The sequence below is a fragment of the Solea solea genome, chromosome 12 (genome assembly GCF_958295425.1).
Source record: "Solea solea chromosome 12, fSolSol10.1, whole genome shotgun sequence".
Taxonomy (NCBI): domain Eukaryota; kingdom Metazoa; phylum Chordata; class Actinopteri; order Pleuronectiformes; family Soleidae; genus Solea; species Solea solea.
In genome coordinates, this window is record NC_081145.1 from 11,141,552 (window position 1) to 11,213,640 (window position 72,089).

At 40.3% G+C, this 72,089-nt stretch overlaps 2 protein-coding genes across 7 annotated transcripts; one reads left to right on the forward strand and one right to left on the reverse strand.

Annotated features, from left to right (window-relative positions):
• Nucleotides 1-20,325: 20,325 nt before the first annotated feature.
• LOC131470225 (protein arginine N-methyltransferase 8-B) lies at nucleotides 20,326-43,008 on the forward strand. 2 transcript variants are annotated; one of them, XM_058645917.1, is made up of 10 exons: nucleotides 20,326-21,157; nucleotides 24,818-25,063; nucleotides 26,778-26,933; nucleotides 31,085-31,148; nucleotides 31,985-32,127; nucleotides 32,945-33,032; nucleotides 34,973-35,088; nucleotides 38,306-38,456; nucleotides 40,819-40,940; nucleotides 41,390-43,008. In XM_058645917.1, exons 1-10 carry the CDS (start codon nucleotides 21,089-21,091, stop codon nucleotides 41,471-41,473), a joined length of 1,239 nt encoding a protein of 412 aa, XP_058501900.1. In that variant the 5' UTR covers nucleotides 20,326-21,088; the 3' UTR covers nucleotides 41,474-43,008. The 2 variants fall into 2 exon arrangements, with proteins under 2 accessions (XP_058501900.1, XP_058501901.1); XM_058645918.1 differs by having other exon boundaries at nucleotides 24,821-25,063.
• A 66-nt stretch (nucleotides 43,009-43,074) lies between these two features.
• Nucleotides 43,075-56,089, reverse strand: cracr2aa (calcium release activated channel regulator 2Aa). 5 transcript variants are annotated; one of them, XM_058645913.1, is made up of 18 exons: nucleotides 55,950-56,089; nucleotides 52,895-53,295; nucleotides 51,073-51,184; nucleotides 50,791-50,980; nucleotides 49,480-49,626; nucleotides 49,098-49,188; nucleotides 48,872-48,967; nucleotides 48,271-48,458; nucleotides 47,907-47,978; nucleotides 47,650-47,695; nucleotides 47,408-47,496; nucleotides 46,990-47,320; nucleotides 46,750-46,885; nucleotides 46,431-46,512; nucleotides 46,038-46,152; nucleotides 45,832-45,933; nucleotides 45,561-45,637; nucleotides 43,075-44,427 (listed from the first exon to the last, which is right to left on the reverse strand). In XM_058645913.1, exons 2-18 carry the CDS (start codon nucleotides 53,108-53,110, stop codon nucleotides 44,340-44,342), a joined length of 2,178 nt encoding a protein of 725 aa, XP_058501896.1. In that variant the 5' UTR covers nucleotides 53,111-53,295; nucleotides 55,950-56,089; the 3' UTR covers nucleotides 43,075-44,339. The 5 variants fall into 5 exon arrangements, with proteins under 5 accessions (XP_058501896.1, XP_058501899.1, XP_058501897.1 ...); XM_058645916.1 differs by lacking the exon at nucleotides 55,950-56,089 and adding an exon at nucleotides 55,249-55,570 and having other exon boundaries at nucleotides 46,750-46,882; nucleotides 46,990-47,317; XM_058645914.1 differs by lacking the exon at nucleotides 55,950-56,089 and adding an exon at nucleotides 55,249-55,570 and having other exon boundaries at nucleotides 46,750-46,882.
• Between the last annotated feature and the right edge of the window lie 16,000 nt (nucleotides 56,090-72,089).

Here is a 72,089-nt window from a genome sequence, read left to right on the forward strand (position 1 = left end):
GAACAAGAGATCCACACTGCCGGATTAGTATTTCATCCTTGTGCCAGACAGAGAAAAGACTGTCTGAGAAAAAAAAAAGAAAAAACAGAAAAGCAAATCAAGAGTGCACCAAGGAGAACGAAGCAGGAAGAGGAGGAGGAGGAGGCAGGTGAGGTTACAAGAGAAGAAACAGATAAAGGATAAAGGACAGATTTGAGTCCCATTTGGTTGCCAGGTGGTGCTAAAGGGAACAGGAATTTAGTTGATGGTGGGTCTTATCGTTGGCTCTGAATAAAACTGAGGAAAGAATAACTTTCCTCACAGGTGGACCAAAGGTTTTTCTCCTGCTCTGGATTTGAATTCATGCAAGAACTGGTTCTCAGGCACATCATTTATTGCAAATGATTTTCTGTCAAATACAATGAGTATTATCAGTAATTCTACTTTATCCTTCTGGGTTGCATCGCTGCGACGGCTTAACTGTTAGAAAAGTTATTGTTTTATGGCCAGTTCTAGGGAATATTGTTTTTAATTGGGCTTATTCAGACTGTGGGACCCGTGACTCAAATAGCTGCCTGTAAACACAAGCGTCTGTTGTTTTTAACCTTGCATTTAGTTATTTCCATGCTCTGATTGTGTGTCAGTCTCTCCTTCTAGTTTAATCCCATTCAGGCAAAGATGTCAACTCCATCTGCACCACACTGCTACAATCGACTAGGGCTGCAACGACTGGTCGACTCCTCAGTTGTGTCTGTTCTTATCCACGGGTAATAATGTATAAAAAAAAAGTGCCACACTCAATCCCAATCAAGTTGACAGACTTGTGTTTCTATTAAATAATATTAAGACATTGAGCTGTTTGCATTGACAAACGGCTACAGGAAGTAACATCATTTAATGTTTGATAAAGAACGGAACGTCAGGAGCGTTTCTTTCATCACTCTATACTGACTGACTGCTGTACGTCATTAATAGTTGCAACACTAGCAGCACTGTTAATAATGTAACTGTTATTAAAACTGTTCATAAAGTAAAGAAAACCACAATGTTTGTGGATTATTGGGGTTCAGACTTCATGAACATTTATAGAGGAAACACATTTTGGATGATTCAGACTAATGTTTTTTTTCTGACTAGTCGTTACAGTAGTCAATGACTAGTCGACTATTGAAAAAATCCACTGCATCATCCCCTTCAGGTAGTAACACATGCCACCTACGAGACAACATAGCACAGCCTTTCTTTAGTGATGGTGGACTGTTCTCGACTTGTGCAATCATTTAAGAAATACAAAGGGACAGAGGAACGGAAAGACAAACTCTCCAGCAGTGCAGTGGAGAATCTGGTCAGATGAGCTGTACAAACAGCCTGGACTTACTAACGTGGCCAAATGCCAGAATATCTTGAATTACTCTTTTTTTTTCCCCCTTTCCTTTTCGAGCACAGTCTAATTGGGTTCAACAGACCACTGACAGGAATTTTCCAGCTTTTTTTTTTTTTCCTTTCTTCAACATAAACAGTTAATTTAATTCCTCTCATTAGACGCAGACCCTAATGAAACCTAAAATGACCTAGATGCAGACCTAAAAATGGAACAGACGTTCAAAAGAAGGATTAATGAGATGCCAACAAATCAGTGTTCCTTGGCTGGCTGAAGTGTTAACATTTCATCTGTCAAACACTCACAAGTGTTTGCAGGAATAGATGAAAAGTTCAAAGGGTTTATCCTGCCAAAGGCAAAAAAAAAAAAAAAAGGTTGTCATTTATCAAATACTAACATAGTTAACACTTGAATAGACATTTTGGCTGATTTTATCATATTTTTTTGGGTTGGCTGCATGTTATTTCATTTAAAATGTGAAATCACAGTCAAGAAGTGACATATTTACACTTGTGAAACACATCTGCTTGGCTGTATAATAAATCATTTAAGAAAAGTATTTATGGTGATAGGATTGAGCCATTATAGGATAGCCACCGTGATGATGGTAGGTCATCTTTCAACATGAAGGCTGTGGGTTTGATTCCCGGCTCGGCTAGTCTATGTGCCAATGTGTCCTTGGGCAAGACACTTGGGTATGGGTATGAAAATGAGTGATAGAAATATGCACTGCACGCAGATGCCCTGTATGAGCGAGTGAGTGAATGGCAAAACTGTAGTGTAAAGCAGCTTTGAGTGGACTAGGAAAGCGCTATATACTGTAAATACCATTTACCATTACTACTCAATGTGCAGGACAACAATAGTACAGCAGTGGTCGGTTACACTCAGAAAAACACTGTTTAGAAGTTCCTGAAACACATTTTTCAGAGACAAGTAGAGTATGGCACTATTATAAGTGCAAACTGCACTGAAAATAACACTATGTTCTCTTTGCAGCATTAACAACAACATCAACACTACCCTTAAATTCAAATCACATGTGCTTAAAGAAGCTAAACTGCTCCATTGAGCTGAAAGGACCTGTGAATCTCTGAGAATGAATATAATATGTGTATAATATAAGTTTGTGTGATCCAGTTAAATACATGAATACATTTAATACATAATCTGTTTAAATGGACCCGTTTGCATCCTGCAGAGATAATGACGACAATAATGACACTCTGTGAAATGTGCTTGTGTTTCATCCAGGTTCATTAGGACAAGGCGCTGCATGTTGTGTGTGTGTGTTCATCCAGCTTTTGACACTTTGACAAGTCTCCTAATTGTCTTTGTTAGTGGCACGTGGCATCTTTCCATTCTTTTCTTTTCTCTCTCTCCTCCATGTTCCTCTCCATCTAACCCTGTACTGCTTTGTTGTTGCGCTTAAACACACTGCTGTGGTCAAGCAATAAGAAAGTTCAGGAAATACACAAACCAACCCAAATTATTGGCACTTTCTAACCATAACAAATGGGATGAGTTGTGGCGATGAAGCCTGACTGTGCAGTGGGCAGTGAGTGAGGCCTTCTGTCACCAGATTGAAACTCTCTCGGGAGATTAGATTGTATTGTAAAAGCCTGTATGATAGATGTTGAGGAATCATTACAGATCACTTGATACATGAGGAAATATTTCCTGAACTCTCTCTGTTCCAATAAGAAGCCCTTTAAAGGGATCGTTTCACCTGTGTCGGCGAGGCCTAGACGATGAAGACTCCAATTTTAAGACCCACTGGAGACTAAGGGCTGAAGAGCATGTGGAGTTATTTACTGCCACACAGAGCCGGAATGGCTGACTGGGGCTTCATTGAGCAAACAACAAGCCAGCACGATCAAAGCTGTTAAGTGTCAGGTCTCAGGATGTTCTTCTATGTTACACTGGATTATTTTTAAAATAACTAAATACAGCTGTAACTACTATCAGATCTTCCGACTGATGACAAGCAAATCAACTGTTTATTCTTTGAGCTAAACAATCAAAAGTCATGAAATGTGACATTTAAAAAAAATGTCACATTTTTAAAAAAAATGATTTTTTAACAAGAGAGATAGAATTACACTTAGGAATGCCCAGATGGAGTGAATGTGGAACCATTGATCAGGGTGATTCATGACTGTGAGCAAACACAGTATATCCAGTCAACATGTACACCGTTATCCAAATCTGTGTTTGTCAATGACACGCCAATTGTTATTTGCTCATTTTCAGACTTGCCCCCTTCTGGATCAATCTCATTCTTCGTTTTCATGCAGCCCCTTCATGTTTTCTATCCCTTTATCTTTGACTCAATCCCTCTCTCCCACCTGTCCCCCTCCTCAGGCTTTGCCTCCCCTCTTGTACCCTCTCAAACTAATGGAGCACATTAAGACTTACTATAAATAGCCCTGCTGCCAAGTCAATTCATTTTTTTTCCCCCTACATTCCGTCTTTCTCCTGTTTCTAATGCTCCTATTTTTTTTCTCTTTTCTGTACCTCCCTCAGGAGGGAAATGAATAAGGGGAACGAGGCTTGTCAGCTCATTTATCAGCTGGCAGCCCATGTGCTGCTGCGGTATGCCATCAGGGCTGAGCTGCTGGTGCGGTGGGACTAGGCCCTTGTCTGTCTCGCACTGTCAAGGTTCTTGCTATATAGTCATGGACCTTGGGGGACAGTGTTTATGGGGTGCTGGAGGCACCATGGACATCACCTTCTGGTCAGGCCGAGGGCCTTAAATTTCCCTGCAAAGCTGGTGGCAGACAATGTGCTAAGGGAAAATATCATGAAGTGAGAAAGGATGAGAGACGCCTGCAGGAGGTCCCATTTGAATCCCCATATATATTCACAGTTGTGTGCATCATTGCTGTTGTCAGACTAGAAAATTAAAGATATGGTAACTTTACAGAAAAGATAATTTTAAAGGAATTTTAAACACAATGCAAACTGTATTGTATTGGTATTTAGTGTTCATATAATCAATGCACTTCAGTAAATCACCATTGAAAATAAGTTGAGTTGTGATTGTCCATGTTTCTAACCACGGATGTTGCCATAATGGTTTTGTCAGTAGATGACTTTAGGTAGTCCAGTGTTATCATCTCTTCTTTTTTTAACTGCATTAGTGCCGTCTGGATAACTTGGATGTTATCACTGTAATGAGGGAAGTCACTATCAACACAATATTCACCGCTGCCTTCCCTCCATGATATTCCCCCCTGGCAACGACAGCATGATTGACACTTTTATGATTATATTTATGCAATGCAAAGAGCGTGGTTAAGGCGAATGTAACATCATGGTTTTCCTCATCTTCCATTTCATCCTCTACCACTTTATTCTCCACCTGAGGGTCGCACGGTCATTAAAATATATTTTAATAACATTTCATCTTTATGTGATTTGTAGATTTTATGACCAGTGTCAAAGTCCTGCAGCGACCTGACCACCTGTTTTGGACTAAAGGGCTTTATCTTTAGTGGGAGTGCCTAAATAACACAGGCGCATTATGGCATGTGCAACTTCACATTTGATAGTTCCACAGTGTGTTATCTAGGTGGAAATGGAGACGCACGGTATTTAACGTTTTATTAAATTCATAGTGTTTGAGAGTAACATCAGCTAAGCCAATCAGATTTTAACTTCTCATTCCCTTTGTTTTTAAATGCAGAAAGGTGGAAACCGGAGAAATTAACAATTATCTATACGGAGACATTTCTGCTCGTGTGCAAGGTGAACGCACATGCAGATCATCTTCAGTTGCAGCAAGAACCTTCACTGAAGGATAGGTGTGTGGTCATTGGTCAGTGCCAGTGCCTCTGCCATCTACTGGTCTTGGCCAATCACCAACTCCATTAGACTGAAAAGGTTAAAGCCATTGACTTCAGACCAGGTTATTGTTGGTCAGTGGAGCAGTGGCTTCCTGCTGCCACAAGATAGCAATGTGACCACAAGTCACTGTAAGACCGACACACCCCCAGGTGCACTGATGGTTGGACACCAGCAATGACACATGCTATTCTCTGTGTGCCAGATGTAAGATGGAGCCTGAAGGCTCATGTCATGAAGACTTTATATACCAAACATGTTTCCTCTTTGTGGTACTTTGTGGAAAATCAGAAATGCTCTTACTGTTCTACTGTTTATACCAGGGTACGTGATCAGAGTAAGGCTGAGGGATTTTGCGTAGAAAATTAAACAAATAACAAAAAATGATATTGATAAGAATTAGAGTCACCATATCTCTCGCTCCATCTTAATCTAATTTCACTATATCAGTGTGTGAAGTATATGTGAGGAAGACGAGGATGATGAAAGAGCAAATTATCTTAGTGGGAACAAATGTGCCGCCTGTGAAAAGTCTGAAGCTGACTTTGCGCGGCCTGTTTACACCACTGTATTTTGACATGTATTTGTGTTTAATTGATATTTATCCAATACAGAGCTGACTTTAACACTCTGACATTAGCACTGAAACGGGCCCTTTCTTTCGGTTTGTCCTGCTGAAGATTCCCTCGGAAATAATGGGAAATAAAGTTAACCACTGTGAAAGAAAACATCCATTACTCCATGGGCGAGGTATAATAAACTAAGAAAAAAAAAAGGAGCAAAAATTCATAGCTGAAATACCACAAAGGTCTGGAGAAGCGACAACGGCAGCAGAGGTTAACGACGCTAATCACAGAAAGATAGAGTACCTGTGTTTCTAATGACGCTGCGAGTGTCTTACACGCTTCACATCTCCACACATAATGACATACACACACACACACACACACAGAGAGAGAGTTTCTGTTTTACGACATAAATAAAATACCTCATGACAGCAGAAGACAAACCACTAAACCTAATATGTTACAATGAGAACATAGAATGTGGCTGCTCATGGACAAAAAAAAGGCTCAGTTAAATAAATCTGCCCATGCTTTAAGTACAATGACACACGCATACATCAGCGCTTCTATTTTTATGTCGCAATAAAGTCAGATGAATTCAAAGAGAAAGGGATTAAGAACTCCTGGAAATAGCTTTATACAAAAGATGGAAATTGGATTCCTTCCTCCTCTCCTCCTCCTCCTCCTTTTGATGGTGCACATTAAAAGGCACCCCCTCGCAACAAAGGAGCTGACCTGACCGTTGCTGTGAGTAATGTGAGAAATGCCCAGTCATTGTGAAACTGCAACAATACAGTTGTTGAACATTATGACTATCTCCATAAGAAGCAAAACACGTTTCTTTTTCTTAGCGGAGTGCTCTGCGGGTGTTAAGGTTTGAGGATAGAGCTGTAAAACATCATCCATGCATCCTGTGTGGTTTCAGGTGTCCTGTGACATCACAGCTTGACCACTGTCGCTTTCTGCGCAGTGGATTTGTTTAACTTGTTTAAGCAAAATTGGTAAGCTGCACCATTAGTAATTGGGGCAGGAGGAAATCGCTGTGTGTGCCTCTTTATGAGAGACCATCTGCAGAGCCCTAATGCCACTCTCGGCAGAGGGGGGGCCGCGTCCTGTGAAGCGAGGCGTCAACATGGAGTTGACACAATGACCATTAAGTTCATCACCACTGGGCCTTAGGAGCCACCTGCCACCCATCGTGGCACCTGGTAGATGCTGCATTAACCAGTGTGCTGCAAAAGAAGAAATGTACGAAAAAAACTAAAAATGTAATATAGAATATGGATTTTCTGAATTTTTTAAAACCTTTTGAAATGGAAGACATGATGAATTTATAGAAGCAATAAATACTAATGTGCTGGCACTGTTCTTTCTCTCTCATTATGAAACCAAATTATAATAATAAAGATCATTTATCATGCATCTGTATTCAGCACAGATTGTGTCAATCGATCATATGTTAGATGAGATGTATGCTCCTTAGAAACTCTCTTTATGCTCGTCATGCTGTCAATCACCACCTTGCATTAAAAGTGTCAATGACACTGAGCATCAACTATGCTAAATGACAGAAACCACCGTTTTGAATTTCTTTCCCGTTTGGTTAGGGTTATTCGTCCAATGCATTATTACAGGCCCCCGAATAATCATCATTTCCGAGAGTGCACTACGTGACATTCACCCGCAAGTGTTTATTTATAGTGTCCAGAGTTTTTAATATTAAACAAGAACAATGTCTATCGTCAGTAATGTCAAGTCGTATTCATTGATTGTGTCCTGGAGGAACAGCATAATAACAGGGCACTAAATAAAATGCACTGTGTGCTTGAAGTTCAAATCATTGTTGGAAATGTGAAGGATAATCTAAATACACAAGTTGGCAGAATGAAAATGTGTAACATCAGTCCAGTTTTTTTTGTCATTTCAATATGGACTAAATAATAATACAAATAAGTCAATGTTGCGAGCATCAGTAACATCTTCTGGAATCTCTTATTTACTAATTAATAATTTAGTGTTAAATGCTGTAGTTATACCAACAGACAGACAGACTCATATGTATATGTATTTTCCCACTTCACTTGAAAATGCTTATTACGCAACCATAAAGATAAATGACTGCAAGCAGGAACATGTAATAATATTAGCATGTAGCAATTGGGCGGTTCATTGAACTTAGCATAAGAACTGCCTTCTTATGTAATTCTCAGTATAAAAGGTGTATGTGATGGATTTATACCCAAAATTACAATGACGTGTGAGAATTTAAGTGAATTTATCATCTTGTGTGGTGTAATCATCAACTTCACTGAGAAGACAACAATCTCCCAAATCTCATTGAATGGACAAACATGTCCAGGAAAGAGCAATAACAACTTTGAGTGAAGTGTTCAAACAACATTATCAATCTTGGCAGATATCGATGCACATTTTGTCCGAACCTGGCGTGAGTCGGGGATCTATTACCTCCTCACCCGCGGTGAACCCGGACGCAACCTCAAAGCTTTCCCCCTGCACAGTAATCACGTTACTAACAAAGTGCATTATCCTGCGCAGGTATAAGGGGAAGTAGGAGCACTCAGTGTGAGTGCTCTGACTGAGAAATCAAAGCTCAACATGCACAGCTTCTTCACAGTTAAACCTGATTAAAGAAGATTGGTCAAATTGGTTTGGAGCCACTGATGGAGAAAGAGTCCTCAGAGTTCCAATCAGCACCACATTCTAATTAAGTCACAAGTGCCTGTGGTTATCTCTCTCTCTCCCTCTCTCTCCCTCTATCTCTTCCTCCAATGTGAGTGTGCATGTGTGTGTTGGTGGAGATAGAGTGTGAGACTGATTTGAGCCTGATTATTCAGTCTAGACTTTCAGTCTCGACCTAACTATTTTGGTAGAGGTGCTGTCTGTTTTGGTTTTGCATGCTAATGTTCAGTCCAAACAAGACCTTTGTTAATGTGTCTGCATTTTCCTCCCGCCTGGTCATTTTGAAGATAACGCAGACAGCGATGGGGCGGCTCAGGACGCCATATGTATGAAGAAAAGGACGGGGTTTATCAATGCACTGCTGTAAAGCCGGTCCTTGGGTGTACAGACTAGGGGAAAGCACAGAATGAAATGTGCTCATCACCATCTCAAATACAGCGGAGAGAAAATTATCTCATGCCTGCGATACAGAAGTCGCATGAAAGACCTGGAATAAATACACCAGCCGCGTTTACTTGGCCTTTTTATAAGGAATAAGCAACGTCGGAGCACTCAACGCGCAAAATAAGTGCAATAGCATACATAAGAACACGCCATTTCACACTTTTGATGTGAATGCCCGGAGGAGTGGAGTGAGTAAACTACAGAGAGGATGCAAGATGGATTATTGTAATAATATAGTCAATTTGTAATATTGCTATTCCTTATGTCCCGCAGCACCTTATTAATTACTGGTTACTTTTAAAGGTATGGTCATTCTGTTTCAGACATATCGTGAATGCTTCAATTTGTTGTTGCAAATGTATTCAAATGCATGAAGACGTTTTTTTTAGCCTTATAAATATAGTGCTGCTATCATTGGGATTTAAATCCTCATTAAATACTCCTAAACTTACTATAACGCAGAGACATAAAAAAAAACATAATTCTCAAATGATTCCTTTCTTTCTCTGACAAATTAAGAGAGAATTAGACTTTAGTTTCCAACACTCCGTACAACAGACGCTCAGTAATTGTATTAAACTGCCACTTTCACATGAAACGGAAACATAAAAGCCCTCACACCATCCAATCTGTAGAGATTACATGGATGATAAATCACAGCGGGATACACTGTGGGGTATGTGGTTACTACCATGATGCTGTTTCTATAAATGTTAAAGATTTAAATGCAGAGAAAACAACAGCAGGTTAGCGTCTGACTTTCTCTGCACAAGGTCCATATTACACTGAAGACAAGAAACATCAGTGTTTAACTGACTGAATATGCTCAATGTCCTGTAATTTTAACTTCCAGTGCTCTGCTCACTGAATGTGTCAGACAGTGAGGGACCAAAACATGTATTAAACTGTCACCGGCGGGGGAAATATCAACTTAGTCTTTGGCGTTTGAGGTCAGGCATCCTTGGAGCGACCAGCATTGATTCAAAGTGTTTATGAGAACAGCTATCTGGGACGAAAGCAGCCTTTATCATCACAATGCCAAGAGGAGGTTTCAAGAAACCTGGAGGAGCATGTTGATGTCTCGAGGTGAACGATCAGCTTTCATGTAAGCCCTTGTTTAGCCCTTGCTATGAAGGAGAGTCACAAGGAGAATATTTGATGAAGAGTGCACTAAAACATACTGCATGCTCCGGAGGAAAAGTGTGATGCACACAGTAAAAGAAATTAAATTAACTGATTTTTTCATGTGTAAAAGTCCTCATTTAGACCAACTCCACCCCGGAGATAGAACTCGCCCTATAAGATCTTTATCTATTTTGTTTCAAGACATGTCTTCATGCACACACACACCCTCTAAATGACTCGAAATGATGTAGTGTACGTGTTTATGACATCTCTCAGGGGTTAAAGTTTAGATTATAGTGGTTTTCCCAGATTTTGGGTATTGGTTGCATACACAAAAATTCAAGGGTGGCATTTTGAGGAAAAAAAAGTGCAGGTTCCATGTATATAAAAAGCCGCGATGATAAAAAAAACCTACAAAATAAAATCTGCAAGGCTCAAGCAGACTGTGAACTTCAGACAGCCTCCGTCGGTGCCCTCTGAAGCCTCGCGTCTGTACTTCTGTTCCCCCTGATATGAAAGTCAAATCCATAATAAGGTTTGCTGTCCATCAGCTTCTGTCATTTTGAGTTATCAGCATCAAGACGATAGGAGCCAGGTCTCTCTTATCATCGTAAAAACCACAGCTGGACCCGGATAAACAGCTTTCTCCAGAGTCCTATCAATACACACATCAGTGGCCCAGTCACAGAACACGAGTCGTCAAAACACAGATTCAGCCGAGTCATGAAATACTGCATTAACTAATGTATATCAGATTTATATCATAAGACCCTATAGATGCAAAGGTTTTTCGGAGACGGGGTATAAGGACAGCAATCTATAATTCTATTTTATGTGTATATGTTCTTTTTCTTCCAGGTTTTCCTTTTTCAGACAAACATGACCACATTTACCCCCCCCCCCCCCTCCTTTGATTGCTGCCATCACATCCTGTCATCACGTTTGACCTCTCCAGTTGGGTCTGTGCCCCCCTCGACACCAGCGATAATGAATCGAGTCACACATGAATGCGGTTATCGCAGACGGAGAGTTGGTTAACGGAGAAACAGTTTGGGTCTGCCTTCTCCCGGCAGTCTCAATCAATCTGCCGCGTTCCGCAGATGTGAGAGCGTAATGAATAGGACTCGGTGCTCGAGAGTGAATGAGTTTTCAGCCTCTTTATTGGCAGAATGCCCTCAGGAGGATGTCACCTGCAATGAGCCGTTTTATTGTGCTCCTTGCTCCTGCATACCAAGCAGGATCAACTGACTGCTTGAGCCTGATGGATGCCCATGTGCATTGTGGGAAGTTTTACACCACAGTGATGGAGTCATAATCACAGACTAAATGAAAGGTAATTAACTTGGCTCTTTCCCACAAACTCAAAGGCTGACACGGGGAAGTTCTGCCGGGCACTTGTGGCGTGTGGCTGAATAATAGAGACTGATTTCTGCTTTTCTGTAAGTTTAAGTTGCTGTTTTTGTTTATCCTAAAAGGGTACACGTTGGACCTGTGCACGCAACACTAAATAAATCATTTCTGCAAAATGTTAAATTATTCCACTAGGAATTACAACATAGTAAGTGGCTGCAGCTCTGTCAAGCTCTGATGAACACACAAAATTAGTTTCATACCCAGGCTCTGGGGGTTAGTTAGGGTTTATGCAGAATTGCACAGAGATATACAGAATAAACCTACACACACACACACACACACACACACTCTAAATTACACCATGACAAACTTAAACCGTGTCATTTGTTCGAGGCACACTATACTGGGGAAACTTAATTAGCTTAAGAAAATAGCAAAACAGAGAGAAAGCAAAAAGTTAATGATGATAATACAACGCATATTAGTCCTGATCAGTCAGTCTGTTTTGCTGAATACGTACAAATCTAATACTCATTTCATTCATTTGGCCTATAGTGCACATGGAAAACATTAAACATTTTATTTCTTGTTGACTCCACGTTCAAATAAAACTTTCAAATCAAATGAGTCTGACACTTAGAAGACTATGTATAAAATGACTATGTATACTGTATACACTACAGTTTTTGCCTTTCACACGCTGTTGGCACAGCCGTCTGGAGCAACATGGGGTTCAGTGTCTTGCTCAAGGACACATGGGCATGTATATATATACAGTGTATATAGTATACTATCTTAAAAGCATCATTATGAAGACTCCACGTTAGCATATTTTTTAACCATATTTCAGATATGAAAAGAGGTTAGCTGGCCACGTCTTGCTTCTTTTCATCCTCTCAACAAAATTGAAAATTTAAAAAAACATTCAGTCGACTGAGAACCTTTTTTCTTTTTTTTTTTGACTTGCTGCGAAAATTAATAAGTTGTATAACCATTTATCTCTTCTGCATGTGAACCACGGTGCTCTCATGATAGTTTGATGATTAACTTACGTCGTTTTTGCTTGATGCAGCCTGTAGAGAGTTATAGTTGAACGACAAACAGTTTAAATCTACTGACCTTGCTATTGACTTGTGTTTGTTGGAGCAGCAGCAGCAGATTGTACAGTGCAGTTGAGGATTGGGGTGCAGAGGGGGTTGCTGGAAAAAAAAAATTGAATTGAGATCCAGGGACTGGCAGCTTTCTCAAAATATATCACAAGTGAAAGGCGGTCAAATGGGCTTGTAAAAATAAGAAACAACCATCACTCTTTATTATTTCACTTGTTTAGACTTTTCTGTGGCACACGGTGCAGAATACAAAGCAGAACTGCTCTTGCGTTTCTTTAAAGTGCAATCTCTGCCGCATTGATTTTGGTACTGTCCCTCAGGGTTTTTAAAATGTTACAGGCAGAAATGCCTTTAAAAGTCAGCAACGGTTTGCAAACGCCTGCAGCTGCAATCAGGAGAGGCTGCAAAATTGCTTGTGAGTTGTTTGTCGGGATGAATTAGCTTTGATGTGCAGACTTTTGGGCTCAGTCGCACTGTTGTCGGGCTCCTTTAAGACTCCTACCTTGTGTACTCTCTGTGAATCAGCCACTGAAAAGTTTCGCTTGCACTCGGCCATCGTCGTCCCATTGGGGAATGGATGTTTTCATTACCATTAATAAATATAACTGTCTTCATAAAAAAATATCTGTGCAACCAGCATTGAAAAAGAACCCGTGTGCCTGTTGCTGGATTCAACAGTAGCCTATTTCCATGCAGCTTCTGCTGGGTCATTAAAAAATGGACCGTCTCCCCAGAGAGTGTCACAACTCCAACTTGTGTGTGTGTGAGAGAGAAAAAGAAAAAAGAGAGCAGGAACTGAGAGAAACGAAGCACAAACATTTAACTCTCTGTTCTCTGGGAACATTTGAAGCCAATTCTGCACTGCAGGCATCTTGATCATTTGATTTGTGGACTTTATTTTTCTACACACAAAAGCACATATTCTTAAAAAATGCCGCTTACATGAACCAATAACACAGATGATGCACAAACTTGTTTATGTTTCAGCTCCAGCTGCGCATAAAACACACCTGTGACAGACTTAAATGAATAAAAATAAGATATTTAAGTATGTTCTAGACTGCAGCCTCGAGATAATACATGAAGACCGCCACCTTCTGTCACACCTTAACATCCTGAAGTGTTTAGATGCCAGGCCAAAGTATGTAGGCCATGCCCTTAATGCCTCATTAAATCACCTCATTGCTCATTATGACCTCAATTTCTCACCGAGTCACTGTTGGAAAGACAGAAGCAAAGGCAGCTGCACTGGTGCTCAAAGTGACTCAGCCGTTTCAGCATCTATTTATAGGGGAGTAGTTTTTTTATCTCTTGGTTGCCATGTTTATTTTATACTTAATGTTGTTAACCCAGAACCAATTTGCTCAAGTCTGCGGCCTCATTCAGTAGCTGGGACCATAATTACCAGCCTCTCGTTACAAGCACTGCTCATTTCACCGTCCAGGTTGTAATCACAAATAAGAAAGTCGCATTTGGTGCCAAAAAGGACCAAGTGCTGCCAAAAGCTGAAGTTAATGCGACACCGGCACTAAACCTTTATTAATGCAACAAGCAAAGTATTTTAACGTTAAATGTGCAGAGCAAAACAAAGTGTCACTAAAATATATTATCATATAAATATAATAATTTATATTATCATATAAATATAATAAATATATTAACATCATCTGCAAGTCTTAAATGTGGGTACTTTGCCTCTCACATGAAGTAAAGGTGGCGTTTTGTTTGATTAAGTCTTGTTCAGTCAAACAGAACAAATAAATTGTTGTTTTTTATTACCTTGACATGTTTCGACAACTTCCTGTGTTCTTCCTCAGACGGGTCACGTGATGTTACATGTGACTGTCTGGCTTCCTGTTTTATACAGGTTTGTCAGACAGCAGGGGGTGACTACGCCCCCTGCTGTCTGACAACAAGTTAAGGACAGCATCCCAGGTGTGTGATGGTTCTCGGGGCCTGTTTCCGGATCTCGATGGCCTCTCTGATCCAGCGGTGGTGTTTGTTACTTTCATAGTGGACGACTTTTGCCTTTTTCCCAGTCCATGATGTGATAAGGCTGATTTCAAGTTTTCTTATTCTTTTGTTAATCATGTGTTGCCTTCCTGTGTCCACGTTTTTTCTTCCTGTTCTGGGGCTATTTTGTCTTTTGGATGGGCCAGTAGCTGTCTCAGGGTGGTGAATGGTTTCACTGCTGCAGTATTTCCTTCATTTCTATTTGTTGTGTCCCCCTCTTTATGTCTAGGATAACGTCAGTTTGTCAGAGACCTCCTGACGTGTTCCTCGCTGTCCTGTGGTTCTGTAATGATGGTTGCTCGTGGTCGCACAAAGTTCTAACAACAGATCATTCGTGTGTTGTTGGGTTTTCTGAGGTACTGATCTGTGTGTGTTTGTTTCCTGTATATTTTGATTAGAGTTTGTTTCTTCTTCACAGGTGAATTTGATGTTTCCTGCTGAGTCCACTGTGTTGAGGTGTTCTGTCCTTTCCCAATCTTTTCCAGTGTGTATTTGTCATTGGTGAGTAAAAGCATCAAAATGCACAGTATATGAACTTGTTTAAAGTCATTTTGCAAATTCAATCTACTCGTGATTATATGTTTATTATTACTTCTTTTTTCTTTTTTTTATTACTTGAACTAACTTGCATTTCATTCAAGCACCAAAAGCACAACACTGAAGGAAAAAAACAACAACAGAATGAGCATCTGCTTCAACCCTTTTTACTCTTGCCTCTCGTGAACCAGATGGATTTGACAGCAGCTGGTTTGTTTGTTTTCTCTTCGGAGCCACATTTCACAAATAGCTTGTCAGGTTGCCGTGCATATTCCCGTTCAGTGAAAAAGTCAAAGTCAAAGGAGAGCTAACAATGAAACTGTGATACATTTGTGCATGTGTGTGTGTTGCTAAAGAACGAGCAATATCTCAGCGAGCCGTGTGGACTGCAATTCAGTCAGGTACTGTACGCGCGACTTTCGGTTGCTCCCACGCAAATCTGCCCAAACTGTTACCTTACCTCATCAGTTTATTCAACCAGCTGCATTTGATCCATTTTTTTCAGAGCAGGGATCTATCCCACAGAGAGGGTGCAGCTGATGATGAGCTGCAAACACAAAGCTTTGTCTTTGAAACAACAATTCAAACGTGAGCCAAAGTCTGTGATGATGATGCACTGTGGTGCACATGATTCGGAGCATACAGCATACAGTTCTGGATGAATCTATTTCTTTTATCATAGTTTCTTGCATTGCACTGAGCCGCATGTTGTATGAGTGTGATAATTAACCATGAGGTTGGGTTGCAATGTAATGTAATATAACATCCGTCGTGGTATGGTAACTCTGTTTACCCCGTGATTCAATAAAGATTGCAACATAAGGATAAAACATAAGGTTCTGGACAAAGCTACAAACCACAAACATAACCACGACTCACTTAAATGCCTGTGTAAACACTGAGAGTATCATCAAAAGCTAATCAGTGTCTCCAATGGTGATTGCAGGGTATCTAACAAACCTAGCTAAATCAGCCTCCTATAATCAGGCGAACATTTAACCACAACACACACACACACACATTGCGAGCATAATCAGGTTACCCATCAGCCTTTTATCAGTCAATCATCTCATCATACGCTGTGTTGTAATCGGCTTGAAGGACGGCCACGTGCGTTAATATCCTCAGCCCTCGTTTCACAGCACAGAGGTCTAATCAACGCGGAAACAAAAGAAGGGAAAAAAAACGACACAGCGCCAGCCGTTCCCTGCAGTGTGCTCGAGCACTTTGTGGGACGATTTGAAATAATTCACTGTTTTTGTTCCAACACTTTCATAAATGACACCCAAAACTGCAGACAACCACACTGCTGCATGCTCTTCAAACACGTTTAATAATCAACTCTCAGCTCTGCGGTTACTCCGGGTCTTATCTGTGTGTTTCTGTGAAACAAGAGGGGCGGGGGGGGGGGGGGGGTGGGGGTGGACAGAAAACAACAAAGAGATGACTAGCAGTGATGAGGCCCCAGGATTACCTGCCCCACTAAGGCCAATGATCCACCTGGGCACCTGTCAGACTGTGAACCTGCTGCTAGGCGTCTTACTTTGACGGAGGACAGGCTGGTAAAGTTGAGTTACGCCTCACTTCCTAACTACCACAAGGTCCATAATAACCAGTTTTGTCCCTCTGCCATCAAACCAGTTGGTGTGCAGAAACTGGATTTACAAGGATTTTCTTTTGGCTGGGCTGCTTTTGTGGATATAAAAAAGACTAACGCCTCCCAGGATCTGACCCTGTTTAGACCAGGTACTTACATCCACCTTCAGAGGTCGTTTAAGGACACATGGTCACATTCATGAGCTGAATGAATGCAATCCATCATACAAGAGATGCATTCAGGGCACATTTCAATTCCAGTTGTGAACGGTCATCCTCAGGGCTATAGCCACAGGATCACTTCATTAGGATTAGAATACCAAATCTAAATATATTGTTGGCCGGTCGTCTTTTTCAAGACCTCGCAGGTCATAATGACTCTGGTGATATTGTTTGTTGATGTTGAAGGCTAAACTCATTTCTAATTGAAACATTATTCATAAATAGTATATTTTCTTGTGTTACCCTCCTGTGAGGAAATGTACACTGTAATATGGGAACAGGAAATGCATTTGCATAGAAAACCAAAAAGAAATCAAATCAGCTGCACAAAGCGGGAAAACTAATGGTGGGTAAATATAATCAGTCGACGGTACCGCTGTATGTTAATGACAGAGCATCTGATAAAGGCTGGAGAATGTGAAATCTTTGCAGCAAGTTGCTAAGGATGAAAACCTAACAAGAGAAAAGTGTCTGTAAAATTCTATTTCGAGGTGAATGGGAAGACATGGCGTGGCATTCTTATTTTTGACAGTCTTGGAGCAGACATACCTGACATTGTTGAGATAAATAATAAATAACCAGCAGAACATGGTCAACTGTGCAAAATGACAGCTTTTCTTGCACTGTGCTACAAATCCACGTTCGTGTATCACCATGGCTGCAATAAACCAAGTCGTTTTAAAACTAAAAATCTCAGATTTCTCATTAACTCACATTTCCAGGAAATTGTTATAGTTAAGTTCGAACCAATCAGTCTCGTGTTTCCTCCAAAGTAATCTGTGAAGGGAGGCAGTGGTTGAATCATTTAATTTCATTATCACTGAGATGGAAGAAGCTAAAACAGAAGTTAGTGAGGTAAAAACATGAGCAAAGTGTTTGTTAGAAGTTATAAGGACAGTTTACATCCCAGTTATACATCTCAAACCTCAACATAATTAGAGACCTGATCACGTGAGAAATACAAAAGACATTTCATTCACGTCCATTAAATGAATTTAATTGCTTCTTTTATGATGGACTTTTGACTGTCAATACACTTTCATATTTGTTTGGACATTTCTGGGGTTTTTGTGCAATTTTCAACACTCCTGTTAAATTGGAAACCTTGGATGTGACAGGAATGCAGCGTTGCACCAAAGTTCATTCCTTCTTTGTTGGTCTCAAAAAATATGTATTGCAACCTCATTCATTTGGAAATAAATTAACAAAACAATTCATAATGAAGTCATGAAACAATCCACATGATATTTTTTTTTTTACTTGAATCAGAGAAAAGGCCTAAAACCTCAGATAAAAGAGAGGTGTAAACTCTTAACTGCATCTTAGATTTCTCTGTAAAAGGGTGCAACAGTGAGTAGCTCTTCTTTATCAAAGCATGCAAACCAGATGTTTCAGAACCATGAAACATCTGTTCCACATGGCCACACAATTCATATGTAAAACCTCCAGAAATAGTGTTTGACAACGCCCTTAGGTCAGCTGAAGATAAATCTGAACAGAAGAAATGTTGAGCTGGAATCAAAGTGCACAAGTCAGCAGGAGGGGGCTAAATATAATACAATTTAAATATTAACTACTTAGAATGTTTTATTCTTTGAAAAGTGTGTAGTTTATCATTCGGCCTAAAATGAATAATAAGATCCAGCATGAAATTAAACATAATCCAACAGTTGTTCGTGGATGAAATCCAAGTTATTTGCTGCTTCTGTTATTTCTGCTGGTTTGTTTCATATAATGATAGCTGTGTGAACACACACACACACATGCACTATCCATCAAATCTAAACATGACCCAGGACAAAGGACTATAACCATTTTAGCGTCGCTCTTTCATCACAAAATGGTGACAAGGTAATTTCAATATCAATCATCTATGATAAAAGACCACGCGCTGTACATTAAAGTGAAGCAAAAATCTGATTATTAAAGTGATTTCAGGGCGCCTTAGACTCTGATCCTCTCCAAGTGACGTCTGAGGAGGAAATAACACAGCGCGTTAGTGAGTGGAGAGTAATTACAATGAGATCAAGGGGCATCTTAGTGGTAATTTACTCGACTGCATAATCAATTCTCTTTGTGTGGTGAGATATCGATCCTCCTGCGACAGCGAGATGGAGAATTCGTGGGTAGGTGTTTGTGTCAGTCAGAGACGCTTAATGTAACACATTACACATCTGTAAATAATGCATCCACATTCCCATGTATAATCTAACAGCTGTATGTACTGCTGCATAAAGGGACTTTAATGTGTGGGAAACAAAGAGAGCAATTGAAGCAAGTTTCCGCGCTGGTGCCTGCTTATCGCCCGGTGAGTGTCTGCCGAACATCTCTGTTGAATAATGTAACAAGTGGTGAGTGGTGTGGGTGGAAGAGGGATGGCCTCTCCCCAAAAATAGACTCCACTGCACAGGCAGAGGACTTTGGAGATTGGATACAATAGCACACGATTTGGTTATAAAACAGCTCTGACGGCATTATGTGCAGATTATGCGCAAAATAATAAGAATAAAAGAAAAAACTGCAGTGGTTATTTCAATTATTATTCTGAAAGAGCATCGTCCAGGTTCAGTGAGAATCAAGATTTATTACAGAATAATGCCGTGGCAGCACTTTACAGTGAACCGCGGGGAGAGATTATCCAGTAGAGAGTGTGATGGTGTAACAGCTGGTGGGAGGAAAGAGTCAGATGTGTAGGACCAGAGCAGGTGTGGCATTTAATGGCTGCACAAGCACAAGTCAGCTGGGATTATGCAGCATCTGTGGACAGAGTCATGGATGCACGCCAGTGCACTCTGTGTGTGTGTGTGTGTGTGTGTGTGTGTGTGTAAACAGCATTTTTGTTATCTCTTTAGGACATTTTCTGGTGTGAACACTGACTTTTAGAGGTACAATTGTCATCCTGGAGACCAAAGTTCAGTCCTGGTGAAGCAGAACCTAATTTCTGTGGCTCCATGTGAGTTTGGATTGAAATATTAAGATTTGATTCGTGGTTATGTCAGGGTTAGGTTTAACTAGTTAGAGGAAAAGTTTGGTTAAGCAATCAAAATAAATGGAATCAATGGGGTTTCTATACATTGCCATGTGGACATGGACAGTTGTGCACTGATGCAGTGACGGCACAACGTGCACTGACCGTCCACTGTCCAACTACTGCGGCTGCAGCTCCACTTTAGAAGCATTTGTTTAGATTTGGTGGACAGAATATATCCATCTTATTTGTAAAATAAAATTCTAAATTCCTATTTGACTTGGATTGATTGATGAAAATCCATTAGGACTGAACATTAAGGATGCAATGCATCATGGAAAAGAATGGAATCACTGACATATGAAAATTGTGATCAAATCTAGACCTGTGAGGATGCACAGGATGCACAGTCAGTGTGTGTGTGAGAGAATGTGTGTGTAAACCTGAGCAGAGGGCATCCTCACTCTCATGCAGAGTGAACCAACTCCATCTCTCCGTGCACAGACGGCGTTCAGCACTTTGTGGAGGTGGACAGCGATTTATTTATTTATTTATTCATTCATTCATTTCTTCATTTATTTATTTTTTTGTAAAGAAGCTGATCTTTTTTTATTCATCCAGAGGAGCGAACCACTTTAGGAGAGGAGGGACTTTGGTGGTGACCTGGTGTTAATAAGTAAATCGTCGTCAGATTTCTGTGCATGTATTCGGCAGCAGGTTTATCCACTCAGAGGCAGCAGCGGCTGCGATCCTATTTTTAGAAACAGCGTTGCTGTAGGAGTCAATCAAATTGGCGGCTACAACAGTGTTTTCATGACAATCTGCTGCTTCTTTTTTTTTGGGTGCTGCAGTCTTCTGAGATTCCCATCAGCGCTCACCGGGTCATGAGATAGGACGCTGCATTTAGATCTCTCTCTCTCTCTCTCTCTCTTTTCACCTTCTTGTCCTGAGCTGGTGCCCAATGATGCCCTTTCTCCTCCTTCTCTCCCGGCACCGGTGGACTGCAAACTTTTACGCAACAGCATTGTATGGCACCAGTAGCTGCGATGCTTTCGGGACCTCGTATAGTTTTGTGTCTTTTCAGTCTTTGCAAAGGAACATTGCAGGGTGAGACATGAATGAGAACTGTTTCGTAGGAACCAACGGAAGAGCCTGAAGGGGAAAAAAAAGAAATCAAGAAGCGCGCGGTTGTTTTCTCTCGACTTCTCTCAAGTGTCAGCACCTTTTTTTTGTGTGTAATCTGGCTCCTATGGGAATTAAGCACTCGTCCCGCTGCATGCTCCTCAGGAGAAAGATGGCGGAGTCTGAGAGCATGGAGGTAAGTGTGAGGAACACTTTTTTACTATTTTCCAACCAAAACGAGCGTTTGGTTTAGTTCCTATAGAGGAGTTCTGCTCCATGCGCCACGCAGTACAGCTGCAGCACGCACCACAGCTCCCACCTTTGGCAGAAGTTGCATCCAGGACAAAATGCAGGATACTGAGTGTGCCGATATCTGAGTACACCGGTAATATCTGTCTCTCTGTATCTCTCTGCAAATGTGTTTACAACGCCCTTCCATCACCACCCATCTGACAAAAGCATGCATTTGTGCATGGGAGGCGCAAGCAAGGGAGTTTTTCCAACGAGGAGCGAGTGCACTTACTCTCCCCTTTTACCTGTGTTCACTTTCATTTAACTCAAATAGTACATTTATGATTAGGATTCCACTCTCTGTTCATATAAAATCGTTTAAAGAAGGAATACATAGTAAGAAATACACTACAGCCTGTATGTGTATAAGAGCTGCTGCTGCTGCTGCTGCTGCTTCTCGCTGCGCTGAGATCGGTGTCACTTGCGCTGTCCAAGGTACTGCAGCATCCTGCAGACGAACTGGACGCTGGGAGATGATGTGCAGAGAGGGGGAAGGAGGTGATGTGTCATTAGATCCACACGTCAAGCACAGGAGGTCTCTACATTGGGGGGTCCCCATGATCTAATATAAAAACGACAGTATGCGATCACTGCAGTGAAGAAGTCATCCACCATACTCTTCCTCCTCATCCTCCTCCTCTCTCCTCATCTGGGTGTAACAATCCAGTACGGCACAACAAGACACCCCCCATCTTTCATTGAGTCCTGTGCCACATTTGTATTCACAAAGTGACTGGAAACTGTGGGAGCAACGCTGATCTATTTTATTTATTACTATTTTAAAGAAATGCTTTAAAGATTAAAAGACTCTGTGAAGTCACTGCCGGCCTCATGTTGCTTCAGTGTGCAATATTTATCACAAAACTACTCCTCAGAGCAAGTGAATGCATGACTCTGACATAGTCATGGAGGTTTGGAGGTAATGTCAAAAGTACTAAATATTCCGCAATGACAATAACATATTGCACACGGAATGCATTACTTGAATGGAATGGAATAGGCTCCACATTTCGTCCTACTTCGTCCTGGCAGTCAGGTTCCAATCATATCCTGAGATGATCTTACATCCACTGTTGTGATTGTAGAGTGTAGATCGTCTCATCTCAGGACATGAAAATCCAGCTGTTTACAGGAGGTTTTTCCTGTTGCAGCTCCCCCTCTATACGATCATGTATTGATGTTCAGTAAAACACAGAAAACAGGAAACATATTTATGTCAGTGTTAAAGGTCCAGTGTGTAACATTTAGGTGGGTTTATTGGCAGGAACTGAGTATTTGTATGAATGTATAATTGCTTTAAAAAGTCATTTGTTTTGTTTTAGTCTTGGGGGGGGAAGAAAGCCTTTTACTTTTATAGGCAAAGCCTTGTTTTACAGAGGCTGTCCTCTTGCCCAGTCATGATTCAGCAGCCTGAAGCAGAAGCTTACCGTATAAATGAAAAAGAATGTCTCCGCCCACATAAACATGATGCATAAACCCACCAAGAAAAAGAAAGACAGGACAAGCAGAGAGGCCACCGTAGTTCCCTGATGCGCTTGAGAGGGAGGGCTGAGCACGGGAGTCCTTCTTGCTTCTTGTTGCTTTGTTGCAATCTGTGGTTTCACCATTAGATGTCACTGATTCAAACACACTGGAACATAAACATAAAGTTGCTCAACCAAACCATCTTCTATTTCAGGGGTCTCACACTCAAACAACCTGGCAGCTACTGAGTGACTAGTTTGGTCAGTAGGGGGCAAAAAGGGGGGAAAAGCCCCCTTTTTGAGAAATATAAACAATGTTATAATTATAATTGAAATAATAATATTTATGATATTTCACATCATTTCAATATAAAAGTGTTCGTTTTGATATGAAACGATGCAAAATGAAAAGGATCAAGTGGCGGGCCACATGAAATTGATTGGGGGCCGCATGTGGCCCGCAGGCCACGAGTTTGACACCTCTGTAATCTATTAAATTAAATTAAATTCAGTTTTATTTGTATAGCGCCAAATCATTACATACATTATCTCAAGGCACTGTACATAGACAACATCATGGAGAACAGAGAAACCCAACAGTTCACACAGTGAGCAAACACTAGGCATCAGTGGAGAGAGAAAACTCGGACAGAACCAGACTCAAAGATGCCATCTGCCTCGACCGGTTGGGGTGAAAGGAATACAAATAACATTAAACAAATGGGTCGCCTATAGCAGTCAGATGATACTGTACTAGAGACAATAACAGACCTAAGACATAAGAATCTAATGAGTGTTTTTAACACTCTCGTAACGAAGATCCAGTAAAAAAAACACAACCTTGGATGTGTTTGTGTGTGAGTGTGTGTGTGTGTGTGCTACTCTTTTTCTCATCTGAAACTTTAATTACCAACATCAAATAATGATTCTGTTTTTTCGTATTGAACTTGGCATCAAAATCCTCTCTTCTGTGGCCCTGTCTTGTCACAGTGTTGGCTTCCACCAGCTGTTTATAATGATGTTGTTGTTTTTTCTTTTTTGGCTTTCATTGTATTTTATTTAATTACTTTTATTTAAATATATATATATATATATATATTTTTTTTACAAATATGCCAGCAGTTGCTAAATGAAGAACACATAGGTGAATACTAGACCCTGCTGTCCCTCTGCAAATCAACACCTAAGATGTTTTGGGTCTTTGCTTTTAAATTAAATGTCAAATCTTCATGAACAGCAGAACTTTTCCCATCACTCCCCTGCACTTGGTTGCTGACGAGTTATCCATTTTATTCCCAATCCACTTTATGTTCAGATGCTTTATCACTAATATCGTTTGCACCAATTAACATTAAATCTCAACCCTGAAAGGATAAACAGTAGAAAATGAATGCATGTTTATGCTGTTACGTGACCTCAGTCGAACCCTGCAAAATCCCTGTTTGGAAAGATACAGAAATAAAAACATGATGCATTACGGTAAATGTGTTTAGTACTTTTTAATTCTAACTGACAGGTCAAAGTGCTCACACAATGAGGATAACGATTAGAGGCAATTTGGGGCTTGGAATCTTGGGACTCTTTAACAAAAGCACTGCAGAGGAGCCAGAGTTTGGCCACTGACCTCGTAATTAGTTATCGAGAAAGAGTAGCATGAGAAAGGTGAAAATAATCCTTGAACCTTTCATACCTTTACTTACAATTATAAAATAATAAATGTGTTGTAGCTGTTTCTGTTTCACACGACCACTTATTCATGATTTATTATTTTTAGAAGGCTGAACGTTGTGATGCCAACAAACACCAGAACCGTTCTTTGCTCAACTGAGATGCTGAGTGTCTGTTTCTCCATCCCTCTCTCTCCCTGTCACACACACACACATGAAATAAATGGCTTTATTTCCCAGCAGGCTTCAGAGGTGATAATCAGGCCATTATGGTTGTACCCTCTGTGCAGTGCAGCCTTCTGCTGAGAGACAGGCTGACTTGATGTCAGTGATCAGAATAATCTTCAGATTATTATTATCTTCAGAGTCAAAGTCCTGAGCCTTAATGGAGTATTTTTCTTTGTTTTGTTTTTGTCTCAACGTCTCTCTTCCTAGCAGCCACAGTCGCAGCCGCGGCCAATACGCATAATTCCATCCCAGTCGGCGCAGCCCACCTCGCTGCCCAAGCCCGTGCCTTCCATCCAGCACACCCCACGGCCTGTAATCCCACCGCACACACCCCACGCTGCCAGTCTGCCAAGCTGCCCAGGGCGAGGCAAGATGTCCAAGTTCCTTAATCCAGAGGAGATGACCTCGAGAGACTACTACTTTGACTCCTACGCTCATTTTGGAATCCATGAGGTACTGTTTTATCAAAATGAGAGTCAGTGAAAATCTATCCTCCTTATTTGTTAGTCTCATATCTGTCCTTGCCAGTCATGCAATGTATTTTTTTTGATTAAATATTCCCAGGAAACAAGTCATGTCACTGAAAATCCAGTTTTTATTTGTTTATTTTCGCAACCTTTAAGAAAAAGTCATCTTTAAGCGTTTTAAGCAAGTTTATGAATTCAAGAAGAAGACACAAATACACTCAGATGTTGACTGCAGAGGGTTCAAAGCTGCCATAATGACAACATATCTTTGGTTGTTAGGTCAGTCAGCAGATGAGAATGCACCTGTTAATTAGCAGATCAACTCTGAACCGGGAAACAATCAAGCTGACATTGACATAGGCAGTTAGTCATGTTTGCATGTTGTCTTTCCTCATACAGTCATGGCCTAAATAACACAGTTAAACCTCTGACTCAGACACACAATTACTTTCACATGTCCTATAACACAGAAAAATGATATTGGTTTCCATGTCCTTTTTTTTTTAATCTTTTTAGACTTAACTATATACTGTATGTTTTCTCTCATTAGTCAATCAGTGCAAACGTCTGCCATCCCCTGAGGAATTCCCAGTAATTACCAAAACACTGCTGGCGCCTGTACACAACAAAAAATATCTCGGTGATCTCACCCCGACCCCACCTTTGCTCCCCCGCAGACACCTCTAACATATCACCCAGATAAACCCAAGCATTTATCAAGTCAAACTGCTAATTGTACAGGTTTTTGTTTTTTTTACTTCACTTTTTAAACTTTTATAGGGCAGTTTTGAGCCTTTTCAGCCATACACTGTTGTTGTCACCTCCATCTGCCATCTCAAAACACTGCTGAACATAGAAACACAGAGTGAGTCACGTGTAGCTGATAGGCATAATCAGCACTGTGTGAACGCATTCAGCCATGGCTTGAATGTAACAGACATTTGCTTGCATTAAAAAGTCACACATTACTGCTTTAACATGCTTCCGTATTAATTATAGATGAAAGTTTGACTTTTAACTGATCCCCTGAAGTGCCCTGCCACAACAACATTTAACAACGTACAGTTTCACGTCATGGCGAGTGAGAAGTGGGGTCTACGTGAGAGACGTTTCTGCCTGTGAGGGCAGATTCTGTGTTAAATCGCTCCATGCAATCTGGACATGATGGGAAATGTGCCGTACACGTGCACTTTCAAAGGTCCTGTACCTTTTTTTTTCCAAGTGAGACATAACATTATCTTTCTTTCCATGCGCTGCCATTGAGGAGAGTATTTCCTCTGTCTGTCTAATTAACTCAGAGTTCTTTTACATTCCAAAGAGAGGACATAAAGCGTGACGGGCTGTATAAAAAGCCCACGTTTGACCTGTGCGATGCCTTTCTTTTATATATTTGGAATGTAGGTTAGGTTTATTTTTGTCATTTTCTCCACACTTGCATACACATGGTGGGAGACAGACAGGGCAGACAGGCTGATCCAGAAACCCCTCCCACTATGCATTTAGATGTAGAACCATACGTCTGTGGAAGAATAGAGACAGATAGACAGATTAGGAGGAGCCGGTGTTATTTGTGCCGGTTCCGCTCCAGAAATCCACAGCAAATCCACAAATCATTGTCCATTCAATGTTCTGATTGCCACTCTCCTCGGGGGGTGAGCTGCGTTTACATCGCCCCTGATATTTCTTTTGTCGCACGTTAGGAGATGCTGAAGGACGAAGTGAGGACGCTCACCTACAGGAACTCCATGTACCACAACAAGCACGTCTTCAAGGACAAAATAGTGCTGGATGTCGGGAGCGGCACCGGGATCCTGTCCATGTTTGCAGCCAAGGCAGGGGCCAAGCACGTGTACGGGGTGAGACAACCGTTTACTCGCAGTGGAGTGTCACCGCGCAGGACCATCGGGGTGGCGAGCAGCATGACAAGCCGCTGACACCGTGCACATGTGTGATATGAGTATCACTCACGTCCGAACATAAATTTCAACCTTTTCGTTTGAATTCCTTATAAAGTCTGAGGAACGAAATTGCCTGACAGGCAGCTGATAAATGTGTGTGGCCTCTCAGGCAGGTTGAAAGGCTGAGCTGTGGTGATTTCAGAGCTTTTACTGTTATCGCGTATACCGGGGCCGGAGAGGACACCACTGACTTAACTATGTGGAACTTGTTCTTATACGGTGGCTACAGACGGCATATATTTAGTTCAGGGGAGCAATAGTTACATTTCCAAGAGATTTGTTCTGAATTCTACTGCTTGACCTTAAATATTTGTGGTTGTTTGTCTTCCCTCTTTAGTCCTGTCTCACTCACTTTCTCTCCTCCCCTTATCTGTGTCCCAAGGTTTTTGTACTACAGAGTAAGCAAAGGTAAATCTATCACTTAGGTTTCTGCTTTACCTCACATTTGTCCTACCGCTGTCTGACAGGGTTTTAGTTACATAAATACGGCTAAGGTATTTAGTTCGTTTTTGACCTAAATCCTCTCGTTTTAAGCCAAGCACCAAAGCCCCTTACCTTAAGGGGGACCTAAGGCTTATATAAAGCACGATGTGAAACCTGGGACCGGTGCAAGGTGAAAGGACTGAATTCTGGGTCGACACCAACATCGTTCCGTCATATGGACCTCGTTATAGATAAAAGAAAAGCGATAACCTCCGATAACCTCCACTCTGGACCGGCTGAGAAATTCCATATGTCAGCGATATTTACGACCACAAACCCACGTTTATTATCGGACGTCTCCATTGGTCATTTATTAATGATTACACTTTTAAAACGAATGATTAAATACATAGACTATATAGTTTCTGCTCAGCTACAAGCACGTTTTCCAGGGTCCAAACAGCCAAATCCACTCAGAACCAAAGGTTTCCCAACATATGGCAACCAGGAGGCAGACATTATTGAGGGACTTCAACTTAAACAGGTGGCTTATGGTGTTATGGACAGGTTCAAATGTCAGTTCGTGGTGCACTTCAACAGCAGCCTTGGGTCCACAGTCAATCATTGTGCAACTTATTTACGAGTGGAGAGGGGATATGTCGTTACTGCGCTCCGCATTACGCTTGAAAACTGGTCATCTGCTGATGTATAAACAGCAAACATCCACTCAGTTAATCTATGTTAAGTTTAAGTTGTAAAGAGTTATAAAGGGCAGACAACTAAGTTGCAAACAGTCCTTCGTGTGGCAGCAGTGTCACTTGGCAACCAGTGTGGACATCACTCATGAGAACGCCCCGTTTTGAATTGACAATTGGCCAGTGCTATGTTGAGGTATAAAAACCTGAAATGTACAGATTTCACCTGCAAACAGACTCTTACTGGACGATACCAGCTGTCAATCACACTGATGTCCAGTCACATGTGCTGTGGCTTATAGTCTAGATTAGAACTCGCCCCCTGCTGGCTATTTAATATATTCTTACATCCTGGTGAGCTTCAGCTGGCAAACTAGAAGATTCCTTTTTATATTCAGTCTAAGCTCTGTGTTCATGGGATGAAAGAGCGCAGCTTGACCTTCAGAAAATTGTCAAACTGGCTCGACTTCCCCTGAAAAAGTGGACTGAAATTAAGACGGTCAAATTTCTTTTTCCAAGAATTTCACAACATAAATGAGTCAAATGCAACTAACCAAAATTCAGGAAAAGAAGAATTGTTGAGCTTTCTCCTGCTTGCCACATCGGGGGATAGAGTAAATGTCTGTGAGTTGAAAAGTTATATCAAAAGTTGTTGACTTGGGTACCTGGGTAAAGTTATAAATGTGAGAGAAAGATAAGTGGGAGCCCACAGGGATGAGGAGAATGACTCAGGCTTCAGGATTCCTACTGACTTGTGACTTTTATATCTACAAGATGATAATGACTGACTCCTCTCACGGAGGTTCAACAAGCGAAGATGATTTTTTTAGTTAATGAGGGCTGGTGTTGACAGAATATTGCACATGCCTTCCTAACACCTGGCATTCCTGTTTGTTTACAGAGTTGATACAGCCTGATCATTTTTAATGGGCAGACGCACCAGTGTTGTGCAAAAAAGCTGCAGGCACCACCAGCAGCCTGCTTATGGGCCCACTGCTAACAGGGAAGACTGAACAGTGTTGCTCCATGGAGACGGCACTAATGTGAGGTCTGAAAAGACGTTATATATGCGTATCCATCCATCTTCTACCGCTTTATCCTCCACATGAGGGTCGCGGGGACACTGGAGCCAATCTTAGCTGACGTAGGGCGATAGGTGGGGTCACACCTGTGGTAAATTTAGAGTTTCCAATTTGCCTAATCCCCAAATCTGCATGTTTCTGGACTGTGGGAGAAAACTGGAGAACCTGGGTTCCGACCAGGTCACAAACCCGGGTCGTCTTGCTGCAAAGGCAAGAGTGCTTACCACTACCCATACGTGCATATTAGTAAAAAATGTACATAGATCTCATTCTTCCCCCCGAGACTTTGTGGCACAGACGAGTGCTTGAATTTATCAGCCTGATCTCCACAAGAGTTCAAGCTTGGATTTGCCTTTTTATGATACAGAGTTCCTCTGCGTGATTGTGACCAGATGGAGGTCTCCTGCGCTGTGAAGGAGTGTGCACACCTCTGACAGACAGAGTCCCCGTGGACAGAACAGAGTGTACACACTCCAGTGAAAATCTATACTAGTCTCAAACAACCTGATGCTGTAAAACTCTGGTGTTGACAAATGCCTCCTGTTGGGTTTTGCCCCCGTTTTCATTTTGAAAACTGCTCACTAAGACGAAGCCCCCCCGATGAATGAAGGAGCTTTTTTTATACATCATAACTGTAACTGAGGGCACCTTGATAAATGAACCATGACTCAGCCTAATAAGGTAGATAATAAATGCTCAGGATGATTCTGAATATTTAAGGAAACAGATCAAGAGCAGCGTGGCAGGAATAACTTCAAAGAATTGGAAATGTCAAACGAGAGATGAAACTACAGCGGAAGGACACATGTGGAACATACATTAGGGGCTGTTGATGTTAAGCACTGACTAATTGCCACCTTAATTCATTTAAGTAAGGAGATGTGGAAGCACTCCAGCTTCAGTGATCACATACAGTAGATTCTAGTCTTTTTTTTTCGCCCGTCCACTATTTAAGCTCGACTTCGGCACACTGAAATTCTTAATGAACCTCAGTGCACAAGGCGAGATAACGGTCCCTCTCCAGAACCTGCTGCCCTCAGGCTCAAATGTCAAAAGTGCTAGAGTGTTTAAAAACATTCACTTCGTACTATCAAACACAGCAGACAGGACAAATCCCCTAAGCCTTTCACAAACTCATAGCTGGTAAGCTATTAGTTCAGTTTATTTCTTTTTGTTTCTAAAAACCCTTATGGTGTGGTCTTGTTTAAAAAGGACTCACAATACCAGCCTACGAGTTTTATTAAGGATAGGAACGGCAGACATGAACAGAGAGAAACAAAGCTGACCTTGTTTCGGTAAATCAAAAAACTTTAAAAGGAAATGTTCGATATTTTATTCTATATTTATAGATATTTCATATATTTCAGTTTAATGATATAATAAAGGACTTTCTCAAGGTCAATCTTGGTCACTTTACAAAGACAAGAAGCTGACTGTCGACACGTACCTGATCATTTCATTGTGAGGTTTTGTCACTTAGATGTCAACATGTCATTTCAGGACACACTGTTGTCTTATGTGACTGACAACTGTGGTTTTATGGGAGGACAGTTTTAAACAGGGGGGTTGTCACTTTATCCGTTTCCCCTGTCGTTCTTCTATTTCCATCTAGATCATTCTGAGTAAAGTCCAAGGCACCCTGGCTTCCAAAGTATCTCGTTTCTGCTTAATTCTTGCTATTCATCAAAGAGGTACACAACGGACCCATCAGCGTCGGTACAGGAGTAACATTTTAAAGTGAAACCGAGGACGAGTGCAGTTGATGCTCCACTAAAGATAGTCTTTCAACGGTATCACAGTGGTCTGTATTGTCTATGGCCGGCTCATTTGTTTTTACTTTTTCTACCAGATTGAATGTTCCAGTATATCAGAGTACTCAGAGAGGATCATCAAGTCCAACCACCTCGACAGTGGTAAGCGATGCTGCTGTTCCTTAATGTCTCCACTTTGATGACACTGAGGGGAGCAATAATAGGATAGAGTCGTGACAGATGAGACATGTTGGCAGAGAAGAAACATCATTAGAAGAAGATGAAGAAGAAGAGATGGTCACAGTTGAGCATTTTTGAATCATTGCTAATCTGAGAGGAGAGTCAAACTCAGAATCAGTTTGCGCCTCTGGGCTGACTCATTTGCAAAATCACTCATATATGCTGTACTTTATAATCTATTATCTATTTGTATAATCTTATATTTTAATATGAATGCTATTTATAAAATTGACATCAAATTCTACTGAAGAAGACCTGAAACAAGCAATATAGGCAATAACTCCTCAGGGAATGTTTACTCACATTAGTGAGAAGTAGATTTTCCTAGAGACTTTCATTCATAAAAATCCACTCATTCTTTTTGTAGCCAGCTGAGTTGCCCCCTAGTGGTTAATCGGTATATTCTTACTTCTTGGTGAGCTTCAACTGGCAAACCTGAGGGCTACATCCACTTTTTATACACAGTCTATGGTAATAACATTACACCTCAGCTACTGCAATGACCAAATGCCTCCTCCATAGACTTCCCTGAAAGTAAATATCCAAACTGAAGTCATCTGGCCTGATTTCATCAAAGCAGCACAAATGAAGTAACTCTGATTTGTCTTATGTGTCACTCACTGTGTAATTCTATTGCTTAATGATGATTTGCACACGTTTAAGCCTGGTTTGTCTTGTTAAGTGCGTTTTGTTTGCCCTTTTTAATGTCAAGCTATGAGCAGTGATTACATGTTTAAAAGATGCTCTATATGCTTCAGTTATCACCATCTTCAGAGGCAAGGTGGAGGAGGTGGAGCTTCCCGTGGAAAAGGTCGACATCATTATTTCGGAGTGGATGGGTTACTGCCTCTTCTATGAATCCATGCTCAACACTGTCATCTTTGCCAGGGACAAGTGGCTGGTACGATGTATGGAGTCCACTCGGACGTGTGACATGATACTTGTTTGTCAATAAATCTGACAATAACAGGAGGAACTAAGCTCCCAGGGACAAAACAAAGCCATAAATGTAAAGTCCTAGCCTGCGTCTATACTGAATTTATTCAAGCGGACGTTTCTATTTATATGAAAAAGTGATACATTCATAACATTCAGCTGTGGTTCCTTTAAAACTGTGGCTTCCAAACTTTTTTATCTGGTCACCTCCTAATATGGTGCAATGTCCTTGCAAAGTGTTTTATTCCCCTGGTTATAAAAATATGAATCATTTTAGAGGCTAGGACATTTTTAAAAAAGCCAACGCACAATGAATTCATCTAAATTGATTAATTAACTATTGTTTAGCTGAAATGTGTTTTTCCCTTTTAATGCTATTGATAAGCATTAAAAAGAAAAGAGAAAAGGGGGGCAGGGATAATGTAACGTTTTTTCATTGATTATAATGCATGAGTCCAGGTTTGTAATTCTGACTCATGAATGAATGAACAATGGGAGCCACTTTACTGTTAACACTATCAATCGACAGCTAAAACCCACGGCCAAGTTAATACATGACTCAAGACTAAACTCAATAATGCCATGTGTTTGTTCATTTTCCTTACCTGACAATAACAGCTGGCCTGTAACTCACTCGTCTGCACACAGAGTCAACAGCTCAATTATTTAAATGTGTACTTGACTGAGCAATGAAATGTCATCAGTGTTGTAGTGTACACCATTTTATAATGTGGGCAGGATTAATTGCTGGGGTTGTTTCTTCACCTCATTTGTTAAAACAGAAACCCGGTGGATTAATGTTTCCTGACCGTGCCTCTCTGTACGTGGTGGCCATTGAAGACCGGCAGTACAAAGACTTTAAGATACACTGTGAGTTCAATGTGAGCGCGTAAGCATGTGGAGGTGACAGTCGCTCGTATTTTACCAAGTTTATTTCCATTTTCACGGCACTTCTAGGGATGTTTACGATTGTTTTTCTTTTCACTATTTATTCAACAGCTTTATTTACTAGTTACTGTTATGATAAAAAAAAAATGAATGGAGAATTGCATTAGAATGTCAAATATTAACCCCTATGGCAAGGCCTAATATTCCGGCCTAATATTAGTCACACTCGTACCACTAAGCACAAAAAATTGCTGTTTAGAAGCAGGCTATAAAAAAATATTATACACAACTATATTCTACTTTCATTGAGCTGATTTTTTTCACCTACATCTGACCTAATTATTGATATCGAAAACAAATTAATTTGCACTAATAGTAATTAAGATTCTAACCTTTTAAATGCCAGGTTTCTGTCATGATGCCACCATGTTTTTAGATGAAAACATGTAAAAATATTTTTTTTTTGTCAAATTGTTATTGCCTAAGATATGCCAATGATTAGCAGTAACACATGTGACAGTGCCATCTAGTGGATATAGTATGTTTTTTTCTCCATGATGCCAAATACGGCCAAAATAACACCATCTGGTGGACAGTAGTAAAAATGATCAATCCCAAGGCAAAAGCCTAGTTTGACACCCATATGGAATATAATAATGTATTATGCTTTCATGAAAGCAAGATCAAACATTGCTGTTGGAATGGGTTTCAATAGCACATTGCTTGCTCTTAAAGGTATGAGTGCACTTGTGTACACTAATATACCAATTCCTGGCCACAAATGACTATTTCTCTCTTTCGTGGCCACAAATTAGTATTTCATGGCCACGAAATACTACTTTGTGGCCACAGATTAGAGTTTTTTCCCCCCATGTCAAGTCTGGGGCTCCATAGGTTTACCTTGTACTGTGCTTACTATAACAAAAACTCATATCTCCACATTATAAATGAGCCATGAGTGTAGAGCATTATCCACATTGTACAAAAACAGCAATGTGCGTGCTCGCTCGTGTTGTACAAAACCTTTCCAGCTCTGCAAATGATTCTGAACTTTCTTTTCCTCAGACATTTTAAGTCAACAATGCTCTTCATCTCAGTGTGTTTCCACTCGGAACACGCCAGGAGGATTGTGGGTGACATTTTGCTGCGGAACAAAAAGCCGAGTAACTGCACCAAACAGTGTTAAGCCAGTGCACAACCTAGATCACAAGAGGGAATGTGAACAATAGCCCAAAGGCATCCCACTCACACTCCCGCACACATCTGGGAAATTATACAACCACGGTGCAACAGATAACATTCAGAGAAAGTCATACCGCGCTGTCTCGCTGCATCATATGCTTTCCGATCATGCCTCTGTACTTCAAATTAGTCTGCCCGCTCTTCACGGGTAAAAGGCCAGACTGAATTGAGTGAGACGCATTTTCTTTCTCTCCAGGCCGAAGGCCAAACATGACCTTCATACTGAGGTAGAAGTGGCAGTCAGAAATACTCCAATATTCCAAGACCATTGTGAGGTCATTAGTTCAACTCTGAGCAGCACTGCCTTATTTAAGTGTTCCACAGTGTTCCAAAAAAGAAAATCCTGAGGTTTGTGACCTGTTCATTATCACCAACTCAAGTATTTGTTCTTCTCTTGGGTAATGATAGAGTCATGTGAAAAACACTTGATGAATAATGTATGGGTTGATTTAGCCAAAGCAACAGGAACATCAGCAAAGTCTGTGTTTACTTTGTGCTATTTATCCGTCAAATTGCACATTGTTCCGAAAGAACTGGAGGTCAAACTCAAACAAAGGGTCATAATTCTAAGTGCTGCAGCTGTCTACACCTTCCTCTCTATGTCCTAGAAAACTTTATTTAATGTACAAAGAAGTTTTTTTTTTTTAACTAAATGAATTGCATGACTGTGTTCTTAACAGGGTGGGAGAATGTCTATGGCTTTGACATGACCTGCATCCGTAATGTGGCAATGAGGGAACCACTGGTGGACGTCGTGGACTCCAAACAGGTCGTGACCAACTGCTGCTTAATTAAGGTCAGTATGCAGCATGCGACTATTAAGGATTCAAGCAATTACAGGGTTTTAAATATGGTTGTTATTGTTATTATGCTGCTGAAGTTCAGATTTAAGCCCCGACCTTGGACAATCATGATCATATACAGGGTCAGTACAATCCAATGTTGCTGTTCAGGTATGGGTTTGGCAGCATATTCGGGAAGATATTAATATTCACATGATGTCATAAATAAGAAAATGTATCCCTCCAAGTTTTACAAACATAATGGGAAATGTGCATTCTTTCCCCATTTGACCTCATGGAGAGCCTGAAAGTAACCATGAGCTGTAAATTTACCACATCAAAGCAGGAGGCAGAGATTTACCTTATCTCAGAGTCTAAGCGGGGGATTTGTCTTTCTCTGACTCAAATCTGGTTCTGGTCCACAGCAGCCTGTATCCATCTTAGACAAGGACAGTTTGACTCATGCGTACTCCTGCTTGTTAGTTCTGAGTTAACACAGGTCTATGAATGACTTGGAAAAAATATCCCTTGTTGATTTAGTTGATTGATTTATTTTTTTGCCCACATTTCACAATTCCCACCTCAGTGAAACTATAAAGAAGAAGGCAGGAACACAACAGTGCAGAGGCCCAATGCTGTGAGACAGCAGATCAAGAGCACGATAGGAAACAAAAGAGGCAGCAATGACGCAGTGCAGATGCCCTAACTGCCTTTAAAGAGAAGAAAGAAGAAGTAGACCAGCAGGCGTGTCCAAAGTCCAGCCCGCTAGCCAATCACGTCCCTGGGTCAGATTTTGTATGGCCTGCAGCTTCAGCTTTATAATGTATTATTTATGGCCAGGGATGGACTGGGACTGAAACTTGGTCCCCCCCATTAGCTCAGCTGGTAAGGAGTTCCGCTTTGAGTCGACAGACACATGCATGTATCGCCTATTATGATACCCTGACTTCAGATATGGAAAAAAAAGGCTGATTTTTTTTTCATTTGCACTCCTTAAATTGATGATAATTGTGACAAGGAAAATAAAATAATTATAACACTGTGCATTTGTAAGTAAGTTTTACTGAAAAAAAGGTATAAAGGCACAATTGGACACCCCTGAAGTAGACAAAGTAGGTCTGGACTGAAGCCTCAGAATTTGTGATTTTGACCGGCACCAAAATGTCAAGTTGCCTGCGACCAGGCACCACTTGGACGACAACCAGCCGTCAATCACCGTGGAGTCCGCTCATATATGTCCTGCTTTATCATCTACTTTCCTCTAAATGGGAACATAATTCACAACATTGACAATTGTGTTTTATTGATGAAGACCAGAAGCTAGCGATGGAGACCATTAACTTCTCTGGAAAAATGTTTACTGGCATTATAAATCAAGTGAGAAGTAGAAGCTCATTATCCCACAGACTTTTATTCAAACAGAGTGTGTTGGCTAAATGCTACACTTTCATCTTACTTCCTTGGCTTCACTTTTCAAACCAGAAAACCACGTCTTTTTATTTTCATATACAGTCTGTGGTCTCACCGCCGAGCTGTCAATTACATTATAGAACCGCTGTTAGCAGATATGCTGTAAGGCTGAAGATCGATAAAGCTCGTACTACATGAACTTCATTGTGCGATTGCATGGTACACAAACCACCATAACCACACCTGACATATGTCCACCTCTCAGCAGATGCTATAATACTCTTAGTGACTAATAAAGAGTGATTACAGAGTGTAGAGTGATAGAAAAACAAATTGTATGGCATGCTGCAGCTGGCAAAGTTTGACCTTGACGTGTGGCCGCTGCCCTGTCAGAGCCTCTTGTTTTATAGATTAGACTGATGAGGCTGCTGTGCCACGCATGTCGATAGCAGCCCATCTGCTCCCTCTGATTGTGCCTCTTGTCACAGTGACCTTCTTATTCCTGGCATCGATTAGACGGCTCTGCTCTGTCTCACCTGTCCTCCAGGAGGAATATTGCAACATGAGCATATCTCGGACTCCGGCCTCTCAATCGCCAGCTGTTTGTTCTCCTTGATATTAGACAACACGCTCGTTTTAAAAACGCGCGGAGATTATTACACATGCACCGCCAAAGAGTTTAATGAAAACCTCTATGAAGCTGGAGGGAATGTCTTTGGATCTTGTGAAGAAGAGGTTTACCCATCTGACAAGCGTTATTGTCTTTAAATGGATTACCGACTGACCTCATTAAAGTTGTATCGCGGTCGAGCGGCGCGCGCACACACACAGGACCTGATGTTATTAAACTGCTGCTTGAAACTCTGGCAATGGTGCTCACAGTGAGAATCATTACAAAGTGTAATCCTGCAGAAAAACACATAATTGCACATTAACAATCTGCTTTACAGGTTTGATTTAGCCTTGAGAGTGTTTACAAGAGGGCAAACATTGCCGTCTTAAGTTGAGAAATGGATTCTGATCAGAGTAAACGCCTGGCAAATGTGTTAATGGGAGTCATTTTTAAAGAAGGTGTGTGTGTGTGTGTGTGCATGGGGTGGGGGGTGGATTTTTTATGACTGTGATTTTATTGCCAAACAAAATGCTCATTCCTCCACAGCAAACGTGGCACCTGGCACCGAAGCAAACGAGCGAGCAGAGAATATGTATTATCATCGAATGGAACATGCAGCAAGATTTTCCCACTCACAGCCTTCGTGTTTGTTCTGCGGTGTAGGTTTGAAGAGAGGTGCACTCCACCTCTTGTCACTCAGTCAGCAGAACTATCACAATGGCACACAGGGTAACATGCTCTTCCTCAAACAGTGTGGCAGCAGATAGCCAATTACAGTGACAGGAATGGGGGGGACAGGAACTGATTTGGCTAGAACCATGTAGGAATAACAGTTTTAGGTCACACTTAAATCCAAAATGCATGACACCATAGGCCCCTGTCCTTGTCTAAGACTTACTGGCCTCATTCCCCTGGACCCTGATGCAATCCTAGTGGGGTTTAATGATGATATTCTTGTCATTTTATACGTGTAAGGTGCACTTTACTTTTTCATGTTGTTCTCTTGCTGTCCTTTAAGTATTGTCCATGTCATTATAAACTCCCCCCCCCCCAACTGCAAGACAACAAATATGATTTTTCCCCTCTGATTGTCACAGCAAATACTTCTTTTAAAAGGCAGAATAAGGGTAATATATGGAAAGCTTAAACTATCAAAGTGTACATGGTTCAGTTCAACGTGAGAAAAGCCCTTCTCTTTAATCTTTCAGGAAGTGGATATCTACACAGTAAAGCCCGAGGACCTCTCATTCACCTCAGCGTTCTGCCTCCAGATCCAGAGGAACGACTACATCCATGCACTGGTCACCTACTTCAACATCGAGTTCACAAAGTGTCATAAAAAGACGGGCTTTTCCACGGGTGAGAGGCCTCACACTTCCATTAAAGCTGCACTCTCGCTCGCTATATATAGACATAGTATATAAATGATCTAATATTTATGTCATCTTTTCTGTTTGTTTTAAATAATTCCATGACGAGGCATGAGTGAGAGTTCACAAATAACACAGTGCCCTCCAGAGTTCAGATTCTGTAACTTTCCACACAAACACCACACAAAGAACTGCAGAGTGGATCTTTCACTGAAGCTGCAGCTGCTTTTGATTCCACAACAATGTGTTGGTCACGGTTGGGTGCACTCACGTTTTAATCAGTAGCAGTACTTTAAATCCGGAAGAGATAAACAACAGTACTGTTTGCTGGTGCTTTACGCTCTCTCTCTCTCATAACAACAAAAACGTAGTTTAAGTTGTGAAAGTAAGTCCAAGTACTGTCATTTAGCACAGATTGATTTAAGGTGAAGAATTGGTATTTGGCAGAGTAAATATAACTTGATCGGTGCCACTAAAGAGTTGGGTACTGTGTTCAGCCTTAGCCTGAGATACTCCAATCCAATCCAACTTTATTTATAAAGCCCTTTAAAGACACCACAGTAGGCCAAATTGCTGTACACGGACATGACAAATAAAAATGCAAAAAACAACAACAACAATAAAAGACAGTAAAACAATTAAAAATCTCAAACTAAGTTAAGGGTCAAAGAGACCAAAAAAAAGTCACCTCTGAATTTCCTCAGAGACGTAAGACTGAAGCAGGTCGGACAGATACTGTGGGGCAAGACCATGAAGACATTTAAAAACAAATAAAATAATGTTAATATCAATCCGGATATGTTAATGTGGGAACTACTACTCCCTGAAGTCTGGACCTGACCTAACTGAGAAGAGAGTGCCAGGTTTGAAGCATTACAGAAGTCTAACACAGAGCCAACGCTCATTGTGTTAACTGGCAGCCGAGGAGGAACTGGGTGGCTTCCATACTAATAGCTGCCCTTGTTAACTGTTACTTCCTTCGAGATAGGAGAGTTAATTAGACTGGCTGTGTTTAGATTGAATCTTCAGACGTTCATTAGAAATTCCCCTAATCTTAGATGAAAGACACGTTTCTAATGTGGCCCAGCATGAGGACTTAAAGGCACGGAGCAGTGTGAATAACAAACAGTGTAGATCAGGCTGGCGAGTATGATCCACAGTGCTGAATAAGAGGGACATGATGCTGCTCTGTCCCAAATTTGTGTGAGACTGACATCTAGTGGTGGTGGAGCAAAATACTTATTTGAACAAATTCTGTAATAATGTTGAATCAGGGGTAACTTTAGATGTTGGTTTGAGCACCTGCTGTTTTGGCCTCCAGGTGCGGATGATTTAAAAAAAAACAATGGTAAGCATTTCCTTTGTCTACACTTCCCACTTCCCTGTTATTGATTTTTGAGTTTTTTGTAAGCAAAGTTCTCCATTGCTACTCATTCAAACTCTGCTTGCCAAAATGTTAAGATACAGATCTGAAACAGTAATCTACACACAAATTGACCAAGTGTGACGGACAGTAACATCAGACACACACACAGGCTCAGTCGGGGAGAAAGAGATCAGTAGAAATGCCATCTCATCTACTAAATTAGAATACCAAACACCAGTAAGTAAGTTGACAGTGTTTTATTGAGCTATGCCCATAGACCAAGAGCCACCTCGGTGCACCAGCCACACTGACTGGCAGGCTCTTTTATGTGCAGACTCACAAAGGCCTCGTCTATAAAGGTAAAGCTACCGATTTGCCCCAGGTCGGCTGGCAGAAATTCGATCTAAGTGCCACTGACCTTTTGAATCCCAGCCAAGCGTTCAGTGATGGTCAAGGCACTGGAAAATAAACTTGCATTTGCTTTGGGTTGAGTTTCAGGTTTTACCGTTTTTTTGTGTTTCCATCTTGCACACAAAATAGCACAAAAAGACAAAGTGAAAAGCTAATGAAAGCAGACTGACTCCAGCAGCAGTTTAGAGGTCGAGATTGCACCCGTGCATTTTACCACATTGCTATCTTCTTCAACTTAGGAGAAGAAACTTGCTCCAGAACGAAGACAAAGTGCACTCTCTGCTTTTGTTCATTCTCTCTGAGCGTTTCTTTTTCACTTGACACTGATGTCGGGTGGAAAACGTACTACTTTATACTCACACAGACATCAGACAGCAGCAGTACCATCGCTTGTGCCAATCTCAGCTGGTATAGAAGGCGGGGGGGGGGGGGGGGGCACACCCTGGACAGGTGACCAGTCCATCACAGGGCCACATTGAGACAAACAACCATCCACTCTCACACTCACACCTACTGTCAGTTTAGTGTCTAGTGTGTATTTCTGTGTGTATGTGTATGTGTGTGTGTGTCCCAGCTCCGGATGCTCCATACACCCACTGGAAGCAGACAGTGTTTTACCTGGAGGAGTACTTGACAGTGCGGAGAGGAGAGGAGATCACTGGTAGCGTTGCTATGAAGCCCAACGAGAAAAACATTGTGAGTGTTTTACAAGTTAATTTTCTAAACGGAAATCATTAGAGCTTTCTTGGCCATAGCTAGGCAGCAGACTTTCTCCTTAGTGCTGGGCAGTAGGGGTGGGAATCACAGGGTAACGGCCTGGTAACCTCCGACCGGTTCCCTTATTCATTTGAGCAGCGTCGCCGCGAGAAGACGTGAAGTGCGATGCCCCATCGAGCGAAACGGGAGCCTTAATTTAATAATATTGACATTTGCTCTGGCATTTCGATGACTATATTGCGCGAGGAAGGACAGCCAAATCAATATGTTGACCCACCTTTACTGCACAGCGTTCAGTCAGTGACCTCCACGCAAACAACAACAGATTATCTTATTGACTACATCAAACACTCTGTGCTCCTTTATTATCAATTTCTCACTTCTGGCTTTGTGTTTGCTCATGTTTTCTCACTCTGTTTCACCTGCAGCGTGACTTGGACTTTACCTTTGAGCTGGATTTCAAAGGGCAGCTGTGTGAAGCAGCCATATCTCACGACTACAAGATGCGTTAAATTTGACCGAGGGGGACTACAGTGGTCCATCGAGTACAACCCCTAAAGCTCCAGGGGGAGACAGGTGACTCACATGACCATAAGCACACTGTCCGATGTAAAAAGGGGACAATGATGAGGAGGAAAAAACAGGCTGAGTGACAACATCACTGCTGCCACTACGGTGTATGAAGAACACAGGAAGTGACTCGTGACATTAAACAGTTTTGAATGTAACAGTGACAAAAAGAAATGTTCTAGTGTTGATGAATGTCAAAGATTATTGGTGTACGTGTGGTGTGAGATGGCATGATGTAACTCTGTGTTCTGCTCACTATTTGTTTGCCAGGAAAAGACGTTGGACCTTATGGAGGCATAGCTGTTGTTTTTAAAAACACAGTAGATCTTATGGTTATGAATCACCGTATTGTCCACATTACGTTATAGTACAATAATGAGTTTAGTTTTATGTCAAAATGTACTGTAAGGAATTTTGTATTTGATAAATACAACCATTTAATAGCATTGCATTTATATTTGTGTACATTTAGCAATGTTGGAAAACTAGTAACTATGAAATAGCACAGCCAAGGACAAGCCTGCGTATGTACTGTATATTTGAAAGGTGAAGTGTTTGCATTGTCAGTGTACAAGTCGACGTGCCCTGTGTTTTTTTTAGTTTGAGCTATGATGTTAAAATCCAATAACATACCGTTCCCATCCCAAGTGCCGACGCTTACCGAGTTATTTTCCTCATTTATGCAATTATCGGTTTTCTTTAGTCCCGTGTGTAGTCAGAAGAGACACTCTCCTTTTATTGAATCTTAGATAAGTTGCTTAAAGTCATGCTCCTTGATCACTTTACTGGCTCTGTTCTCACAAACCGACAAGCACTTCAGAGTGGAGAGAGTGCAATAAGGATGAAAACTTTGAGTTTTTGCTCTTGTGATCATTTCTAGCACTGGAGTTAAAGGAGTTTATCTCAGTGGACAAGTTCATAAGATGAAAAATGTCCATCCGCTTCACCTATGCTCTTCGTACTTGTCATTGCCAAGATATACACTGGAGGGATTTCTTCAGTCAAGTCATCCGGGAGAAAGCTTTTGACATTGAGGATTACATTCTTTTATATAATGTTTTTTTTTTTCTTTAAAGAGATTGATTTTTTCCTACATTGACACAGGAGAAGCCAAGAACCAGGCCTCTATTCTCTTGTCATTGCCCCCAGTGAATCTTTACATGGCTGCAAATGTAAAATGTAGTGTCAACACTTGGGGGATAACACAGTAGAACATCACAACTCAAAGTACAATATCAATAACTAAAAAGCAATACAATCTCAACAGTGCTGTTGAATAATTGATGCTTACAATCAATCGTTCATGCCAAGTCAACTTATTTCAATCAGAAGAGTTGTCTAACTGCTTCAAAAGAGTAGCTTTGGAATATTTCATAGAAACACGTCTGAGGAATGCTCCTTAGGTTTAATACAAATCTAATGAACTCTCTAATAATATTAACAATAATAATTGGCATGTTAATTCCACATGTTTTATTTCAATTAAATGTCATTTTACATATTGTCATAAGTCATACTATTGACTTCAAAACTGAATAAACATCAACGTTGAAACTAATCTCTGTGTGACTTACTTTACTAGGAAGAAGTGGATGCAACACCAAGTGGTTTTCATATAATTAATACTCACATAAACAAATATTTATTCATTTGTTTTTACGATATTTACATCACACTCAGTCGAACAGTAATGAAGATTATGTGCAAGGTACTGGCTGTAGTGAAGCACTATTAGTGGTTATAGTGCAATAGAGAGTGGCAAAATCTGAATATTTAACCACATACCGTCATTCTCTCTCTCTCTCTCTCTCTCTCGCTCATACTATAATGTTTCTATGACACACATATAACACAAAACAACTTACAGTTACAGTGACACCATTTCACTTTTTTCATAAAATACTTGGCACCGAGGCAGATTGACGTGACATGAAATCAATATTTTGTGTAATCAACGCTCATGTACAACAAATACACAAAATGACTTGCTGTACATTTACATGAAGTGTCAAAAATAATGTTATTAAACGCAACACCCCCGGGAGGAAATGCTACTTTTGAAGCTTGTGATTTACATTTTAACTCCATAGTAATTTTCTGTTTATTTAAGCTAAAGTGAATTTTTCCACAGGTGAGGAAACTGAGACACCGGTACAAGATCCTACTGTGACACAAACCACCGACAGAAGAACACCTCTCTGAGATAATGTGAACAAAGACTACACATCACAAGTGTGTTCATGTGACTGCTAAAGTATTTAACTGTAACACACAAAAAAAAAAGCTGAAGAAGCAAAACGGGCTAAAAAAAAAACATTAGGCAACACATAACACTGACTGTAGATGTAAAGTAAAACGACCATGTGACAGATAAAAGGCCTTTGGAGGAGGAATAAAAATTTGAGTTACACTCAGAGCAATTAACCAGTCTTTAAATAACAAAAAATATATTGTTTTGTTCATATTTTACTCTCAAAAGGAACATTTGAACATTTCCTACATTGCTATTAAAAATATTATTTTCCTAGAACTCAGTTAAAATACATTTGGGGTTTCAGCTGCAACTACTACCCAAGGAATCATATATAGTACATGACTATAAAAGTGCAATAACATTCGTGACACACGACAGGATATACAGTATTTTGGTGTTGAGTTTAACCAGATTATTAAAAAAAGACTAAAGAGAAAAGTGGAAAGCAGTTGTGCCGAGATTTTAAATAATGTTTCCTGTGGACATACATACGAATACACTGTGTATCATAGCAGTGTAGGGTAGTGTCACTGTGTGCGTTTACTGTTTAACTGTTAGCAGCAGGATCTCTTCTTCTCCAAAGGACTGCTGAGCAGCTCCACGGTCTTCTCCTTGTCTTTGTCCTCTTGTTCCTTCAGAGCTCTGAGAAAGAAATAATGAGGCTTTAACAAAGAATTACAGATGACACTTGATCTGTGCACACTGATGTTTACTTATGAATGCAATGCGTATTGCTTTTCAACCTTTGAGCGCTCACTGCTTTAATTTGTTTTGTTGCTATGTAGCTAAATGTCATGTCTGCTCCTGACAGTAATGCTTGTTTGGTTGTTCCATGCAGAATTACTGACAGTAAGTATAGATGCCAGAATAACTGGCATCTGCACTGACACTAATATAAATCAGATAAAGGGCTGTCAGCATTAACACGTGTGTGACGGCACTGTTCTAACAGAGAGAGGGAGAGAGGGAGGGGGAGGAAGGGAGAGAGAAGAAGGAAGTCGGTCATCAGCTGATGATCAGTAACACTGCTCAGAGAGAGTGAGTGAGGGAGGGGCAGGAGGAGCCAGTCTGTGTCACACACACACACTGATGAGTGAGCGAATGCAACAGAAAAGGGGAAAAAAAATCTGCAATCAATGACTTGGACAGGGAGTGAAATAAATAAAGTTGAAGCTGCAAAGAGACAGTGAGAAATAATTAATAACTATGTGTCACAGACCCACTCTGCCTGTATTAGTCTTGCTCTACTCAACCCTAATACACAGTTTGTATGAAAAAGAGAACTAAACTGGAGTTTCTGCAAAGTGAAATGGACATTGTGTGTTACCCCAAGGTTACTGCACTTATTTGAAATATATTCAAATAAATCTAAAAGATTAACTAGATTTGCCACTTCTCATCACTTAAAATGTGAACAATGTCATACTGTTTCTTGAAGTGGAAGAGCAAGGCATTTTGTTTTTCCAACAAAAACAATTAAAAAAATCTGTTTTCAGAACTGAAATAATCCTGTTATTGCACGAATGAAGCAATGAGTCACTCCACATTTAGCCCAACATAGTTACCATTGTCCTGTCTTGAGGGGTTGACTTTCAACTTGAAGGTTGTGGGTTCAATCCCTGGTTCAGCTAGTCTACATACCTTGTCCTTGGGCAAGACACTTAACCAGTGTGAATGGCAAAATTGTAGTGTAAAGCGGCTAAGGGCTATATAAATACAGGCCATTTACCATTGTTCAACATAAACTCACACGCACCACTCAGCCACATGCTCACCTGGCTAAATGAACCATGGACTCCCCCACGTTGTGTCCAGAGCATGCACTGCACTCATAGAAAGTCATCTGGCATTCCTGAAAAAATGCCACAAATGATGATGCTGACTGTTAAAAGAACTGTTCTTGAGACAGAAATACAGTGTTTGTCTCAAGAACAGAGAAACTACACACAGTAGGGCAATAAACACATTTCCCCATATGCAACATCAACAAAATGTTCACTTTTTCAGACTGAACTTAATAAAGTGAATAAAAGCAGACATGCAGACCTTGGCAAGTCTTTCACCGAGTGCTCTCTGAACTTGTCTCTCAGCGTCCTTGTCTGTTTTGTTTCCCAAAAGCATAATAGGGATGTCCTCACCTGCCCCCTCCTGTGACAGAAGAAAAGTATACATTGTCATAAGAGAGTCCCTCTTGGTTTATAAAAGGACTGGAAAAAAAATGTCTGCTTGGGGCATTTCTGTTCAAAATCTACCTTGACACTCGTCAGCCACTGTCTGACAGCAGTGAAGCTCTGCTCTGATGTAACGTCATACATCACGACCACGCCATCGGCCTTGCGAAAGAATTGCTTGGTGATGCTTCGATACCTGCAGAGAGAGACATGGACATTATGTTTTCACTGCTGCAGCAAGAATCCTTGGAAACTGCACTTTAACTGCATATGTATACTGGTGTATGCATCACATTTGATTCCTGAAATGAAGAAGTTTGGCTTTTTGGAATGTTTAACAATTCAACATGTAAACTCTTGCATCATACAGTGACATCGGTGATACACTCACTCATCTAAAAAACACAACAGACAGAAGTTACTTAAGTGAAAGTCATAATCAAGACTCTTTTCCAATGTAGTAATTCATCACACCTTTCCTGTCCTGCTGTATCCCACAACTGCAGTGCCACCTGGCTGTTGTCCACTGTTATTGTCTTAACACTGAAGTCTACACCTGCACAGAAAAACTATGTATGTGATCAAACATTACAACAACACAAAGTAAATACATAAATGTCATTTTTAATGCTTGGATTAGTGAAACCAACAAATAAAAGACAGTGGAAAAGTTTTACTTTTTAATCTTAACACACACAGTCTAAGGTTAACCACAGAGAGTGGTGTTTTCACACCTTTGTACACAGAAACTGACAGTAGACATAATTGTGTTTGAGCAGTGTAAAGTACATACCCACAGTGGCAGATGTGCCAGCATGAAAACAGTCATCACAAAATCGTTGAAGGAGGGACGTCTTTCCTACGTTGGAGTTTCCCACCAAGACGATCTTGAAGAGCCGGTCAGGAGCTGAGGGACCGATTTCCTCCTGCTAAAAAAAAGAAAGAGCGGAATTGTGGGAGCAGATACTGGAACGACGGGGCAAGGATGCACTTTCACAGAAACAGTGCATTGAGTCAAAGTCCACATGCTTACATTGACACTAGTCTCTTTACCAACAGGCTGAACCCTTGGAGAAGTGGGTGTTTCCCTGTCCTCCACATTTTCACTTGAACACGGGTAAATATCACTCATCACCAAGTCCATGTTCTCCTCACTGTCGGAGGCTTCCTCTCCTTCAGTGCACTCCGGAAGAGCGGTTTGAACTTGACGGTCATTGTGGAGCAAGTGTGGGAGATGGTCTTCTTCGATGGAGATAATTCTCTGGAGTTGTCCTCTTCTCTCTGCCAGGCAGGAGGGCTGGTACGACCCATTGGCTATGTTCTGCCTCACAGAGCTGGAGATCAGCTCCTCCTCATCGCCACTGCTGGTGCAAAGCACATACAACATCACCCATTAAATTCACTGACCATACGCTGAACATGAGTATTTAACATACGACTCGATCTTTTACCTTTTGAAGACACTTGTGTTCATTTGTTTCACAACACCGTATAAAGGCCTCTGCTTCATACTTGGTGTTGTTTTACAGTTCTTTGGATTCTGAAGAAATAAAAAATGAAGTTAAATTAAGATAAAGGTTTTTGACTCTCTATATTCCTCTAATATTTAAAGTAGGACAAAAGGTTTGCAGTCAGTCAGTGGAATTTTAAATATTACACAGAATACATTTTTTCTATAATTTATGGCACATACCTGATAACAAATGTCCCTTTCATCCCTTAAATGTTTGTTCATTTCCCTAGATTCAAAAGGAAATAAAAGATGCTGAAGACATGGAGAGATTCATAACATACAAATAATCCTTAAACAATCCCAGCATTGTGTAACTGACAAAATCAGTACCTCCCCCTATCCAATTTTGAAAGTATATTCTTCCAAAGTCAAGATGTGTTGACTGTGTAAAAGAAACGCATTAGAGTAAATAATGTTTAAGCTTCTACTGATCATACCTCAACAGGTCCAGTTGTTTGAGGAGGCTTGCACGCTCTCGCTGAAGTCCCTCAGTCAGTCTGTAAATGTCTCTGCATTGAAAAATCAAAATTGGTTAGAGAAATATAACCCAGACCAAAAGAAATGCAAAATACCAGTTCTATCAACTATTGACATATGGGTGTTCAAAAAAGGATATCATATAAGATATGAGATGAGAAACACAAAAGTCATAGGAAATCAACTTTCATAACAACTCAAAGTAAGCTTTCAGCTCTTGTTAGTTAATAGTAAAATTGTGTGTTGTGTAAAGTATGTGTTACGCTGATTTGAAAACCCTAAATCAGACATATATCGACAAAGATGGACTCTGAACAAACTCACATTTCCTTCTCTTCGTGGAGCCTTGACGACTGTTCCTGCAGCAGAGTCAGCTGCTCCTGTGCCAAGATCAGCTCTTGGCTGGTGTGCTCCAGCTCCTGTGCCAACTCGTCATTTGTCTGCTTCAGCTTCACGTTCTCTACCTTGGTCACATGTTGTTCGCTGTGAAGGTCATTGCACTGACGCTCCAACTGAAAAGCCATATACAAATAACAAATGAGTAAATGTACAGCAACTGGCTCAACCCTTCCCATAGGATGGAAAAGCAAACATAGAATACCTGACTGTCTCTATATGGTTTTTGTGATACCGGTGCATGGTATAACTGCTGCATATATACTAGTATAGTGCTGCAATAACATATCAAGTATAAAGCTAAACAATGTCAAAGGCAGTGATCCAACATTCAGTATCATTAAACAGTCAAACAATTGAATTGTAAATATTAAATGCTTCAACATGTGAGTTTTACATATTTATCAATGACGTGCCGTTGCTTCTTTCACAGTTTATTTCCTCATGGGAAACCCGAGGCAACATCTCTCTCATAGTGTAAATACCGCAGTGCACTGTGGAGGGATTCACGCTGATGGATCTCACTCACCCTTCTCTGTTTCTGGGAGAGTTGTTCCAGCTCTTTCTCTTTGCTGGACAGCTGCAGCTCCAGGTCTTGACTCAGAGACAAAAAACGTTCATAGTCCTTCAAGGGCAGGAATAAAAAAAAGAGAGAGGAAGGACTCAAAACATGTGAGAAGGAAGGACATGTATACTATGTAGTACATATACTACTTCAGAGACCTTGACTAAAGGTTACTAATAGGTTTTTGTACCTGTAGCACAATTTTGTCTTTTTCACTTTTTATTTGCTGCTCCATTTCTTCATACAGGCGTTGGATCTCATCATCATGTGTTGCTGCTTTTCTGTATGGGTAAGAATAACATAGGTTAATATGGTTTGTATAGTAGTTACCTCAACTCACATGCTGTAAGTAAATTAATCAGCCGCTAAACGCCATGATGAAGATTATAGAAAAATATCTTAAAATAAATTAACAGAGCATTAAAACACCATATTTTATTCATATCCAAACAGAACCACCCAAGTCATTTTCTATACCCTTTCACAAGGAACAAAATCGTTTAATTAGCCTCTGATAACCTTTGAAACTCTGAAACGTAATAATCAAACAAACAAAGATGCCCCAGCCTGACCTTATGAGAGCGCTCTCCATCTCCCTCTTCTCCTGGTTAGCCTCTTTGATTTGGGATGACACTCGGGCCAAGAAGTCCTCAAAATTAGATAAAAGATGTGGTTCATCGTGCCGCAGCTGGGCCCACAAACTGCGCACCTCTGCTGGACTGCATGGGATTGAATGAAGGAGCAGTGGTAATGGAGTAAAATTCTCCCCTGAAATGTTCGGCCTATGTCCCATGGTTTCACCAGAAATTCAATATCCCCTTTTTTGAATAAAAATAGAAATATAATGACGGCACGAGAGGAAATTCTAGCACAGCAACCTTCACAAGCACCAGATTATAATTCATTTTAATTCAAAATAATGTTCTTTACCTAGAAAAAAAACCTTTTTATTTTACAACAGCAAAACATAATAATCTGGTAATTGTGACGACCGACGAAAGGTTGTGTGTTCGATTCCCAGCTCCACTAGCCTACGTGCCAATGCGCCCTTGAGCAAGACACTTAAACCCATATAGCCCCCGACAGCTGTAGCAGCAGCGTGTGAATGGGTATGAAATATGTGTGAAAAAAGCGTGCTGCACATACATGCGCTGTATGACAGTGAGTGAACAGGTGTTAAGGTGCTAAATACAGACCATTCACTGGAAATGAACAATGATTTAAATGATAGGATTTGCATTAAAATACACTGCTTAATAAGAGCACAGCAATGAAACAATGATGTAATTTTGTTTACGCAAGCAACAAAGTATTTTAGCTCCGTGCTAAAATTAGGTTGAGGAAAAGATTTTTCTACAATAACAAATACTTAAAGTCTGGCCCCATCCGTTAGTACTGCACAAAGTGATGTGAAATGTCATCTCAAACTTGGGTAGGCAGAAACTGATAGGATGTGACAGTCTAGCATCCACCTCCACTGTTGTTTACTTTTATTGAGTTGGAGTTGTTTGTTAAAGGTGAGTCTGCTCATGCATTTCACATCCTGTCATTATATTTCAATCAAACAAAACAAGACCTAAATTCACCTCAACTAAAGTAAACTAATGGTAACTGTTTGAAAATCCAGTGGGGATGGTTTGTGAAGGATTTTTCAACTGCTTTCTAGAACTTAAGATTTGTTATATTTAAAAAGTATTATTATTTCAAATAATAAACTATGGAACACATTTGAAAATAAAAAAAAATATAGAGAGAAGATAGAGTTTGTACAGGTGATGATGGTCTCAGGCTTAAAATATAGTGAAGGCTCAAACGGAAATGTTGACAAAGTGCAAAGATATGACGTACACACACACACACACACAGACACAGACAGTACTCACTCTTCAAATATGTTGTTGGCTCCAAGGCTCCCCATTAGCATGCTGAAGTGTTTCTCCTCTTGATCCTCATCTTCTTTTTCCAGACTCTCCTCCCAGTGGGTCTGGTATAGGACCTCAGGTGGGCTCTTGGCAGGTTTCTTGTCTGCCATGTCTTCCTCTACAGAAACCTTCTGGCCAGATAAAAATGCACCTAAAAACATCAAAAGCCCAGGTACACAGACAAAACATCAGTGATGACAGCGGGGACATAGTTACCGGCAAAAATGTGTCTTAAGAACGTACAAAAGCCTGAGGAGAACTCATTGAGGGTAAGGTATCCGTTGCTGTCAGAATCAAGGGTATCGAATACGTTCTCCAGCTCCTCTGCACTGAGAGGCAGCTCGCCATTCAGCCTCTGTTAAACAAGACACAACACAGCTGCTATTGGCAAGAGGACATCCACAAGAACATTAACTACACTGTAGCTATAACAACTAAGGACTGGTACTTGAGAGTTACAAGGACAGTCATTTGTGTGGTTGTGATTATGTGCTACACAGCTGCTGGTGGTAGTCCTCTATATAGCTTTAACACCAATTGGTCTAAATTAGCTTTAATAATTTGTGATGTTGGGTATATTCTAAATCGACACTTTCTAATCTTAAACCTGAAATGTTTCATCCCCTATGTTCTCCTTGCAATACACTGCTGAAAAAATTGACATTAGAGTTTAATGTTTAACACAACAACGACTGAGCTCTTCCATATTTACAGTCTCCGGTGACTGAACACTGTGCTGCTCCGCTGGGAAACATGCTGGTTTAACAGAAGATTTGAAGAAGCTATACAGAGATCGCACTAGAGGAGTGACAGCTGTTCCTTAAGTAAAGGTAACTGCTGGACAATTCACAAGAAAAGCCAACACTACCACACCTCTGTAACCAGCTTTTAGGTTTTTATGTTGTGTTTACTCTGTGGCGAATGTTGACTGATGCCACCCATGCAATCCAAGGCAGAAACTGGGAAATAATAGCATCAGTGTGAGAGAGTATCAGCTGGTCTTGTAAACTGTTATCTGGGGAAAACATATCCCTCATGTCGGCAAACAGTAGAGTAGTAAAGCTCGTCTGTCATCTGGTCGTGAAATGTACTCAAAATCACTTGTTGACCTGATCCTTATGTTTTTCAATTTTTGAAGAATTCCCCTTTTCTACCCTGTATATTTACTTCCCTCTTCAGTGGGTATTCATCTACATAGTTTAATTCATTATATTCATCATAACTATTAATTGTATGACCTAAAACATACATATTGACTGGCTAGTTGCTGTGCTAGAACATTTGCATCTGAACATTAGTAGTACACAGTATAGAACACATGTTTTTTTGTTTTTTAGACTTACTTAATTGAAGTCAGACACAATTGTACTTTGGTTAATAAACATTTTTTAGTACAACAAAAGTATGTTTCATAAATTAGGATTTACAGTGTTATATAAATTAATCTTTGCCTGACAACAGTGCAAGGTTGTATAAAACTGATATAGCCAAAGTGGGTTGAAAGTCTGTTGGGTGGAAAGTGACATTTAATATTAGTGTGTGGGGATTTTGTTTATTTGTTAGTTTTTGGTTTTGTTCGTTACTTTTTTTCCTTTTCTGTGGGATGGGAGAGGGAAGGTGGGAGCTACTTTTAAACACATTCTTCACTGCACAGTCCAGTGGACCACTCTACTACTCACCATCTAATTTCCAATTCATTAGTATTAGTAGTATTAACACAAGATCAAAGAACCCACGCATGTATTTATACTCCTCTCAATGAGAGCTCACAAGTGCTTCATCAAAGGATCAGCCATGGTAGTGATGAATATCTGAAGGACACATGAATCTGCACAGTAGCGTGACAAAGCCTCCGCATGGCTCTTTTATATTGCTTTGAATAAGTTGCACATGTTCTATTCATGCCCTGCTCAGAATCCTTAATGAGCTCACAAACCGCCCCTGCATTCTATGCTGACCCTGGATGAGCAAATTAATATTGGTACAATTTTTAGACCAGTCCTCAAACTATTACTAAGAACTTGATAGGTCCACACAGTTATCAACCTTGGATAATCAGCCTCACCTGCATGTCACGCCGGGTGATGAAGCCCTTGTTTTCGATGTCACACATCTGGAAGAACTCATGGGTTTTCTCCAGGATTGCGTTTTGTCCCATGTTCCCGTTCTTCTCGCATTTCCCCTCTTCAGTGCCAACTCCTTGCCTTTGCCATACAGTTCGGGCCACAGTGCTGGCTGTGGCGTCGTTGCTGGCACAGGGAGCACGAGCAAAAGCTTCCATGGTGTTTGTGAGTCTGTTGATACAAGAGTGTTTCCTGCGTCCGTCACATGAGTGATGGGTGATGTACAGACAGAGGTGTGGAGAAAAGAGATCCCACAGAGCTTCAGGCTGCTGTACATCAGAAGCTTTCACCAATGTCACAGGCTGTCATCTCTTAGCAACCACCTTTAATTAGTCGATGATACCTAGGAGATAGACAGAAGCAGTTACTTCAGTTTAGAATATATCTAATTTGTCCATTAGATACAGCTAGTGACTTTATTTTAAATGTTTGTGCTGCATCTAAAACAGGTTATGTATTAATAAAGCATCATTAAAAAGCTTATCCAGCCTATCAAGAAGTCAATATACACTTTAAAATACAAAACAAATATATAAATGTCATTTATGGTTATATTTGTGTAACCTTTTCACACACATTATCGATCCGATTAAAAAACAGAATTACAGATTCAATATAAATACTAGAAAAACCTCGACCAAAGCTGCATTGTTTCTGTATTCGGATCACCACCAAAATGTATAATTTCTTCCGTAATGCCATAACCTACATCCACAGGAAGTTCCATCAAAATCCATTACTCACTTTTTGAGTTATGCAACTCACAAACAGACAAAGAAACAGACAAATGCTGACAAAAACACAACCTGTTTGGCAGAGATAATAATTCACTGCTGTTCACCTAAAACAAAACACTGCGCTGCTTCTTCTTCTTCTCCTTCACCCAAGCTTCATGTGTGACAGTCCTCGCTGGGTCTAATGTCCTCTGACAAGTAAAGGAAACCAAACTGAAAATTGAAGAGGAAAGTTGTGGTATGTAGAGGAGGGTCTTCTTGTCTGCCTGGAAATATTGACTGATGTGTCTCACTCGTAATGGGTTTTTTCAAGCAGGTTATAATTCTTTGCCCACTGATTTGGAAGACTGCTTTTCATTGCTCTGCACCGAGTGTTGTCCTCGTCAATTCATAAAAAAAGAGAATCTGATGGCATTTCTATTTACCCATGCAAATATATATATATACACACATACATATACACACATATATATATATATATATACACACACATACATATACACATACATATATATAGTTGTGTATGAGACAGTAAGAAAATAAATGCATGTAGGTGGGTAAAATAACTGACAGATATTATACAACAACTCTAATAGTATCAACCATTATTAGGCTCAATAAAACATTTCAATAAAAACATTTGTTCTAAATTTCATGTATGTCTTGAATCTGACATTAAGCAACAGCACTGGCAACTGCTGTGTAGTATGTTACACTTCAAAGTTTGAACATAAACAATCTGCAACATCTTGCAAGCATGAGAAACCTCCCAAGGGATGTCATTAACCCACAATAAGCATCACGAGGAACTAAAAAAAGGGAACTATATATTGTTATTAGATCAGAGTTAAATTGTGTTTGTTTTTTCCCTCCGACTTTCAGTACTTAATATTGTCTTATCTATATAGACTTTTTCCATTGGGCAGCAGTCAAACAAAGTGTTATGGCTCCTGTGTTTAAACTTGGTATCATATGTTGAGACAGGTGGCCACAGTGACATAAGATTACAGTACAAGGATGTCAGAAAAGGAAAAACACTGGTGGCATTTGCTAGGACACCTGCTTCCGTGCAGATACTACAATGGAAAGACATTTATTTTACAGAGATCACATCTTGCACATGACGTAACTCTATTTGCTTAAATGTACTCATTTACATACATGGTATGATGTTGATGAGGGTTAGGGTTGGCGAACAGAATGATAAAATCAAATGAAACCACATTAGTTATACATTTTTCAAGAGTCAGCTAATCTTGTTTAAGGGTTTGACCTGAAGCTACATATGTTGATACAGGTCATACTAATTTAGTTGGTCTAGAACTGTGGCTACATCAGCTGCATGTCCAACTTCCCATGACCTAAGGTACACAGGTTTGCTATCTCTCACTCTAGTCTGTGACTTCTGCAATCAAACATCAATGTGGTTTATACTGGCTCTGAAAAAAGCATAAGCACTGAGTTCTATGTTATAACCTGCTTGGTCATCCTGCTTTAGATGTGCACAGATGAAGACTGGAAGTATATGATGACATGCAACAGGGTTTTTAAAGATGACTCACTTGTGTCTTCTTGAGTATGGAGCTATTGTTACACCAGTCTCTTCAACAAACAACCTGTTTCCTGTGTTTTCAGTGGATCATCCCCCTGACTGGCTGTTGTGAAATCGTTTCCATCATATGGTTCAGTTAGGAAATAACTATCAAGAGATGGTGGTGACTGAACTTCTCAAACATTATTCATGTGACAACCTGAATGTGTCTCAGCTAAAACTATATTAAACTCTACCCCACTTCCTGAAGAGTGACCACAGCCATCTTTCACACGTCAACAACCATCATCATCAGTGGTCTGCTGCTCTGCTCGAAGCACAGTCTAAACACACGTAAGCTGCCTCTCAGAATACCAAACTACAACTGTCAACTGACACATCCGACAATTAAAGCATAAAGGCTCGTGATAAGCAAAACAATAACTGCCACACAAAGACGAACCACGAGCTCCAGTTACACAAAGCACGTGTGTAGCAAGACAAAACGGCCGCTTCCTTGACTGAAGGCACACTTTATTTTATTGTGAAACTTCCTGTGACAAACACAAAAACTATTTTACGTTTAAAATGAACATGTAACAGTAGAGAAAAGAAGAAGTATCCGGCTAACAACAACAGCAGCAAGAGCGCGCGTGCACACACACACACACACAGTCAGGTTAATTAAGCTAAAGTGGAGACAGGTGAGAAAGTTAGGTGATAAATACGAACCTGTGAGTGAAGAGAGACATTCACTTTGAAGGACTTCATTAACTCATTGTGTCGACTTATCCGCTTGACGTGAAGTTGACAGTTTTCTAAGTGTCACAGTGGTGAGTGCAGGAATTTGACTGAGCGCTGACGGAGCAAACCCAGGGGGAGGGGCATCATCCTCGGTAACCACGGCAACACTAACAAGGAAGTGTGCACTCTTTGCTTTCTTTCTTTCGTTCTTTCTTTCTTTCTTTCTTTCTTTCGTTGTCTGTTGTCTGTTGTCTCTTGTATCTACAACTTACTAATTGACTTTCTGCATTTTTATCTAATACTAATATACTAATACTTTTTATCTAATACTAATATTAAAACTACATGTTTGAGGGACAGAGAAGTGTTTTACAGAATGCTATTATTACAACTTTCTCCTTTACTTTGCCTTCAGGTATTGACCATTTAGTGTTGTGCAGTGGTGTTGTGCAGAAGTAGTACCAATAATTCTCAGATGAGGGCAGTATAGGACCTTCTCTAGATCTGGAATAATACTACAGTTCTAGTTGAGCCACCATAAAACGCAAACTGGTATTTAATCACCTGCTTTTATTACAGTATATTATTAAAGGTATTGACCCTTCACATACACATGCAGGTTTTACAATTTACAAGCTCCATATGGCCAGATAAAGTTAAATAAATAAAAAAAAGGGTTACAGATGATGAACAGGAGGAATTTTGTTTTTTTACACAACAAGTGGGTGTAATCTACAGGGGGAACAGTCTTATACTGATCCATAAAAATGTGTCTGCTCCACTGTAGAGCTGCTAAGCAGGTGTAACACACACACACACACACCCCACACCCCCAAGCCACAACTGTCATACGTCCAAACTGCATTGATTGAAAACTACATGGATCTTCCACATGTGTGGCAGTGATGAGGGCCCTTGAGCTTTGACTGCCTCCACTTTACATAGTTTTTGAAAGGCTGATTTGCAGCAAACAGATGCGTGCGAGGCAATGCTCCAGCTGAGTTTTCCGAGCCAGATGTGTTTACACTGGAGGATGCTGAGTAATGATGATTTGGAAAGAGCTCGTTTTATGCATGGATGAAAGAGGACAACAGCATGAAACTGGGATAATTCTTTATTTTGTGTACAATTCTGCAATTTCATCACCTCTGTACATTTCTGAAAACTCCATCACAAGCTGCATACTGCAATTTTAAAGCTGCATATATATAATAAAGTTTTCTATCCTCAGGTTGTCTTATTAGGAGTGCAGTGGTTCAAACACCATATTCTGTGAAGCCCAAAGGGGAAATAGATAACTACACTCACGCTCTGCAGCTGAGCAAAGATCCACCACTAAAGAACCTCAGAGAGCTATATTTCCACCACTGAATAGAGAAACCAGTGCATAATGGTCAGAAAGAGAGGAGTGAGTTTGAAGACACGTGTCACCACATTGCTCTGGTTTAAAGCCTCGGAAGGACTCACGTCACACTTGGAGATTTTGCTCTCAATGTCAGATTTTGAGAAGAAGTGTGGTTGAGGGCATGGAGTCATCTGTGCCACTGATTTAGACTTGGTCTGCCACTGCCTCAGAGATCACGCTCTGTGGCTATATTCTCTCATACAGCCACATCACCAGCCCCACTGGCTATAATGTACCTTTGGACAGTTCCTCCACTCAAAGCTTTGGTCTTTGCTGTATCTGTGAGGATCTCTGTGGCAGGAAAACCTGAAGAACTCCTTCACTTACAGTATCATGCTGCCCCAGAAATACTGTAGCAATTATTTTGTGTGTTATTGCATTTGAGATTATTTGTTTATGTGCAGCAGAGGACATATAGAGGGACATTCAACAAAAGATAATTGTGTATTCTTCCATGTTTGTACTGTTTTTCTCTCACTGGTAGCTGTTCATGGGTATCTCCCCTGGGGTTTCAGTTACTCAGTTGAACCTCTAGGTGGCACACTACAGTAACCCTCTGCAGCACCGGTGGGCCTCCTTTGCAACCAAAACAGACACTCTAATGAGCTCTGGTCATGGATTAGCAGTACAAATTATTTTATGAATGGATAATCAAAGTTCCTTCATCTGCATAAAGCTGCGAGGGAGGATATCGTGCATGTGAATGTGATGGAGACATTTGAAGAAACTGAGATTTGTCCTTTATCTGTATCAAATCTCAAATTCTATATTTGTGTAACAACCAATCACATCCCGTATGCTCTACCTCTGCCGCTATTTCCATATGTTGACATTACGTTTGTAAAATTGTTAAAAAAATGTGTTGTGATGGTGTAACCCACGGCAACCTGGTTCCGGACCGATGCCTTGAAACATGGTCATGCACATGCAAAGCAAGCATGCTGCTGCTAATACTTCTTATCTCACAAAGTCTTATTGTGCAGGACAAGCTATTACATGCTCCATTTGCAGGGTGGTTGCTGTTGATACATTAAGGGCCAGAGCTGCCAGTAGAGATACCAATCCATCCCACGCAGCCTCTGTGGGTTTCATTAAAATGAATGTAGTACATCTAATTGATTAATGGAGCTCTTACGGTGACCAGTGTTGAAAATATGTTCTCAACCTTACTGTTCATTTGCATCAGGCATTTCATTCCTTCATGCAACCAGATTTATACTATTAGGCATGATTGCGTGTAAGTACCACTTGCCATAGGCCCCTCCCTGAGGGGATGTGGAAACATGTGTTTTCAGTTGTTTCATTGGTTTCTTTGAATGTTCACACTGACCACACTGACTTTTCCATTTTCTCACTGCGTGTGTGTACCTCAGTGTGTCATCTTTGCAGTTTGCCTCCAGATCACCTGAGGAAACTGCACTGGCAAAATCAGTCATGTATAAGGAACCTATGAAAGGGAAAGTATTTTACCAGAAAATCCCTTTGATCAAAAGTCATTTTCTGATATAAAATGTACTTGAGTTTTAGAAGTAAAAGTAAAAGTGAGGGGTTAGAATTGAGCGACAGGAGTATAGGTTGTGGGTTGTGGGTTCAATTCCCAGCTCCACTACTCTATAGTTATGTGTCCTTGGGCAAGAAACTTAACCCCTTGTTGGGTATGAAAGATGTGTGATAGACTGTATATAAGAAAATACAGTCTATAAAATACAGACCATTTACCAAGCTCTTCTGATTTTATTTGGTAGTAATGAAGATAGTTATGGGAAATGTATTAGGAATAAAAGTACACAATTTATTTAGGAAATGTAGTGGAGAAAAAGTAAAAGTTGCTCGAAATTTAACAAAGTACAGATACTGTACACTGCATGTGAATGTTGTGCTTAAGTGCAGTAACAAAGTATTTGTACTTCTACGCAATACAAATCAACCTGAACGGTATGATTATGAATGAATGAACTGTTCAGTAGCAAGAACTTAAAATTAAAAAGACAATATTCCATCATAATATCGCAATTAAGATATTCATGATGATATTTGACAGAATTTCAAAATAAAAGTGCTGCTTGTTTCCATACAGAACGATCTTTGCCATAAAAGCATGATGCAAAATAAATAAAAAACAGAGAAATACATTTAAAATTTTGTAACAAAACAATGTTGACAAATGTAATTAAAACACATTTAGTGTGCTGTGTTTAAAAGAAGGTGAGGTTGTGAGCCATGTTTTCACTTCATATCAAGTGGTGGGCCGCATGTAATCGATTGGGGGGGGCGCAGTTTAGTTTGACACCTCTGGGTTAGGGTATTGTTTCTTATACTTATATATATATATATATATACATATACATATATATATATATATATGTGTAATCTAGTTTGCCGCTTTAGCTTCATATTATAGTTGTATCCGTGTTTTCCTTTTAACTGTTAGCAAGAAAATCTGTGAAGAGTCACAGACATCCAGGTTATGGTGGAACCATTAATGTTGAGTCAAAGGCAACTGGATCTGGTTATGGATACTTGAAGAAGATTTCCATGGATAATGTTGGCATGGGAGTGAAAGCGTATTTCCTAACATGATGACCTACTCCTTTGACCACATAAGCTCACTCTCTGTCACTTAAAAAAGTTGATTCCAGCCTGACAAAATCTTTAATATGGAGCAAACTGACTTTTTGACCTACAATAAAATACACGCATTTCATAATAGAACACTTGAGCCTTGCAGAATCATTTTCCCTGTGGTGTTTGAAACATGTGCTCGACTTTGAGTTACGTCCATAACCTGGGCAAGTCAAAACATTATCTTTTTATCTTTTATTTGGCTCAGGCTTTCACTGGTCCCATTTTACAATCCATGGGAAGAAAAAGGCACATTTCTCTGGCCTACGCAGCTTCAACTTAAAGGCTGCTTGCAAAAATGAATCGCAGGTGTTATTTCTATCCCACCATTGGACTTGTTTTAGTGTGAGATGTCATTTTTGTTATCCAAACAAAGAAGAGAGTGGAATAGATGTATATATCTCTATTTGTCACATGATTCTTAATCTTATACATATACACTTATCCTTTGAGCAAAGAGAAAGAGCTCAATTTGCTATGTAAATGCCGTTGCTGAATACATGTGGGGTTTTTTAAATAATAAAACTGAATTGATATTATATACATATTACTATAAAATTACTTAACCCTTTAAAACCTAAGCCTCAGAAATGTCCATCTAGTCTTTTTTTTGCTTATTTAAAGCTTAAAAGGGCCAGAAAATGTCTGTAACTAAGTACTGTTGCGCATTTTTCCAGAATAGCTTTCAATATCTGGCAGTTATTTACAATTTACTGCATGTTAAAATAATGTATTTACAATTTAAAATCAAGAAAAACAAACAAAAATGCATGTTTGTGCATTGAGGACAGCTCAGCTATAGATAGCAAACAAGTAAATGGGTAAACTGCTCGTAAAACTTACATACATAATTATATAATATACATAGTATGTACATAATGTACATATTAGCTAACATTTTTGTCTTTCATGTGTCTGGTTTAAATACAGTTGCAACCCCGCAGTTTCAGACACAACTGGAGATGAACGACATTGACCCAGTCAAAAGTTGGCAGCGGCGCCTTTGGTTGATTCTCGTCAAGTATAGAGAAGAAGATGAAATAAACATGTGAGCCTGTTTGAGATTTTTTCTTTTCTTTACTTTAAATCAATTCAGAGTTTATATGCACAGTAGTAGAAGCCGCTCATGTTTCCAGTATTTTTTTATTTTTATTTTTTTTTCCAGGACCATAAACCTTGTGCTCCACACGAGACACCTGGTCAGGCTTTTGCCATGAAGCAGAGTCAGAGCTTGACTAAACCATTCCGCATCCAGCAGGTGTTGCTGGAGCGTGTCATCCTCACCTTCACTGACAAAACAGTAGTAAACGTGTTGCCCCCGTATTCTATGGACTACACACAAAACTGTTCACATTCGGCACTTAATAAAACCTGACACCATCCGTCCTCATGGCTGTCTCTATAACCTAGGTGTGGGTTTTACCATTCTGCTCCAAGAGTCCTCTGGAGGACATGACATGCATGTATGTTGCTGTGACCGTGTGTGTGGGGTAAATTCACAGCGACCACAACTTGCACCGAGAACCCAAACACAGCATTTTTTTATTTTTTTTTTCATTTTTAGGCATTTTGCCAACTGTTGGCTCAGCAACCGTCCTCCTGAGTTACCTTGAAACATGATAATGTTCGCAGGTTAGGGACCTCACATGCCAGTTTATGCTATGCTGAAGGAATTAAGCCGTGCCCTTATGCACATCCTTAAAACTTTACTTCTCTTCTAGAGAACAGAAGAGAGAGACGCCATGTCAGCTGATGCTGTTTGGGACCTGGATGATTACAGTAATATTACACTTAGTGGGAGATAGAAAGAAAACAATTGATTTCCATGCTGACATCTTTTAAAGCCCTTGACACCTTTGTGTTCAGTTTTGTGGACGTTGATGTATTTCGTTTCCCACCCCAAGGCCCTAGAAACATATACTGCTCACCGTATATAATAGTAGCACAAACATGTTTGTCTTTATAGTGTTAGTGTTTTACAAGAAAGGCCAGAATGTAAATTGTGGCTCGAAAAATCGCTGTGTAAGTTTATTGTCACCCTGAAGCTTTTTTGGAATACGACTGTGGTGAGAATTATATCTTCCTCAAATGATCAGATATAGTTTATAGAGCGATGGCTTTTCTTCTCCTCAGCCGAGGTAATGATACCTTCCATCCTGGCTCTCCATCAGCATTTCGTCTACAATACAATCACATAGTCAGCGACTGTCTGTAAACTAGAGAGCATGGCACAGAACAGCCTTTAAGATTGTTCAGCTGTTCAGAGAGAAGTGGATAGATAATTGTTTTTTTGAGTGAGTACAGGGCACATATGTTACACCTGATCTGAGGAATAGTAGCAGACTACTGACAATATGATATTTACACTGGACATTGATCTGTAGATATGGGATAGATGGAGATGGAGAGACCAGACCTCCCACTGAGAAGCACAGCACTGAACTGGCACTGGTTTCACACTGGGTGGCACATCTTGTGAATGCCTCCTCAGACCAGTCACGTGTTGGGTCAGACTGAGGCAAGGGTCATAAAAAGAAAGGCTTTGTAACCTTATCTAAGGCTGAACACGGGAGCAGATGTAGAGCAGGTTGTTAATAAATCCATTCAGTGAGGGAACGTGAACACTTTCCGGTTCCACTGAATAAATTAAGTGTTGCCTTAAAGTTGCTGAAACAAAATTGTTCCGAATGTAACGTGAGCTAAATTTTATTGGCATTGTCAGACCTTTTATTGACCTCTGTTCTCGCGTAAGTACGACTGTTCACACCTGGCATTAAAACGTGCCCAGGATTCATCCACTGTGACCACATGATGATCGGATGTGGCATGTGTGTCAGCAAGAACAGAATTATGTTTTTAAAGATTGCGACCAAACAGATGTGTCTGCTGTAAATCAAAGCTCTACTTGTGCTGCTGGTGATCAGCATTAATGGTGATGAGCGCTGATTTCAACGGAGCCTCTTTTTAGGTTCCACCAAAAGCGTCCTGTTGCCATGATTTACTATAATGTCCTTTAGTTCAACTGAGAGCCTAAAAGATAATTTAAAACAATGTTAATATTTTTTGGCATCGGATGATAACTGTAAAAGTCATCCACCGAGCCATAACTCAGATGTTTTCTGGATGAGCGTCAAGATATTGGTATGTACAGTATTTTATAGATGAGAGAGGATTACTGTTAATCCTGGTTGTTGTTTTTGCTTTTCTGCTAGCTGAAGCTAGGACGTTGTTTTGTTCCCGTCGTGAAATACAAAATGTAACTTCGAAAGCTTTAACACTTACATATGATCACCTGGCCTGTATGTTTTAGGATTATTATTCTAAATAATCTACATTATAGTAATGGGAATCTGGGAAATGTACTTAGGTAATTATCTTCCATCATTATTAATTTAAAATGTAGTAAGTGTTTAAATCCTGTCAAACACTGAGTAATTACCAAAACACTGCCTGAGCCTCTACAGTAGTATGCCGAGATAATCTCACACATCCCACACCTCTCCCCGACCCAAATCTAATAAACTTTAATCCTGTCAACCTGCAGAAATTCCAGGATCTACTCAGCAGTCGAATCCACCTCCACGTTTTCAGTCATACTCCAACCTGTTACAGTCGTCTTGTTTTACTACTGCAGTGTTACTCTTGTGCTCTCTCCGTGTCTTGGCTCGGACGCGTAACAAATTATTTCCTTTGCCCGGCAACACAGATATTGAAATCACAACTGTGCTTCCGCTGAATAAAAAAAAAAAAAAATCAAAGTGATACTCACTGTTCATCCAACTTTATTAATCACTTTGAAATATAGATGTAAAGCATTTGGAAGTGTAAGTAAATATGCCTTGAATCCTAATCCCTTACATGAGCTTCCTCGCTCAGTAGACATAACATCAGAGCTCTGTGTGGAGGTGTTGAATGGTTGCTGTTTGCTTCAGGGACGTGCAGTTGGACGGACAAAGCATTGCGGGAATAAAAATGTCTACATTTATTCCACGAGACTTGTCCAAGTTCTGCTGCGCTGAGGTATTTGGTGCTCCGTGAGTGTTTACCTTACACTTTACTTGTTTACGTCGCTAAAAGTAGTTTTCAAAACATAACACTTATGGTTTGACCTTTCAGCCTCAGGGGGTCTGGACTGTCTCTGCCGATTAAATCCAAATCAAAGGAAATGTTTTGCGTTATAGTTCTTATAGTCAACATTATGCATTCAATTTGGAGCCGCGCAGAGCGTTTTGATGTGTTTTACGCCTGTCAGAATGTGAAATGAAATGAGCGCTGTCACAACCGAAGCCACTTAGCTGTAATCCTAGTCTGGCCTTGAAATAAATCTAACTATAGTGTCTTTCTGTATAGAACCACATCCTAGAGCTGTTGCAGATGTTCATATGAAAAGACTGCGCGTGACCTATCCTGGTACATGTTATGGATTATTGGGATAGATTACCATGTCGACGTTTGCACGACTTCACAGTGCTACAAGTCTCACAGCTCTTTGTGGGAATGTTATTTTGAGAGCGTTGTGTGATTTCGTGAGAGGTGTTGTGTGCGTAAATAGCTACAGTGCTGTTCACATTAACATACTGTAACACCCATAACCGCAATGTGATATCAAGGCAAAGCCTTTCAGAAACAACATTTTCAAAGAAACGAGCGCAAACTTGGAGTCAGTGTGGCCTGTAAGTATAAATAAATGTAGTAGAGGAGCCTCATGTGCTTCAGTGTGACTTCTTCATTTGTAAAATGATCCACAACATTTCATTTTTCTCCCATTAATCGCTGCCCAACATCAACAACCGAGTTGAAACCATTTTATGATGTGTAGCTGCAAACAAAAATCACCTGTTGCTACTTCCATGATTCTAACGGCTACGGTTTCACTATCAACTCGCAACATTCCTTTCACACAGGCCCAAAATATCAAATGGCATATCCTGAGCATCTGTACTTTAAAATTAAACGATTGAAATGAATGTAATTAATGTATGTGGGGGAGAAATGAACCCAGCTATGCATAGCACACATATAATTTCCTTCCGATAATCACCACCAAATGGAGTCATTTTCACTCCATGACGGATGATTTGTTCTTGAATTCAGTGACTGCTGCTTTTGTTTTGTTAATGGCAGAGTTGTGCTGACTCTTCTCAGCATATTAATCATCTGTGAGTGTTGCTGGTACAGAGAACACTGGCTCCGAGCCCCAGAAAGTGTGAACCGTGTGAGAAAATAAACGGAATGATGATCTGATGGTGTCGAAAGACCCTGTTGTGGCTTCAGTCATCAGAAACCGCCTGTTTCATTGGAACCTGGCAGTGTCGACGGAAAACTCAACAGATGAGTCCAGGTTTGTGAAACTTAAATCCACGGTCCACTCACGTGTCATGTGATCTTTTTGACTTTTTCAATGTATCCTTTTTGACAACCGTCAACATAAAGTGTCATTAACACCTATAGACGTTTGAGAAATATGAAACAGACAAAGCAGCCCTGATCGCGATCAATCAATGTTTCCCTTGAGGTGCATTTTTGCAAAGCAAATCCAAGACATACAAACTGTTTATTATAGTTATTATACATAAGGGAGGAGCTATTTAACTGTGTCCTCCTTAAGCGGCCAATTTGTTCATCATCTGCCTCAATTTTTTGCCGCGATACGAACCTCCCAACTCATCACAAATAAAAAAGGTATTGTGCAAAACCGGTGTGCCTCGTTGTGCAAGAATTAACTACCACTTCATAATTTTGATTCAATATATCAACAATGATTATGATGCTAAATTGATCGGACTTCTGAAAGATGGTGTACATTCAGTCATATGTTAGTGATTGTAGAGAAAGTGTGTGTGGGAGATTTTTACGTTATGTGTGATTTATACAGCCACTTGGAAAAAAAAAAGAATTCACATGTTATCAATTAAAAATGACTTCTGCAACTCACTGACTGCTGCTGGATCGTGCTATCTGCCTTTTAATTACCTCCCTTCAATCATATACTCAACGTGTTGATTAAATCAATGATTTAGGAACGCGTTTGACAAAGAACAAAACAAAGCTCTTTTGTGGCTGAAGGTGCACGGCACAGCAGGTTGTTCTGATTTTCTTCCATCTCGCCATATGTTTCCAGTTTTTATTGTTTTGGTTTTGAAAAGCAGAGACTGCTGTCAGAAAAAAAAAGATAAGAGCCATCAAGCCGAGAAGGACACTATGAATCATACCTCTTCTTTGCAACGTAGGATGAATTATTGTATGAATCTGCACACCACATGGACGATAAATCCTCCTGGACTGTACCTGGATGAAAAAAGCTCAGCTGTATTTTGCATGCAATCCCCTTTTTTCTGTTTGGACGGAGAGGCCTCAGCTGGACAAGAAGTACGTTTTGCAACACTAATATAATTTAGCACAAACAAAACAAAAAAAAATACATTCTTTAATGCTTGCATAATTGTTGAAATTCTCCATTTATTGTGATTAGTGTCTGGTGATGCGCTCCAGGCTCCCTGTTGTTGTGCAGGCGTGAGATATTCTCTGGAAAGCCACTGTGTGCAGCAACCTCAAAGCACATGAACATGTAAAATACAAAATGTGGGATGATAATTATGCCTTGAAGGATGCTGCGTTGCCTTGTTAGAACCACCAGTACTGAATTTGATCACCAAAAATATAAATACACACAGTTGCTTGTGTGGGGCTGTTTGTCATACATGCATGTCGTGAAGCCGTGCCAGGCTGAGAACACGTCACAGATTTGGCATTGGGGGAAACTGTGTAAGTTTTTTAACAGACTTAAAGAATGATCACATATTTCAGTATGCAGCTGCACATGTGTAGTATATTTGAACATGAAGCATTGATCACACTGCTTTTTGTATTTCGTTATGCCGTTTTTCCACTAGCGCTACTCGACTCACCTCGGCACGGTTATTCTGCTTTTCCATTAGCGATAGTACCTTGTATCAGGTACTTTTATTCAATACCTGCTCAGGCGAGGTTCCAAGCGAGCTGAGCCGACAAAATGCGTGACGTCATCAGACTGCTGTGCACTGATTGGTCAGAGTGCCGTCACAGGAAGAGGCACAAGAATCAAACTGAACAATGCCGATAGATAGATAGATAGATAGATAGATAGATAGATAGATAGATAGATAGATAGGTAGGTAGGTAGGTGGATGATGGATGGATGGATGGATGGATAGGTAGGTAGGTAGGTAGGTAGATAGATAGATAGATAGATAGATAGATAGATAGATAGATAGATAGATAGATAGATAGATAGATAGATAGATAGGTAGGTAGGTAGGTAGATAGATAGATAGATAGATAGATAAATAGATAGATAGATAGATAGATAGATACACTCTGCAGTTCATAATATCATGAAAAGATTCAGGAGGGACAATCTTGGTGTGTAAAGGCCAAGGACAGAAATCGCTGCTGAACGTGCATGAACATCGAGGCCTCAGGCTGTATTGTGAACCCATCGTGAACCCATCACGCTACTGTAATGGACATAGCCCCATGGGCTGATGAGCACTTTGGGAAATCATTGTCAGGAAATGCAACCTCAAGGTGTATTATGCAAAAAGGGAAAGAGAAGAGAATCCACTTATTAGCTTTTCTCTGAAACGCAGCTGAATTCTCTGGACTTTAACTCTGATCTTGTTTTTGAGGAAAATGGATATCAGGGATCTAAGAGACCATCAAGACTACCCACAGCATGGGTGATTTGCATGCATGTGAAGACACCATTGATGCAGAACATTGAACACAAGAAAAAGACACATAAACTAATATTTCGGGAAACAAACTCATAAAATGTTATTTGGTAGAACCAAGACATTGTCTTACAGCTATTACGCATGACTTGATCTTTTTTATTTTTTATTTTAAAAGAGGTCCTTTAAAGATGTTCATCACTAAAAGCAAAACCCCAGTCAGTTTGAAGCCAATGAGTTTCAGATGGTAACGCTGAGCCGTGTGGCTTTACATGGAGTCCCCAGAGAGGGGAATGTTTGGGCTAGCATCGTAGCTTGTGTGGCCTCACCATACACATGACAAGCTGTCTCACTGGAAGCTGTCATTAGCATCTCAGTAGATCATCTTAGGTCTAAGTCTACTCTGTTTTGACATATTATAAATGTGTCAGGCAATCGAGTGATTCATGCTACAGGCGCGATGATTAAAAAGAGCTTCATCATCAGAAACTCACTAAAGGGAGCTACGTAATTGTTATTCTTTTGTAATTCGAAACATACAAATGATTAACATTAAATGACTATTTGTTTCTTGCTTTGTGACACACAGTGGTCATCAGGCATTTTGACTGGTGTGATTAATAGACCGAGAACCTTTAGGGTGTATTTAACTCGCATTGTTTTCTGATTAATTGACGGTTGGATCGCACAACCAGTGAAGTCAGAGCAAAAACACCTTCATATAATGAAACATGCATCCGATTCTTTAAAGCATAAGATGAGGAATTGCTGGTGTAAGTTCTAAATTCCTACGGTATATTCATTATACTTTGATTACAAAAACTGACAGTTAAGGTAGGCTAAGTTTCAGTTTATGATTTTTTTTTACCACCATTTTTATCAAAAAATAAACAGGTGGGGCGGACTGTTATCTGTCATGCATTTAAAACTCAGCCAAAATGAAATGCAATAATAGATCACATGTGAACAGCTTCTTTATGTTTCATGCCCAAAGATAAGAGAGGACTGTGTGTTAGATGAATGCTGAGAGAGCATTAAATCTTTTTTTTCTGCTGTAAAATAAAACTTTCTCACAAGCCGCTTTACCTCCTGAACAAATAGACGCAGGAGGTGAGAAGGTGGCTTTCGGATCTCGCTTCCAAAATCCTTTTAATGAACGCTGTATTTGTGAAACACACTGACACGTCGAACGCACCAGCGTGTATTGTGTTTGTTTGGAGGTTTCTGTGCCTTCCGCCGGGGCTTTAAATCAAAACCAACCATTGTTTACAAATCCACTCTCACAAATGGAGAAAGAAAAGAAAGGAAACGCTAAACCCCAAAGGCTATAACTTTGCAAATGTTTACTGTGAAATAAATTCTCTTCAACACAGGAAATTGCACCATTTGAGCGAGATTAAATACGTACACAATTCCACGTCTGATGCATTGCATATACTGCTAATGAGTGAGGGCGCTACTGATTATGAGTCATTGCTTTCTTTCTGCCTGTGTAATCACAGACATAGGTAATATAAATTGATTTGGCCAGCTAAATATTTGCTACAGTGGTGTAGCACGTTGTATTGCAATATTTTTTTTCAAACATTTTTGGCTGCGGCGTTGTTAATCTGGACTGAGTTGCACTTTATTGTTATATTTGAAACTTTATAGTATATTTGAAGTAGTAGCTCCATATGTCAGCCTCTTTCCCCGTCACTTGATCTTGTCTGAGCTCCAGGTCGTAGCAGTGCCTGGATCCTGCAGACAGTGCAAGTGTGCAGAGCCACCAAGAACAACATGTCTATGTGGTGAGAGAAACGTGAAGCATAATTACATTTTAATTGTCATTTGGTGATTTTGTCTCCTGTTGTGAAACAAAAATTGAAGTTATAGTTAAGATTTTATTATAGCCAACTCCATCTTACTAGCTTCTCTTTCACCAGCGATATTGAAGATTTGGACACAATCATATTTCGATTACTTCACTTTCGTCTTGATAACATCTTGTTTTGGTCCTGGGGAAAAAAAGATCATTGATGAATTGGAGATGAACTCCGGGAGGAATACAATTATATTATATTATTGAAAACCTGTATTCTTTTTTTTTTTAACAAGGCTCGGCTTACAGAGAACTACTGCCACAAGCTGACTGTGGAACTGTGAGCCTCCAGAACTCCTTTGAACACAATTACACATGTGTTCTTGACAGAATATGTAATTTAAAGCAGAAATTAGGTCAGATCGAGTGGCGCAGATGCAGCTTCTATAGAGACCTCAAATACCTTCTGATGTTTTCTTAACTAATGTCCCTGTTTACCAATTTAACTACTGTCAACACATGCAAAGCACATGTAGGAATCACAAACAGAGCATGTCTAAAGGCTTAATTTCCAGCAACTGTATGCCGAGAGGTTGCTGAAATTAAATCAACGGAAAGTCACTGAGAGGGCCTTTGTGTGTGTATGTGTGTGTACTAGTATTTATATCTTAATGAGGTCCAAAAAAAGTTGAAAAACTATCTTTGTGGGGACATTTTGTCTGGGCCCCACAACTGTAAAGGGCTTCTTCAGGGTTAAGACCTAGTATTGGGGTTAGGGTTACAATTGGGTTTAGGTTAGGGTTAGGGTAAGGGTCAAGGTTAGGAGGCACGTAGTCATGATGGTTTAGGTCAGGGTAAAGGACTTGGGAATGTATTATGGCAATGTGTCCTCTCTAAGATATAAAAACAAGTTTTGTGTGTGCGTGTGAGAGAGAACGAGAGAAAGAGACACACAGAGAGTAATCCGTCCCCTTTGTTTAATGCCACTTGAGTTTTTTTGATGTACACAAACCTTAGGCAGAAGTGTATAATGCTGTCAGCCCGGTATTAATTTACTATGTTGGCCTCGAGATTGTGGGTCTTCTTAACAAGACACAGACTAAAATGATTTTTTTTTTAGAAAACAGCATTAATTCTGCCCTTTTTTCCCCTTCTTTTGTGTGAATGTCCTTTTTGCACCTACAAAAACTCTGCAAGTACACACTGGATATGTATTGCTCTTTTACCAATAATAAACGTGAAACTGAATAGTTAACTCTTTTTTTGTTTCTGTTGTTATACCGCACATAGAGTAGACTTTACTTGCACTTAGAAATAATGTCTGGTTTACTCAAAAAGTGCAAGTGCATAATCTTTTGGCTCTAGATAAACAATAACTGTTTAGAAATCGCATAAAACTGGTAATTTTGTTAGACTTTATGGGGGTTGGGTTCAAATGTAGCTTCTCTCGTGCAAATGCCTTTAGGGTACATTTACCACAGCATAATTTATGGTAATTACCAGCAATTTAATCTCTTTGCATTTTCATAGTTTGACATAACGGCCTCCACGTGCACTCTAAAATGTAGATTTTCCAAGTCGAAGGTGACGAAGAGTATAAAACAGAGACAGAAATGAGTCTGCGAGCATCATTTACCTTCTCAAATGTTGCTATCCATCTGCACGTCTCATCTGGAAAATGCATTTTCTTTAGGACGACATTGTCCCAGAGAGGAAGTTGAATTGAATTAAAAGACAATTTATGTCATGTCAAACAGCGTTATGTCACTTCAAGTCAATTTGTCCCACAGGGTGGTCACAGTGTCATGGAAAGTCTGAGGCAGGAAGAGCCAGCATACGTATATATTAATAATATCGGTGGATTCACAGCACCCTACTGCAGCGAGAGCTCTCGTGGATCCTGCTGACAGGCGGTGCTGGCATTGGAAAAAGCCACCGCTGCATCACAGTCGTTCCTGTAACCCCACACCCAGTGTATCCTAGCTGAGGAGTGTATGAGCTGTGAGAGCAGGCTGTGGGAGTGTACTATAATCCAGCTGTCAAACGAGTGAGAGATGAATGGTGGATGTTCTGCCAGGGGAGAATATGGTGAGAGCAGAATAATATCGTGACAGTCATTGGAGGAGGCTGTTACACCACTTATTGGTAATTGAACTGATACACTAGTCGTCTTGACAGAAACAAACACACTTGGAGAAAGTTGTAATCCTCCGGTCTGTTGTGGAGGATGAGCTCTAATTAGAGAGCTTCAGCGCAACTCCCTGCGCATCCGAGCAAATCAAATCAGAAACATGTGAGTTCCGCATTCTGCATGATTTTGTTTAATTTAGCTTGTGTAGCAGATGAGACCAAATGTTGTCTTTTTGAATCCTTTGGTGGATGCTGTCAAAAAAAAAAACTGAGTCTATAAAACTGGGGATCTGGGTTGTGTTAGCATTTATGTCATGAGGTTTATGCTTCCCCGTTGTCATCTGCAACAACCGTTCTGTTGTGTTTTACTCCAAGGAAATAACAGTTTTTCCATTTATGTGTGAGTGAGTGAGTGATTTAATTTTCCAATTTACTGTGCATCCACCTGTTACCGACAG

Bases quoted from the DNA above. Each gene is read 5' to 3' on its own strand.
- LOC131470225 (XM_058645917.1), top strand. From the start codon at position 21,089: ATGGGAATTAAGCACTCGTCCCGCTGCATGCTCCTCAGGAGAAAGATG. The intron at 21,158-24,817 runs GTAAGTGTGAGG...CTCTCTTCCTAG, and splicing joins CGGAGTCTGAGAGCATGGAG to CAGCCACAGTCGCAGCCGCG. The intron at 31,149-31,984 runs GTAAGCGATGCT...TATATGCTTCAG, and splicing joins GTCCAACCACCTCGACAGTG to TTATCACCATCTTCAGAGGC.
- cracr2aa (XM_058645913.1), bottom strand. From the start codon at position 53,110: ATGGAAGCTTTTGCTCGTGCTCCCTGTGCCAGCAACGACGCCACAGCC. The intron at 48,968-49,097 runs GTACAAAAACCT...CTGCCCTTGAAG, and splicing joins AAGACAAAATTGTGCTACAG to GACTATGAACGTTTTTTGTC. The intron at 48,459-48,871 runs GTGAGTGAGATC...ATGGCTTTTCAG, and splicing joins TCTCCCAGAAACAGAGAAGG to TTGGAGCGTCAGTGCAATGA.